Source organism: Ruditapes philippinarum, unplaced genomic scaffold, assembly GCF_026571515.1.
Source record: "Ruditapes philippinarum isolate M1 unplaced genomic scaffold, ASM2657151v2 ctg3405_1_1_1_1, whole genome shotgun sequence".
Classification (NCBI taxonomy): Eukaryota; Metazoa; Mollusca; class Bivalvia; order Venerida; family Veneridae; genus Ruditapes; species Ruditapes philippinarum.
Window position 1 is genome coordinate 131,848 of NW_026865921.1, and position 72,089 is coordinate 203,936.

General features: G+C 32.6%; 3 protein-coding genes across 5 annotated transcripts in view; 2 read left to right on the forward strand and 1 right to left on the reverse strand.

Annotated features, from left to right (window-relative positions):
- The first annotated feature begins 19,526 nt into the window (after window positions 1–19,526).
- Window positions 19,527–35,224, forward strand: LOC132730737 (uncharacterized). Of its 3 annotated transcripts, none has more exons than XM_060716718.1 (12): window positions 19,527–19,642; window positions 19,912–20,542; window positions 20,952–21,215; window positions 22,939–23,211; window positions 23,524–24,074; window positions 24,535–24,708; window positions 28,030–28,134; window positions 28,710–28,749; window positions 31,064–31,129; window positions 31,755–32,180; window positions 32,428–32,545; window positions 34,149–35,224. In XM_060716718.1, exons 1-12 carry the CDS (start codon window positions 19,625–19,627, stop codon window positions 35,026–35,028), a joined length of 3,546 nt encoding a protein of 1,181 aa, XP_060572701.1. In that variant the 5' UTR covers window positions 19,527–19,624; the 3' UTR covers window positions 35,029–35,224. The 3 variants fall into 3 exon arrangements, with proteins under 3 accessions (XP_060572701.1, XP_060572702.1, XP_060572703.1); XM_060716719.1 differs by having other exon boundaries at window positions 24,622–24,708; XM_060716720.1 differs by lacking the exon at window positions 24,535–24,708.
- A 2,718-nt stretch (window positions 35,225–37,942) lies between these two features.
- Window positions 37,943–60,472, reverse strand: LOC132730738 (eukaryotic translation initiation factor 4 gamma 2-like; the record flags this gene model as incomplete). The annotated part of the gene is made up of 21 exons (XM_060716721.1): window positions 37,943–41,549; window positions 42,167–42,288; window positions 44,299–44,395; window positions 44,975–45,086; window positions 45,520–45,724; window positions 46,345–46,603; window positions 48,003–48,082; window positions 49,702–49,754; window positions 50,127–50,209; window positions 50,996–51,091; window positions 51,401–51,748; window positions 52,415–52,689; window positions 53,109–53,271; window positions 53,782–53,850; window positions 54,317–54,427; window positions 54,771–54,940; window positions 55,613–55,628; window positions 57,497–57,607; window positions 59,010–59,112; window positions 59,396–59,515; window positions 60,336–60,472. Coding segments are annotated over 21 exons (2,793 nt in total), but the record flags the coding sequence as incomplete, so codon positions are not given.
- Window positions 60,473–70,272: 9,800 nt separating this feature from the next.
- The window catches only part of LOC132730746 (uncharacterized), a 2,501-nt gene continuing 684 nt past the window's right edge, over window positions 70,273–72,089 (forward strand). The window contains exons 1-2 of the mRNA XM_060716730.1: window positions 70,273–70,372; window positions 71,284–72,089. The exon at window positions 71,284–72,089 is cut by the window's right edge and continues 684 nt beyond it. Coding sequence (XP_060572713.1) covers window positions 70,283–70,372; window positions 71,284–71,559 — 366 coding nt within the window. The 5' untranslated portion in view covers window positions 70,273–70,282 and the 3' untranslated portion in view covers window positions 71,560–72,089. The remainder of the gene's footprint in view (window positions 70,373–71,283) is intronic.

A 72,089-nucleotide genomic window follows, 5' to 3' on the forward strand; every position in this document is an offset into this window, starting at 1 on the left:
TTTCAGATTCACAGATTCACATCCTAAGATAGTGCTAACAAATGCACCAAATAAGTGGAATAATATTTTTGGTTTTAAATCAAACTCCTTACAGTTATTAAATAAAAAAATATAGAGCTTTTAAGGCTTTCCCTATCAAATGTAGAATTACCATTTAAGTTAAAAACAATACAAAGTAGTTTAAATCATTTACAACATAGTAGAACAAATGTTTTGTGTTTTTTCCTCTGATAAAGTGTTCAGTTTTACAAATTTTAGTAAAAAAATATGTTCGTGAAGTTGGCAGCCTAGCAGCCTAGCAGCCCAGCAGCCTGAAGTTGGCAGCCTAGCAGCCTAGCAGCCTAGCAGCCTGGCAGCCTAGCAGCCTAGCAGCCTAAAGAAAACTAAGATAGTACAAACATGAAATCGTCGGATATAAATCGGAAGCACATACTAAGACCATTGCACGTCTTATTTCAGTATCGCGATCTTTATTTTTTTAAATATTGAACTTTGTTTTGTTTTTTTTTTATTTTGACGCTTGGAAATTTGTGAAGTTAACAGCCTAGCAGCCTGGCAACCTAAAGAAAACTAAGGAAAATACAAACATGTAAACCGTCGGAAATGAGTCGATAGCACATACTTAGACTATTCCACGTCTTTTTTCAGTACCGCGAACTTAATTTTTTTAAATATTGAACTTTGTTTGTTTTGTTTTTGTTTTTTTGACACATTTGTGAAGTTAGCAGCCTAGCAGCCTGGCAGCCTAGCAGCCTAGCAGCCTGGCAGCCTAGCAGCCTAGCAGCCTAAAGAAAAATAAGGACAATACAAACATGTAAACCGTCGGAAATGAGTCTGTAGCACATACTTAGACTATTCCACGTCTTTTTTCAGTATCGCGAACTTTATTTTTTTAAATATTGAACTTTGTTTTTTTGGTTTTTTTTTGACACTTCGAAATTTGTGAAGTTAGCAGCCTAGCAGCCTGGCAGCCTAGCAGCCTAGCAGCCTGGCAGCCTAGCAGCCTAAAGAAAACTAAGGACAATACAAACATGTAAACCGTCGGAAATGAGTCGATAGCACATACTTAGACTATTCCACGTCTTTTTCAGTACCGCGAACTTAATTTTTTTAAATATTGAACTTTGTTTGTTTTGTTTTTGTTTTTTTTGACACTTCGAAATTTGTGAAGTTAGCAGCCTAGCAGCCTGGCAGCCTAGCAGCCTGGCAGCCTAGCAGCCTAAAGAAAAATAAGGACAATACAAACATGTAAACCGTCGGAAATGAGTCTGTAGCACATACTTACACTATTCCACGTCTTTTTTCAGTATCGCGAACTTTATTTTTTTAAATATTGAACTTTTTTTTTTTTTTTTTTTGACACTTCGAAATTTGTGAAGTTAGCAGCCTAGCAGCCTGGCAGCCTAGCAGCCTAAAGAAAACTAAGGACAATACAAACATGTAAACCGTCGGAAATGAGTCGGTAGCACATACGTAGACTATTCCACGTCTTTTTTCAGTATCGCGAACTTTATGTTTTTTAATATTGAACTTTGTTTTTTTTTACTCTTCGAAATTTGTGAAGTTAGCAGCCTAGCAGCCTAGCAGCCTGGCAGCCTGGCAGCCTAGCAGCCTAAAGAAAACTAAGGATAATACAAACGAAATAGTACAAACATGAAATCGTCGGATATAAATCGGTAGCACATACTTAGACCAATCCACGTTTTATTTCAGTATCGCGATCTTTATTTTTTTAAATATTGAATTTTATTTTATTTTTCATTCTGACGCTTCAAAATTTGCGGGATTAAACATGTTTTCGAATAACGTAGGAAGTAGTCTTAATCTTAACATTTTCGCGGCTAATAATGTCTATGACCGGTACCGTTGGCCTAGTGGTTAAGGTGTCCGCCTTCGGATCGGGAGGTCGAAGGTTCGAGCCCCACGGGGAGCGTTAATTGAAGGATGAATGTTTCTCGTGGGACTCGTTCCGAAATGGCCGCTTCGTGAGCCGCGAGGTAGTTAAAATGAATGGTTACCGATTTCTATCCGCCTGGCGCCTGGCATAGTGGTCGGAATTGGGAGGTACATGGTATGCAACCAAAAGGTGTCTCATAAGTCAAAATGGCTGGCCCTTTCAGTAGGGGTGACACTCTAATAAACAAGACCTTTACCTTTACCTTTTTTTAATGTCGCTGTCTATGGACAATAAGCGACGTCATGTGACTTATTTATGATATGCTATTTTGTATGTATAATGAAGTTGACGATGTCTGTAAAGATAAATCGGTTGAAATGTAAAGAGATATACAATGCATATGTTTAAGCGAACACATTAATGAACATAAAGATTATCTGAACTGAAGAACAATACCCATTTGATCAATAGCCGCGATACTGAAAAAAGACGTGGAATAGTCTAAGTATGTGCTACCGACTAATTTCCGACGGTTTTCATGTTTGTATTATCCTTTGTTTTCTTTAGGCTGCTAGGCTGCTAGGCTGCTAGGCTGCCAGGCTGCTAGGCTGCTAACTTCACAAATTTGGAAGAGTAAAAAAAAAAAGTTCAATATTAAAAAAAAAATAAAGTTCGCGATATTGAAAAAAGACGTAGAATAGTCTAAGACTGTGCTACCGACTCATTTCCGACTTTTACATGTTTGTATTGTCCTAAGTTTTCTTTAGGCTGTTAGGCTGCCAGGCTGCTAGGCTGCTAGGCTGCCAGGCTGTTAGGCTGCTAACTTCAAAAATTTCGAAGAGTAAAAAAAAACAAAGTTCAATATTAAAAAAAAATAAAGTTCGCAATACTGAAAAAAGATGTAGAATAGTCTAAGAATGTGCTACCGACTCATTTCCGACTTTTACATGTTTGTATTGTCCTAAGTTTTCTTTAGGCTGCTAGGCTGCCAGGCTACTAGGGCTAGGTTGCTAGGCTGCCAGGCTGCTAGGCTGCTAACTTCACAAATTTCGAAGTGTAAAAAAAACAAAAAAAAAACAAAGTTCAATATTGAAAAGAATAAAGTTCGCGATACTGAAAAAAGACGTGGATTAGTCTAAGTATGTGCTACCGACTAATTTCCGACGGTTTACATGTTTGTATTTTCCTAAGTTTTCTTTAGGCTGCTAGGCTGCCAGGCTGCTAGGCTGCTAGGCTGCTAACTTCACAAATTTCGAAGCGTCAAAATAAAAAAAAACAAAGTTCAATATTTAAAAAAATAAAGATCGCGATACTGAAATAAGACGTGCAATGGTCTAAGTATGTGCTTCCGATTCATATCCCACGATTTCATGTTTGTACTATTCTTAGTTTTCTTTAGGCTGCTAGGCTGCTAGGCTGCTAGGCTGCTAGGCTGCTAGGCTGCCAGGCTGCTAGGCTGCCAACTTCAGGCTGCTGGGCTGCTAGGCTGCTAGGCTGCCAACTTCACGAACATTAAAAAAATGTATTTTGTTGGTAGCAATAGTTTTTTTTTATAAAAATGATTATATTTTTTATAAAATGACAACTAACATTCATTTCTCAACCCACGTGCGTACGTGTTAAATTTTAAAATGGCTCGTCTTCAGTTTTGAAATTATGATTTGCAAGACAATTACACTTTCTGTTTCGTCTTAATTAAATGAATTAACCCTTGACATTGTTTGTCTAAATAATGGCTTATTTAAAGGACAATTTATACCTTATATACATACTTGAAGAGACCAACTAGGATTTAACACAAATCAAATGTGCCTTATACGAAAATGTCAGGCGAAGCTTATATAATGCAAACTTACTTGCGTTCATTGAGCGCCGCCTTTCCTTGTTGATCTTGTTTATCATATTTATTCCTATGAAAACATTGTCAAATGTACTTTATATTGTTGTTTAACGAACAATGTGAAATGTAATTTATACTGTAATGTATACGGGCAATGTCAAATGTTTTTTACACAATGAATGCCAAATTACGATACGAAAAATGTAAAATATATAATTTATATGAACGATTACTACATGAACAATGTCAAACATACCTATGTCAAACATACCTTGTACAAATGAAACTTATATAATGCTAAATTATTATATAAACATTGTGAAATGTAATTTATACTGTAATGTATACGGATAATGTAAAAGGTATTTTACACAAACAATGCCAAATTACTATACGAACAATGTCAAATATAATTCAAATGAACGATTTCAAATTACTTTATGAACAAGCTCAAATGTATCTTGTATAATCAGTGCCGAATTTACTTTTCGAATGTTTTAACTATTATTTAAAGGAAAAGTTGCAAATGTATTTTATACTTATTAAAGATCAATGGCATATGTATTTTAGATGAAAAATGTCAAATTAACTCAGCACAAACAATGTCAACTGTAGATTTTAACAATACCGCATGCATCTCATTTACGAATGATGGATGACAGAATCTGTGGACAATGAAAACTATTATCTGATTGTAAAGAGAAATAAAATGACCTGTAGTTGATTTGTGTTGCTCGATATCAACAATAATTTAATGGTTGTGTAACACACGCTTTAGGATTTTACATGATATTATTATATTTCATTATCCTATACATCTATATATTTCACGTAGTATATTTTGTATCAATAAGCGGGGATAAACGGTGACAATTGCTGAATTTTAAGCCAAAATAGCATCTTAAATATGAGAAATTAAATTTTACTGGTTATGACAATATCAACTTTAATGACAATAAAATGGATATTATGTCACCCTTGATATTTACAAATAGTATTTGAATTATCAGTTACAGGGATAATTGATAAAAGTCCGAATGTCTGAAAGAAAAAACATCAATATGATTTTCTTAAATTTGTTGCATATCTTGTACTTAATATTGTAAATACTTACAAAATATTTTAAAGATCCTTTCGTTTATATTTCATTTTTAACAAACATTCAGTATTTGGTAACATCAAAGAATTGACAATTTCTTCATGATATTTTATTATTAAAAAAAACACAAAAATTAACAGAACATGACAAAATAATATAACGGGAACTTGTTCTATTAGATATTTATTTACACTAGTAAGGAACAAAAATAAGTATCAAAATCAATAAGATAATATATATAAAGAGAGACACTAAACTAAACGTCAAATTAAAAAAACGTCATTTATTCAAGAGGTGTGTGTGTGTAAAGATAAAATCATTATGATTACAAAATCAGACGTACACTTTTTATCATTTTAATCGATATAAAAGTATATATTTCAATTTAGAATATATCTTTATATGGAATATGATAAAGCAAAATGCAATATCTTCTTAATATGAACAACGCTGTTAACTTTATGAATGCTGGCATGTTTTAACACTTAGCTTGGTGAGAAAATTGTTGTCGTCTGCTTTATTCTATTTTAATTTTGAAATCACAAAAGTAAAAACAGATGACAGTCAAAAAGCTTGGTACCTGACAATACGCTCATGAATGGGCTCAATTAAACCGGGCATGAAACATTTTCAATTTTGTTATTTTTTGGCGTTCTTTAAAGATTTTAGCACAAAGCTGTTAACAAAGGTTACTGTGATTTTTCTTTGGGCGGGAGTAATTGATTTATCTCACCAGAGTAAAATCTTATATTGATTGATGGTGAGTGAAAGGCACTTCAATATGAGATAAATAGTAAATAAATTTGATCAAATATGTCAGATTTAATTCGAATGTGTATGTAGATTAACATATGAAAGTTGGTTGTGATGATATGCAATCAAACAAAATTTATTTGGCTTGTGTTATTGTAAATTTTTTATAATAAGTGATGGCATAATTTAATTAAAACCCTCTTTCTTTTCTTGAAATAATGTGATTTCATATTGAATTTACAATATCATGATCACTTTACAACATATCTGATTATCGAATCATGATGCCCAAGATAGATATTAAAATCATTGGAATTATCAGTTATCGTGCCAATCTGAAACGATCATATAAAATATATGGTAAATCTTTTTTTTCTAAACAGTGTAAGAATATTAAAACGATTGGCAAAATGAATTTAAATTGATGTTTTTTTAGATATCTCCCTGACAACGAGTTACTTGGCTTTCACAAATCATGACAGGGAAAATGATAAAATCTTTTATCAAAATAGGGTTATAAATATTTAAAACAAATACTGACACGCTGCGGTATTAAATGATATGTTGTTTATATAAGTACAAACACAACACGTGATACGTGTTTCATTTGTCATTACCTGTGGGACACATGTCACAGAACTAAGTACCAATTATTTTATTTTTTGTCCGTTTTAAGCTATGCCACTGTCTTCATGAACGTCCTTTTTTTCTAGGTGATCACCATATTGTTTTGTTAAGTTTAAAATGTAAATATAATCATGAATTATTTAAGTACTTCGTTTAAATTATAACAAAATAGCCATCAAATGGTAGTTATATCGTTTTCTGGAACTTTCTGACCGTACAAAAGTGTGTTTGTTTATAAGAATCTTCAATTCGATATATTTATATATAGTTTGTAGACATTTTACAAAGCATGGTACAGGTTCGATTGATAACACTTCAACCATTAACATGCTGTCGTTTATCTCTATTAATAATCATCTATATCCACACTGGTTAAGACGTTATTATGGAAGATTTCAAAGTATGAAATGTGCAATGCTTCACACGCCCTAGCAATGATCTTTAGCACCTTGTAAATCATATCATCATGATTTTATTTCTTTGGACGTTTTACTGTGTTATAATAGTATTTTTGTTACATTATCAGCATACTGGAAATATTTTGTGTACACTTTACTCAGACAAATTTGTGTTTATAACATTTTATAACTTTTGATGGAGGAAAAAATACATGACCTGACGAGCTAGGGATGCAACAGACGACAATGAAGTCGAGGGGCCACAGTAGATCAGCAGATTCTACATTTTGTGTATCAACAGATAAACATATATTTTTATTTCTTGAACATTATATAAAGATAAAATACCTATATAGGACAAACCGACTTGTATCAGATATTGAAGAATGCTTTGCAATGTATTTGGTTTAAAGAAAACAATCCAGTTTTCTGATTATTGTGTTATTATCAGAATTTGTAAAATACCTTCTTTATTATTTATTGAATTGTGTCATATAGATTATATATTTTTTATCAGTTTTAAGTTGAATATATGTTTTCCAACACACAGTCGATTATACTTGTCTTGTTATATTAAAAATTCCAGAATCGGCTGAGTAATAATTCTATAGCATTTGAATGTTTCCAATCAAATGTCAGTACATATAAAAATGTTCATGTTCTCGGGTTACATTTTGCAATCATTTTAAATTGTCCTTCACTAAATGTTTATCTTTATCTGTTTTTCGACGATTTTAAAGAGTAAATATTTCTTGAATCCTGAGAATGAGATTATTAATCACCAACAGAGATGTCTGCAGAACTTCGATTATGTCTAAGTCGATGTTAACTCCCTATTGATTCATTGTTAATGAAAATATACTTTCCTTTGGTGATTTTTTCATTGTTCATTAAAATTATTTATTTGTTGAAAACAATATATTTGGTTTTCTATTCATTTAATTCTCAATACCAAGTTGTATAGTTGCTTGAAGTTTTGTTTTTAAATTCTATTAATTGTTAAAAGGAAAATAGCGTTTTAAATTATGTGTCCTTGCGTAGTTAGGCAGACACATTAGTTTTCACCTAAAACTTACATAAACAAAAAAGATTTGTTGTCTGATTTGTCAGTTAGAATACGGTAAATGGTCAAATACTTAAATTGTTATATTTTATACAAAATCTATCTATGTTTTATTACGATATATTTCATGTTGAGAGATGTTATTTGTTGTTTCATTGTCAGTACGTCGTTCTGTGTCGTCAACAGATTTATAATGTCAATTAAAGCTGTCGGAAATATTTTAGTGTGACTTCAGTTAAGATAGTTCAACGTATATATTCCAACTAACAAGTATTTACTAGTATTTTCACAGCAAAACGTAAGTTCGTCATAAACTATCACATTCATCCAAGCTGCACTTGCATTTATGACTTACAAAATATCATGTTTTTGACTTTATGTAATTTATATAAAGTGTTAAGGTTGTCTTATAAAATCAAAGTCTAACAGATATAAAGATTAATCTGCATCTTTTGTTAAAGTATTTTCAAGAATTAATATTATGTGCAATACCGTCATGTGCACCATGTGGTAACGTAAAATTATTTTCTGCAAAATTATCGGTTCAATGCAAAAGAAATATTCATTTTGCATTACTTTTGATACTTATCATGTTACATGCGAAAAAGCGAAGTATTATGTGAAATTATTGTTACGATACATATATATAAACTATAAAATTTACGCAGTTTTTGCATGTTACGCATGTTTTGCATGTTTACGCATTGTTACGATACACGTACATTAAAATATACGCATGTTTTGCAACAAACACTTAAATTATGAATATCAATATTGATCTCATACATTTATGTTATCATTCCTATTAATACTATTAGACAAAGTCTGAAAGTTTTCAAATTTTAGGTGCAATATTCATAGTTCTAGGGGTATGAACAGCAACGTTAATACGGTAATTTTATCACTCCTATTAATGACCTTGTCTAATCAAATCGAACCTGCAATACATTTAATTATTTTCGTGTTGTTTTTGCAGTTGAGAGACCTTTTACGTGTGGAATCAAAATGCTGGACTTAATACCGAACAAAACGACATTAATCTAGGTCAAAAAACAAACATATTTATCAAAATAAAAGCTATCATGCAAATGTTCTAATAGAAAGAATGAGTGTTCAATTATCAATAAAAGCATAATTATCATTTGTCATTAATTCATTATGCATAACAAAAACATACAACATACACAAAATTAATTAGCTGATAGATGTTTTTTCCAGATATTTTTACATTACAGCAGCAAGTGTCAAGTGCTGTGTGACAGCCGTAAAAAGTTGCCCTGTTCTTCACTTCAGTGTTGTTATATTTTTCTGGTCCTTCGGGATCATTGAGTCCAGCACTTTTAAGTGTTGAGAATTGTGTAGCCGTGCTAGGGGGCGTGAGGGACGAATCACTTTTTCATTATCACTCATGTCCTGACTCAATCAAACAGAGTCTGCAATTTTCATTTAATTTTGCTGTTTTTAATACTTTCAAGGGATCACTTTTTTCCTGATATCTATCTATGATAATATGTAAACAAAATTCATTTTTATTTAGTACATGATTTTGTCTTTTTTTACCCCACAAATGCGTTCAATAAATTATGATAGAGAGAAAGAAACAATTTTTCAAAATAAATATTACACAGTACCAATGATTACTATAAGAGAATATAGTGATGTTAAGCATTCACTTCCTTTGACTACAGCATCAGGTTTAAAGAGATTTAATACACCAATCACAATCAACACTTAACAAAATGTGACACACAGTGTTCACAAATTAGTGAAAACACTGAAAACACAAACTTGAAAAATGTTTGTTTACCAGAAATTGACAAACATAAACATTGTTCCGTTAAAAGTACTTTAACGTCTGAACAATCAAATACAAATGAACAAAACACATTGTATAGAAAAATCCCGGAAATAACAAATTCTCCACCCGAATTAAGTCCTACTCCTACTATAACAGAGACGAATGCTCAACGTGACTTAGGTCAAAAACTAGGACAAGAGTGTTCGAGAAATGAAAGTCAAAATGTATATCGTGCAAATATAGATGAACAAAGTGCGACTTCATGTACACCATTAAGTTTGAAATTTAAATTCACTGATTCAAATCATATTGAGAGTAAGGTTTTACTACAGAATAATGTTGATATAAAACACCTGAAAGTTTAGGCCAAGAAAAGGAAAACATTGTTTCTGATATAGGCGAAAAAATAAAACATCATGTTATTATGTGAAAACTGCTATAGGGCAGGTGAAGGGAGCAAAGCTCATAGAATCTGGCAGTCCAGTTTATATCATTTCTACCAAGTGTTATTCTAGACTCGAAAATAAGCCTAAGGTTAGAACTTATTGAAGTACCTCTATCTACAGCAAATGGGTTCAGGCTAAAAATTGCAGGAAAATGTACGATTAATTTTCAAATTGAACATCTTGTTTTTTGTTCTGAGGTTATAGTGGCGGATTTGAGGAAACAATATGCATTTTAGGCATTGATTTCTTCGAAAATTATAATGTCAGTCTGAAAGTACACAAACGTTTGCTAAAACCTAGTATGGGAAAAGTGAGAGTGTATAACTTTGACGCAAGAATGAGCGCAAAGGTACAAATAACAGATATTCCTCATAAAAACAAACAATTATTACACAACTACAATCATGACAATTTGAATAAGTTAAGTACTGGTTTATAGATAAAATAGAAAATGGTAAAATGATACTTCAATATGCATTTGACAAGAATCAAAGTAAATCTTTTGAAACATTAGACACAAACTATATATGCGTCAATATTTCCAACATATTGTTCCTTTGAGAGAAACAAGCAGTTACTTGTCCAAAGCAAAATAAATATGCTAGAACTCATGTCATGGATTAAAAGAGTGAAATGTTACTTTAAAATGACTATGTCTAACCAAGACTTAGACTTAAGTATGAAATGGAATGTACAGAAAAATATCAAGTTTAAATAAACACGACTTTAAATACATTGATTTAAATCATTTATCCTAAAATTAAATGTAACGCAAAGTATACATTAATTAAATCTTGTGATGATTATACATAGTTTGATTTTAAATAGCAGTATTCATGTTGACATATGGAATTGAATATACGTTCCACATTGTACGTCTGAAAGATAGAGAGTTTAGAATTGTCATTTATTATGTTTATATGAATATTAATTCTTGTTTAATTTTTCAGACTTCATATGCATACTCAAGCCAGTTGTCACACACAAAACACTGCTTGTAATGGTGAAACATCATGGACCTCACATTGTTTATATTCCACTACTGCATGTGCTCAATTTAGAGCGTATTCTAACAACAGGACATTACAGTTTCATCGAGAACATTGAAAGTGGTGTGATGCTTGAGTGATGTTTCATTCTTATTGTAAATAAACTGAGGTTGTTTTCCATGTTTGATATTTACATTGATAGTTTATATTGTGTTTTGTCAGTCCACTAGTTTGATGTATATACTTTTCTTATTTTGATTCATATACTTTTCGAAATAATTTTTGTTAAGTTTCTTAAATAAAATGGGTAATTCTTTCCTTCCTTTGTTTTTGACATTATATTTATTAAGATTTAATTTCTAATTACATGGGGTTTCTTTGTTTTTAAGGAGGGAGGAATGTAATAGAATGGGTATTTACGGTAATATAATTTAACAGTTAATCTATTAGTTATAAGTTACCATCTTTCTTACTTATTGCATGGCATATACAATATTATTCTCAACCAATCAAATTGTTGCAGTGAATACTGAATTGTATAAATAAGCTGACTTTGGAAATGTTAGCTAGGTTAGGTACTGCACTTACTCTGGTCAGTACTACAAGGCTTAGCCTTGAAACATGAAACTGGACTTAGTCCTAAATACAAACGTTTACGTTTATTATAATCGACCACATATAAAATATATCATAAACATAATCTTAATTAAATAATAAATAGACTTATTCTTAATATAAAACTAAATACCATTTGATTAGTACGAGTTCTCATATAATTTGTTAGGGCTTAATTTTATATTAAAAGCATTGATTGAAATTGTATTTACTAGCTGTTGTTGTTTAGTCCATCATCTTTATAAAGTGACAATGTATATTATAGCATAAAATCGGCTATTTTTCCCTCTTTTGCCCATGTTATAACGGGACCAAAACCATGTGTTAACATAGTCACGCGCTCTTGTTATAGCCCGGTTTCACCTATGCGCAATACATACAGGGCCCAGTAAACAAACAATCAAAAAATGACGATTTGGCCAGTTTGCCAAAGAGTCATGCGCTCTTGTTATATTGAAATTTATTGATTCGAGGGCCTCAGTCGCATATTCAAGTAACTATGCCGGAAAAACGGCGTATAGACATTGGTGCTAATCTTGGTTGTCGCCCTTTCTAAGAAACGGACAGTTGTCAATGTAAACAAATACAGTAGAATCTACCTGTCATTCAGTTTAACACTCCGATTAACTTACAAAACTAGATAACACAAAATTAATATGAGAAAATGTTTTTTATTTATGTTAATGTTGATAAATGCTCATTATATTTCTTTGAGAGAATAATGCTTAGTGCCTGATTTTTTTATAAACTTGTTTGCTTGAAAAAAAAAACCGATTCTGATGTCACTGATCTTTTTTCTACCGTCAACCTGAAATCATTCTAAGAATTTCTGAGGGTCATGTTTTGTCTTGGGTAGAGGGTAGAGTAATGTAACGTTTTATTTTTTTCTTAAGATAATAAATCTCCAAAGGCCAAGCTTTGTTAAATCAATTGAAATTCAAAATTTCGTTCGGTTCCGAGAATTTTCCAAGTTGTTGGCCCCGGAAAAATGAAACGGATACGTAAAACATAGAATTGGATAAATACCGTCCAAGCACAAGAATTAAATGTAATTGTGTTTTGTATAAACTATACATCACAAATTTGTTTGAAAATTTTATGCTATAATAGCGTCAACGCACGTTTATTTCGTGTTATAAAGTCTGCAGAGTCCCTCGGAACTGTTGGAGCCCTCGCCCTACCGGGCTCGGGCACCAACCGTTCCTCGGGACTCTGCAGACGTTATAACACGGAAAAACGTGCGTTAACCCTATATAAATCTACTGAGCCCTTATAATTTGTGATCGCTTGGTCTCCGCGTAAAGCATTGATTCTCATTAGAACCTGACCACTATTACACTTCTAAGATTACCAAATTTCAGTCCCTTTTTACTAAAACAAGAAAGTTGACAAAAACTAATGGTCAAAATTGGGTCATTTAGTGATTGAACAAAATGAAATTGTCAGTAACCAGCACTGTCACTGTTACCAAATTATTTTTGTCATATTTTTGATACTGAAAATTGGTCATTGAGTCATTTTTGCACGAACAGCTTTCTATAATATACATAAAAAAATAAAAACATTAAATAACAATAATTTAAAATATGTTAGATTCACTTTTGCACATTTGTATTGCTAAGAGGGACAAACAAAAACGAATATTGTTATATTTGGGTGTATTTGGGTGTATTTGGGTATTTCGTGCGGTCGAAGATGACAACGATATTATCGAAACGGCAATGTTATTACGGTCGCTAGGTTACCATGTACATAATCCCATAATGCATGCGTGACAATAAACTTTGTGAAATATTCAGAAGGATTAAAATAATGACAGTGTCTGCAGTAATTACATACAACAAATAGCAACTCATAAAGACTTAAATGCTAAAATCAGGACATCTGTGTTAGGCAAACCGAATGAAACAGAATACGTTTGGATTAAAACAAGTTTGCTTCTTTAAAAGTGTATGACTTAATATCCGCGGATATGACTTTAAATACGGATATGACCTATATTTTACAAAGTAATTATTTCTTTTTTATAAATTTTTCTTGATATCCTATATGACTTATATTTTATAAATTGATTATTTTTTATTAACTTTTCTCGATATGATGTTTTATAATAATAAAATGATTTTACATGCAGATTTATCTTTAAATTTGGTCCATAAATAAAAAAGTTAAAAGTTATATTCGAATTACGTTCTATAAAAGTCATATCCGTGGCGGACAGGAGATACCGAATATGACTTATGTTTTATAAATTGATTAATTTTTATATGAATTTTTCTCGATACGATGATTTATAATAATAAAATGTTTTTTTTTTGCATGCAAAATATCGTTCAATTTGGTCAATAACTAAAAAAGTTGTAAGTTATATTCGAATTACGTTCTATAAAAGTCATATCCGTGGCGGACAGGAGATACCGAATATGACTTATATTTTATAAATTGATTATTTTTTTATGAATTTTTCTCGATACGATGTTTTATAATAATAAAATGATTTTACATGCAAAATAACGTTATTAAAAGTCATATCCGCGGATATGACTCATATCCGGTATTAAGACATATCGGTTTTATAATAATAACATGATTTTACATGCAAAATATCATAATTTAAAGTCACATCCGCGGATATGACTCATATCCGGTATTAAGACATGTCGTTTAAAAAGAAGCATGCGAGAGGTCTTTTTACAGATTAACAGACACTTCACCCCCCAGACTTCACCCTAGTCTACCCAGGGATTGACAATATAATTTCAGAATGCGTTTCACGGAACATGCAAACGTTCCTTAATGAAGTACAAACTTCTATACCGTCGGTAATTGGTGTCCAACAGCAATTATTTTCGGTGTTTTTTTTTCTTTTCATTTTTTTTTTCATTGTTAAGGTGTCGAAAATTAAACTTAATAAAACAAGAAAGGACTCATACAAATTTTTGTAAACTATTTCAATTGATGTTATTTAACTGCAACCAAACGTTTTTTTTTCTCTCGACGTTCGAGATGACAAAGATCGATATTAATACTTTCTTTACTGTAGCAATCAATACGATTAATCTCTTAAAAGTAAACATACAAAGGCAATCGCTGTTTCTTGGTTAAAATCGTTGCTTAAAGTCATAAAATAACATATGCATTTTCTACTTCCATATAATTTTGAAAAGTGCTGTACGGCTAGCCAATACATTGTGTCCTTGCTAGTCGTACGTGACTCACATACGGATAGAACTTTTGGCTAGCCGTACGGGCCCGATTAAATATTACATTTTATTGAATAAAAGATTTATTATGCTAAAATTGATATTTGAAAGTACTGATAATTTCTCTTTCTGAATGTAAAATAAACATATTTAATACATACATGTAAGATATATTATCTGTACACACGATAACATTGTCTTTAAAATTTGAGGGGTGAAGTGTCTGGAGGGTTAAGTGTCTTGCTACCTTTTTTCCAGTTTACGGGTCCCTCGTTTTTCAGCTGTTTAAGATTAACTTATAATTGTTCAAGTAGCAGGAGAGTAAAAACTACTGATTAGTCGAACAGTAGCAACATATTGGCTTTGTCCGTCCGTCTGTCAGATTAGGAATAATCGGCGAGGTGTTCCAAAGTTAAAGAAGTAGCACAATTTCCATACACGGTTCACTAGGTCTTATAATAGTGCTTGGTGATATTGTTACGAAATTACTCTGTTTTCGCTAAAAATGTCTTTCATTGAACGCTATGCGTGTACGTAGATTAAGTCCAAGTGCAAGCATAATAATAAAAACAATTAGAATAAAATTATGCATCAAAATTATATACTAGCAAGAGTCTAAAAGCAAATTAAACACTTAAACTACAACAACTAAATTCAAAGAACCCCCAACAAAACAGTTCAGCTTATATACCCTTTTGTTTGCGTTATGTGCAAAAGTGGACTGGCGTGTGACTAGCTTAAGGTCTTCAGCGTACCCGTTTATATACTATGACATGACGTGGATGCTGAATCATACCTTGATAAAATTATATATAATCTGTTGATAAGTCAAGAATGGACAAATAAATATCTTATCAATTGTTTTACAACGAAATAATTAAAGAAGTGTTGGTCAGATATACCATCCCTAAAACAATACTTCTTTTTAATTTTCACAGTATTGTCGCTATTATATCATAGTTTGGGGACCTTTCTGTTGAAAATGTGTCAGAGTTAAATCGTATTTTTATACATGCACAGTGCGTTAACTGGAGTGCAGGACTTTTAGTTACCTGCACTCCAGAGCATGCCCATTGATTGGTTCATTTTGTCTTGGGTTTACATAGTGTGACGACAGAGAAAGGGATAGCGATTGAAATATCATATTCAGAAGTGAATTCTTTTATGAAGTATGATAGCTGCACAGTTTGAATATTTTCCTCAATCTTGGGTGTATTGCAAAATAAGCATTTAGATTATGTACCACTTAATTGATAAAATCTTATTTATTATCAAGGGTTTTGTCAGGTGATGACTGTTAAGTAGATTATCTGTAAGTGATACCAGCCTGCAGATGTTGACAAGTTCCCATATTTGGTAATTTTATAAAGTGGGAAAGATAAATTGGCTGTTTTGGTTGGCTGCATCTATGATTTTGCATCCCAAAAATGTACTAAGGGGTGGCGTGGCGCCTTCTTCTGCCTTTTTTGTACACATGAACTAAAGCCAAACCAATGCTTTGTACAATACATTATGTTATAACATTTAGTGTAAGTTTTTGAAAATCCTGAAAGCTAACAGACTGTTGTGAATTTTTCTACAGCTTTTAGCAGCTCTGGCATATCTTGAACAAAATAGTCTAGGGTGTTTAACCTGTTGTTTGAATTTAGGTTAAAATATTCCTTGGAATGGGCTTAGTGGGTCATATTGTATTTATAGATTTCTAAGCAAGATCAAGATAGGTTGAAAAATTCAAACCCTAAAATGATTAATGGTGATAGATGTGTTAATATGCAATACTAAATTTAAAGCATCATTTTCCCTACCATTTATTATTGGCTAAAAACTGCTTAACTGTTTGAATATTGGTTGTTCCGGGATATTTCATATCTTTTAAAAAAAAAAATGTTTATTCATTAATGTTACCAACGTTCTTTTCTACATGAGCTGACATATCGGGTTTGAATTTAAGCTCTTACGCTCGTCACAGGGGTGGGGCCGATAATGGTCAAATTATCATAAAATAATCTCCCATTGATCATCAAAAGCACCCATTTACTTCATAAAATATATACAAGGTATGTAACTCGCCATAGTGTATTTTCCCTGAAACGGTCAACATTTTGCTCTCCATATTTGTTTTTAAAAAATAAGACATATTTTCATTTTCATAGTTTTATGTGCAAACATAGCACAATAGATATATCTTTCTGCAACTGTTAAAAATATCGAGCCATCTATCTTTGTTTACGAAAATAAACTATCAAATGATAACTGCGAGGTTGACATGTTTTGTTCCAATCCACCATGAATAAATGCATACATTTAGCCGGTAGTTTTTTTTCTGTGGCTATATTTAGGCAGACTATTTTTAAAACGCAATTACAGTTGGTTAACGCGTCCAAGTGGTTTCATTGTGTGGAAATGGTTTTGTCAAACAACCGAACTTACTTTATAAAATGAAATAGGTTGTGGTTCTAGCAAAATTATTTTCTATAGTGTATATAGAAATTTATTGTACACTGAGCATGTCGATTATCGTTGGTATAAAAGAAATGGCCCCGGCGAACTTGATTTATGAATAGGTCCGAAAGTGGTATTGCGAAGTTGTAAGGGGGTATACTGGAATAAGCTTGTCCGTTCGGCTGTCCGTCTGTCCGGCCGGCCGTCGGTTTTTCCTTGTCCGCCAAATAATTAAGATTCCTTTGATCCACAGTCTTCATATTTGGCGTGGAGGTTAGTCATGACTAGTAAATGACCCCTATTGATTCTGAGCTCACTGGGTCAAATGTCAAGGTCACAGGGGCTTTGACTAAAAAGAGCTTGTCCGCCCAATAACTTAAGAAACTTTTGACCCACAGTCTTCATATTTAGCATGGAGGTTAGTTATGATTGGAAGATGACCCCTATTGATTTTGAGGTCAAACGTCCCAGGGACTTTGACTTCAAAAAGTGTGTCCGCCTAAACTTTAGAAACTTTTGACCCACAGTTTTCATATTTGGGGTGGAGGTTTATCATGACCATAAGGTAATGATCCCAATTGATTTAAAGGTCACTTGGTCAAAGGTCAAGGTCACAGGTCAGGGACTTTGACTTCAAAAAGCTTGTCCGCCCAATAACTTAAGATTCCTTTGACCCACAGTCTTTATATTTGAAATGGAGGTTAGTCATGATTAGTAGATGGCCCCTATTGATTTTGAGATCACTTGGTCAAAGGTCAAGGTCACAGGTCAGGGACTTTGACTTCAAAAAGTTTGTTCGCCCAATAACTTAAGAAACCTTTGACCCACAGTCTTCATATTCGGCATAAAGGTTAGTCATGATTAGTAGACGACCCTTATTGATTTTAAGGTCAAGGTCACAGGGACCTTGACTATAAAAAGCTTGTCCGCCCAATAACTTAAGATTCCTTTGACCCACAGTCTTCATCTTTGGCATGGAGGTTAGTCATGATTAGTAGGTGACCCTTATTGATTTTGAGGTCACTTGGTCAAAGGTCAAGGTCACAGGGGTTTTGACTTCAAACAGTTTGTCCACCCAATAACTTAAGAAACCTTTGACCCACAGTCTTCATATTTGGTATGGTGATTGATCATGACCATAAGGTGATCCCTATTGATTTGAGGTCACTGGGTCAAAAGTCAAGGTCACAGGGACCTTGACCAAAAAAGCGTTTCCCCAAATTGCTTTAGTCAGCAGTCTTTACATTTGATATTGACATAGTTTATGACTAGTAGATGACCCTCATTGATTTTTAGTTGACTGTGTCAAAGGTCAAGGTCACATAGATTTTTACTATAATAAGTTTGTCTGCTCAAATACTTTACAGAATGCCTGTCCGCAGTGTATTGATTTTGACATTTTCACATTTGAAGCATGTAGAATACATAACTTAGCAATGCACTGGCATAGTAACTTCAGATTTGGCAGGGAGGTTGTCCTTGAGCTCTAAATGGCCACTGTTGATTCTGATAAAGTGGTATGCGGGGGTATTCACGCCATAACAGTGGCAGTTCTAGTTTTACATGATATTTAAACACAACATATTTAGATAACTACTAAGTATACTGTGTACTGTGTGTTTACTATAATAGGTAGAATATTTAAAAGGTAGATCAGTACCTCTTAATTTTCAAGCTGTTGGTGTTATCACCTTATCAATCACAAGATATGCTAAAAATGATAAAGGTCTGTAGAAATTGACATACATGAACAAGTTAACAAAGTTCTGTACATTGTCATTGGTGGTTCTATTCTAGACAGGTTGTGTTCCTCTGCATTGCCTATTCCAGATCTCTAAACCATTGTTTTTCATTTTATAAATTTATTTGTGAAATTGTTTATTTGTTTCATTATACACGCCTGGTAAATGATAGAGCTATCTCTTTTAGAGGTAAACGGTAAATCGCACTTCCCCTATTTCAGAGCTGGTGCATGTAGCTTAAATCAGGGTCGTCATGTTTTATATATTTTGTAAAACCTTCACCAAATATCAAAATTCAAAGAATTCTATACCATGTAGATTTGATTAAAGTTTCCAGGAAACGTAAAATTGATAAATTTGTGTTTGAAATGAAGTTACAGCGGCGTTTCCCAGTTAGCGAACTTGGCGTTGAAATGAACTGTTTCACCATGAAACAGATTTTTGTCCTATTTTCATCTAAACAGCGATTCAGATTAAAAACAAAAACGTTCCAAGTAGATAAAAGGTCTAGAAATCAAATAGAATTATTATTAAATTTTTTTTTACATTTTTCTCAATATTGATTTTCTTGAAATATTTTGGCTCATCTGGGGGCGTGCAGCTTTAAAGGACATGTATATCATTGTATTTTCTTTCTACAGTCTCATGTTCAAGAGCTCTGTGTGGCTGACAACTAAAAGCGAGACGAACAATATGAATAAAAAATGAAACAATGGAGATTTCATCATCGGTAAACGTGATTTCTGTTAATAAGTTTTGATTTTCAATGGTTCTCAGATTATATAGAATATCGTAGGATTACACACTTAGCTATTGTAACCTATATCTTTATATATGATTTTCTTACATTTATCGTATAAACTTCATTGTGATAACTTTGAGTTACAGCATGTCTAAATAACCGTAAAAATGTATATTTATGAATATAAAGAATATATATATTATAAGAAAATTTCATATCTCATTTTTTAAAATAGTATATTAAAATTCACGTTACAGAAGAACTGTGATATAACTAGGGGGCATGAACATTACCTCTGTCATATATTGTTATTGGGACAAGCGTCGCCCATCGCATTGAAGGCCATAATAGAACGAGAAAAGAAAAACTGTGGTAAAGATATTGGTATTTTGTTAAATGAGTATAGCGGTGCGTTTAAAATCGGGTACGAAACAGAGTATCTTCAACTATTGCAAGGAGATCATGTCAATGATGACATTGATACGTGGGACACTCTTCAATTATGTGCTGTGACATTAGTTTTGTTTAAATCAGATCTAGAGGGTCCAGAAATAAAAGCCATTCAACATATATATGATCAGAGAAAAGATATTGAAAAATACGCCAAATGTGCCTCCTTATCATTTAAGACCTACAAGGAGAAACAAGATTTAGTGCACGAGCAGTTACTCGAGTTGATAAAGCGTATAGACCAAAGTGCTAATTATAATTGTAAACGTATGATGTATTCATTTGAGCCTGAATCGATAAATTTAAGCGAAAGTCAGGTATGCAAACTAACCGGGACAAAAGATGTCAAAACTCATCTTCAAGTTGCAATTGAAGTAAATTTCGAAACACAGAGTACACTTACTGGTGAAGATAACACTCAAGTGCTCCACACAAATGGTAAGTATGTGAATTTATTCATATGGTTGTAATGTATCCAATTACATTACTCTATCTGCAAGTTGTCAATATGCATATATCTAACGCTTTTACAGAATTACTATTTAATTTATTCCTACATCTAATATCAAAATACTTGAATGTGTTTATTTCTGAATTTGTATTAGGTGTGATCCAAACTGATTAAATACATAGACAATCAAACAGTATACTTAATCTTTGAAGAAATCTTCTAATTGGCATTTCAAAATTGATCTTGAGTATCTACGAATTAGTTTTTCTTGATGTCTTATACTTATTTGTTCATTGAATTATCAAGTATCAAATCGTATTGATAATTGCATGTGTAGCGACAATATCTTGATTTTAATGAATTATAATCTAACGAACAAAATACAATATACTTCAGACCAAATCTTCATTGAAGAACTTCAGAACAAGATTGTCTATATCAATGATTCAGTCGTTTTAAGATGTAAACTTAACACTCCAGTGGGTGATAATGTTGAGTGGAGAAAAGATTGTAAGCTGATCAAAATTACAGACAATATGGTATTCATGAGCAACCATTGCACCCACTGGTTATCGATAACACAAGCATCAGTGGAAGACACGGGAAAATATTCGTGTGTATGTGGCCATATTTCAACATCTGCTGATCTAACTGTTATAGGTACTAAGTTATATTCAAGTCATCAATAACAATACTCGTGTAATTATTCTATCAGTATGCTTGAAGGTCTCTGGCCAAGATAATGCATGAAATATGAGAAAATGTGATTTGACAAAGGCTAAAGGTTAGATATTAGGCATGAAACATTGTTTAGTAGACCTGTACCAAAAACTGATAGTTGACCTGTTTTTGATATTGCTTGACCTACTTTTTTGTTTTTCGACATACAAACTTGAAATTTGTGGTGTAATTTCTGATGTTGAATTGGATTTTGATAGCAGCTATCATTTGACCTACTTTCTTTTTTTAAACGTACAGACATGAAATTTAGACCAAGGGTGTAAATTTGTAAGCTGAATTGAATTTTGATATCAGCTGACCTACTTTTGATATTTTTGATATCATTTGACCTACTTTTTTGTTTTTTGACATACAAACTTGAAATTTGGATTTCTCATGATGCTTGTCTAAGTAATTGCTTGGATGGGTTCGAACATGGGTCATCTCAGATGAAAAACTAGGTTACAGGAGCTAAAAATGGAAAAAATCTTGTTAACACTCTTGTGGTTTTGTTTTGATTCAAATATCTTGGAAATTAGTAAGAAATGTTGTTTTGATGATTACTAGATCCAGTTCGATATGGGTCACCTGGGGTCAAAAACTAGGTCACACAGCCAAAATATGGAAAAACCTTGTTGACACACTAGAGGCTAATGTTTTGATTCAAATATCCTGGAAATTGGTCATCTGGGGTCAAAAACTAGGTTACACAGCCCAGATATGGAAAGCATTTGCTTACACTCTAGACACTACTACTTTGAACCAAATATACTAGAAATTTGTCAATAAGGAAGTTATAATAATTTTTTGGTGAATTTCAAATATAGGTCACCATAGGTCAAAAACTAGGTCACACAGCCTAAATATTGGAAACCCTTTTTAACACTCTAGGGGCTACTGTTCCACTCCAAATATCCTTGAAATTGGTCAGAAAGGTTGTTATTATGATTTCCAGGTCAAGTTTGAATATGGGTAACTTGTTTTCAGAAACTAGGTCACACAGCCCTTATTTAGAAAAACACAGCCTAAATATTGGAAACCCTTTTTAACACTCTAGGGGCTACTGTTCCACTCCAAATATCCTTGAAATTGGTCAGAAAATTTGTTATTATGATTTCCAGGTCAAGTTTGAATATGGGTAACTTGTTTTCAGAAACTAGGTCACACAGCCCTTATATAGAAAAACCTTGTTTACACCTTAGAGGCTACTGTTGTGATCCAAATATCCTGAAAATTTGTCATTGTAGAAAGGCTGATATGGTGATTTCTAGGTCAAGTTCGAATATTGGTCATCTGTGTCAAAAACTAGGTCACACAGCCCAAAGAAAATGGGATTGAGGCTCCATAATTAGGTGAGCGATATAAGAGCCATCATTACCGTCTTGTTGCACTAAATTTTGGTCTACATCATCAGATAAAAATGAATATGAAGGCAGTTAGAAAATCATTAAAATCAATGAAATCTATAATTATGTGCGAAAATAAAAGCCAAACTTTATCATAATAAAATGTATTCATGTTTGCTCTTGTGTTTTAATCATCTAGCTACCAATTAACATGTGTATGCATTTATTATACATTCACTTAATCTATTAGAATTCATTTAACTGATATGGGGATTCAAAATGTAATATAAATATATCAAATATATTTTATCCAACAGATGAAGCATTGAGTGTTGTCATTGATTTGCCAATCAAGTCAGAAGTTATTGAGAATGGAAACATTGATATAGAGTGTAAAGTGAACCTGCTAACATTAAGTAAACCGGTTTGGCGATACAAAGGGAAAATTTTAGAATCTTCTGATAGATACGTTATACTAGCAAAGGGAACTACACACAAATTGACGGTCATGAATGTAACATTTCAAGAAGAGGGTGAATATACAGTTGACTTTGGAAAGGTCTCATCTAAAACAACTTTGATAGTACAAGGTTATTATATCTTAAGTCTATAATTTATATGCTATAAAATTGCTTAGAAAATAAGTTTTACTTCCTTCTTTTATTTTTTTCTTTTAATTTATTTCTGTTTTTTTTACTTGACCTTATACCCTTATCCACCAAGCTGATTGTCATAACAAATTTATTGATACTAGTGTATAATTGATATATTTTATTTATGATAAAGGTTTCCTATTTATTACCAGTTCAGTCATTAAAATAATGAATGTCACTTTCTCTTCACACATTGTCTTGTCAAATGCCATTTTTTTTTGTTGGTTGAAATGTATTTTAGTTTTTTAGGTGATAAAGAAGTTCTACACAGGAATCAACTTATAGAGAAGCTATATAGAAATTGGGTAAGAGGGGCTCTGGCATTAAAATACCTGAAAGTAGGTTTAGAAGCATTTTCTGACAAGGCCGTAAAGAGTCAACATGATGATATAGTGTCAGCATTTAAAGGCGCATGCAATTCTTGCACAGAGAAAAGTCTTATTCCACATAAACAAGATCAATGTCCACGCCAAAAGAAGCATCTATGTCTTTGTTCCATTAATACAAAAAATAAAAAACATAAATCGACGAAAATGTGTCCAAATGGAGGATATTGTGGCAAATTCTATGATCGAATAGTTTGTGATCATCGATTTCATGATCCATTATTAGCGAACACCGATATCCAGAAATGGAGCAGTGATCCTTGGAGTGTTGCTACATGCTTTATAAATACGTCTGGCTACAAAGACAAACAATCGGCTAAAGACGTTGACTGCTCAGGCCTACTAAGTTTGTGTATAAACAACATTTACATAGACATGTTGCTTGGAGAAGTTATCATAGATCCATTTGCACAGGTAAGTTAAATGGGTTGGTAAGTAATCACGTAGCGTTATGTTTCACTAAATAAAAAAATTGTTACATGCACGATATAGCCTGTATCATGCAAGTAATAAATTTCATTTAGTGACATGAGAGCGTATGAATGGAAAAGTAGGCTAGCCTTATATTTTTCAATCTTAGAAAAAAGGACTTTATAAAATATTAAAATTGTAAAGCTTTAAATAAAGGCATAATAATATTAAACAGTCATTAAAAAGATGTTATGATTCGCAGTAATCACACCAAACACAATATTTATAGAATTTATTGGAAAACGATACACATTTTTGTAATTATATAAAAATATCACGTGGCTCTCTGGCAGTCTAGAGCAGCTTTTTCGTATTGCCAAATCAAATTAAATGAAACGCAATTAAGGTGTAGTATTTTAGCGAATGATTAAAACAGCATTGTACAAACTGAATTTTTTTATAGGCACGGGAAGCGCGAAATGATATTCTTCACAGTCCAAACTATGAATTGTTTGAAAATCAACTTAACAAGTATATAAAAACATTTAAGGAAGTATTAGAAATCAAGGACAAATATGGCAATACACCGCTGAAAAGGGAGTCAGGCGTAGAAGAGGCATTACATTTATTAGATATGGTATTGTCCTAAAAAAATTATATAGTATTTTAAAAAGACATGATTTGTCAAATGGGAATTAATTACTTTTATTCGATTAAGTATTTTTAAGATATTTAACTTTTGTCAAAATTTATGGGAAATGAATTGCATTTCTATTTAAATGTATCAACTAAGAACATATTATTTCATTTTCTTATGTCTGTACGTTAAGGTTATTTTACGTTAGTTGAAACACATTTATCGTCTCTTTTAGAACGATCAAATATTCTTCTTCTAAGTTTAGTTAACTATCCTAGTATTCCTGTACGAAATTTTGGCACGGAATTGACACGGAATCAGTGATTTCTGGGCGGACCAGGAACGGAAACGCAAATTCCGTGTCATTCCGTCTCACAAGAAAAATATTTTGTTCACTTTTCTGGGCGGAAAACTAGAAAAATTCCGGCTGGAATTTTATTTGGCGCAGAATTTATACTTAAACATTTCATCTTGGACAGAATTTTCAACTTTGAAATTTTCTTGGGAAGGAATGGTCTTCACTATGGGCGGAATTCTATACTTAAAGATTTTTCTTGAACAGAATTTCACATATAAGATGTCTAAATCATAATTGTTAACTCTTGTTTTTGCACTTGCAGACATTGGAATTTTACCAACTTTACTTATTATTTTTGTTGAAGCATGATACTTGACCAATAATTACAGGTGTATTTTTAGAATAAATAGGGTTATTTTTTAGACATTACAATATGCCTAAACAATGTTTTTAAATATTGTGGCAAATGATATATTGTCAGACTAATTTAGCAAATCTTTTTTGTACTGAAAAACAACTGTAATAAATCTTAGTGTAGAACTTGAAAACATTCACCTCCAAAATGCTTAAGTTTATAAAAAGCAACATTGAAATAAGAATGCTGTTTAAATTTGAATATCAGGACAGCCACAGGACAAGATAGTGTGCTTGCCATTTTAAACTATAATTAAGAAATCATGATTTTGTTATAAAAAAAATAAACAAAAACAAAACAAAAACATTGCATGAAATAATCTCATATAGTACGCCCTTTTAATCTATATAGAATTGATCAGCCAATATGCCCAATAAAAGCTTTCATTTAGGTAAATAGATACTACAATATATATCCACTGAGATTTTACACTACACAGATCAGAGCTTTGATAAAACTCAACTGACCAGCAGTTTCCCACCATCTTAAATTCTTTGCATGACTAATTTACCCAACAGATCAGACTGTTCCATTGAATTATTTTGGGGAGAGATAACATTATAAATTTCATATGCAGAATTTGTGAAGAACATTGCAATTTTTTTTTGTTCAGAAATTTGTAATGATTTTTAAATTCTATATATATATCTATTTGTTACTTGAATTTTTGTTACATTCAATGAATGGAGGTTGAGATGATGAGTAAATTAACCCTGTTTTACATAATGATTGACCTGTCCATGCAGTAACAGTTGTGAATTTTGAATTCAAAGATATCTGGGTCAGCTAAAAGAGTGCAAATAACAGAGGATGTACTTGATATTTTAACAATTTTGGAGATATACTTTTGTTTAAGATCTCAAAGTGTTTTAGTATTGGTATGATAAATAAGTGTGAAAACATGGGACAAGGAGACGAACAACATAATCAGGTAATTATAAACCTTTAGTTACATTAATGCTGAAACTTTAGTTTTATATCAAACTATCAATGGTAGCAAACTAAAATTTGTAACAAGAGGTCATTGTTGTTTTTATATTTTCAACTTCATACATTTGTTTTTTTCTGATAATTGTTTTAAATCTTTATTACATGTTTAATGACTATAAAATATAAATTATTCAATGATTCTATATAATGATTGTGTGTATTGTATAAATTAATAGCATTTAGTAGATCTTTTTCATTTCCTGGAAATTAAACAAATTAAGTCAATTTGATTAAATAGGAATAAATGGTACAAATTCAGAAGTTTTGTACAGCTGAACAGGGTCATCATAATCATTTATTATTTTACATGTGTGTGAACGTGTTTCCAATGGAACAATCTAAAATTACATTTTACACTCATAATTTCAGACTGGGAGTTAAGTGCTGACTGTGAGATGCAAGGTGTTTCAATAAAGATGTGCAGTATTAATCCTGAAAAGGTATATTTTTAAATCTCAATACTTTACTATTCAACATCTTTCCTTGAAAAAATATATAACCAGTAATAAATAGTGTCACAAATAAAGCAGTTAATTTAAATTCTTATACAGAGCAATTCTTAAACACTTGTGCACTGAAATAAGATACTGCGTAAGCTTTAGTATTTTTGAATATGCATAAGCACTGTTAATATTTAATACTGTTGAAACATAAAATTTGATATTATCAAAAAATATGAAATATAACTGCATATAATTATGCAATCAAACATAATTCATTACTACATTTTTGTTTAATTGATTATTAATTTTATTATTAAAGGTGAGCACAACCACAAGAAGTTCTTGGAAACACAGGCAGTGGACTTAAAACAGACATCAATTAAAGAAATAGTAATTTAAATAATCAGAAACATTTGAAACAAATTTATGATTGAAACACTCTCAGCAAAAAAATTGCAAAAAAAACAAAGTGTTGGATTCTAAGAAAACCAGTACCTTCCAAAACCTGCAGGTAGAAAAAAACTGTTTGTGTTATAGTGAATGTATGGTATTCTATTATGTATATGGACTAAAGGATATGTATTAAATTTTGTGAAAGAAAATTTAATGTGATACATTATTGATAATTTCATCCCAAAAAAATGTGATCATGTTAAACTCATAAAAATTCCGCCCCCATGAATTCTGTCCGAGAATTCCGCCCAGAATTTTGTTTGACAATTCCGTTCCAAAATTCTGTTCCGAAATTCCGCCCCGAGATTCCGCTACAAAATTTCGCCCCAAGATTCCGCTTCAAAATTCCGCCCCAAAATTCCGCTTCAAAATTCCGCCCCAACTCAATTGCATATTTCGTCCCAATTTCGCCCAGAATCCGTCCCGTTTCCGCCCGGAATCCGGCCGGAATCAGTGCCAAAAGCAAATGGTTTAACACTTGTATATTTGGGGGAGAATTTAAATTTCTGGGCGGAATCTGCTATTGAATTCCGCCTCATTTCCGTGCAGAAAATTTCGTACAGGTTGTCATGCAAAATGTCATACGTAATACAATTTTAATGGGAACTAAGATATTCCAAACATAAATCATCTAGATTGTTTAAATTGGTAAATTGCACTCAACCGTGTAAAACTCAAATGTATGAATTGCCTACTGCAGTCCTATCATAATTTTCTTACAGGTGCAGCAAAATCAGATTGAGATAAACCTTGAACACGAGGTAAGACAGCTGAGAGAACATGGGATGCTTACATTAGAAAAGAATTACCAAACGGCAAAAGAACAGGCAAGTCTTATAGTTAAATGCATTTAAGTATTGTTATATCAAGCTTTTACGATTTATATAGTAAGACAAAAATGTTTTGTAGTCGTTAAAAAACGTTCAAAAGATCTTTGAAAAATACTACGACAGCGAAAAAGATATTAAACATTTAAATGTGATTTCTGACAAATGCTTTTTTCATTAATGTCACGCTAAGATGTTTAACCTCGTTTAAAATTTGTCTTAAAATAAATTTACGCGAACAATACATTCGTGAGTACTAGAAAAAGAATACAATTTAAGAATGACCCGATAGTTTTATAACGTTAGCTTTTATGGTCATAAACTTTCTGAACTAATGACTTTTATCTTAGGAAACAAAAGGTAGCGTTAATACAGGGATATCCGTACTTTTCGTTCGGTGTTACGTTAATATTCTCTTTGGTCTAAAAAATAAAGGAAAAAACAAAGGATTAAATGAATATCAATAAATGAAATATAATTAAAATTTAGTTTCCTTCCTCGTCACGTTTATGCATGATAAGCTCATGATTCCAATAAAATATATAATGTAACACTTTTAAGTTTTCTTTCTTCAGCATGAATTGAAACTTCAACTGATAGAACAACAGATTAAAGGTTTGTCATTGACTTTTCATTTGAACAAATAAGCGCTTATCCTTAAACGAAGTAATTTTGAAGTTTGTAAAATTTGGTTTATTTAATGCTTAAATACTTAGTAGGTGATTAGCGCTTGATTTGAATTTAAAAGTAATGCTATCGAGAAACGTGTAACAGTGAAGTTCAAATATTCTGTATTCATTTGAAAAAGATGACTTTTATTCTTTTAAATTGCAAAAATTTATATGCATGTATTAGTTTCTTTTAACGGTGGCACAGTTGGATTTGAGAAATAACTAAATTATGCATACTCTAAAAAAGTTTTTTCAAACATTGTGATATAGATATGCTCGAATAAAATATATAACAAGAGCACCGCCAGGCGGAGCATTATATGCCCGAAAGTATTTTTTTAACAGTTGACCTTTTGACCCCAAAATCAATAGGGGTCTTCTACCCAATATGGACAATCATCCTATGAAGTTTGAACATTGTGGGCCAAATGGAACTTAACATATGCTCCGGAAACTGTTTTCAGTATCAAGGTAATAGTGACCTTCACCTTTGACCTTTTGACCCCAAAATCAACAGGGGTCTTCTACCCAATATGGACAATCATCCTATGAAGTTTGAACATTGTGGGTCAAATGAAACTTAAGTTATGCGCGGAAACATATTTTTCAGTATCAATGTAATAGTGACCTTCACCTTTGACCCCAAAATCAATAGGGGTCTTCTACCCAATATGGACAATCATCCTATGAAGTTTGAACATTGTGGGTCAAATGGAACTTAAGTTATGCTCTGGAAACTTGTTTTTAGTTATAAGGTAAAAGTGACCTTGACCTTTGACCTTTTGACCCCAAAATCGATAGGGGTCTTCTACCCAATATGGACAATCATCCTATGTAGTTTGAACATTGTGGGCCAATTGGAACTTAAGTTATGCTCCGGAAACTGTTTTCAGTATCAAGGTCATAGTGACCTTGACCTTTGACCTTGTGACCCCAAAATCAATAGGGGTCTTCTTCCCAATATGGACAATCATCCTATGAAGTTTGAACATTGTGGGTCGAATGGAACTTAAGTTATGCTCTGGAAACTGTTTTCAGTTATAAGGTAATAGTGACCTTGACCTTTGACTTTTGACCCCAAAATCAATAGGGGTCTTCTACCCAATATGGACAATCATCCTATGAAGTTTGAACATTGTGGGCCAATTGGAACTTAAGTTATGCTCCGGAAACTGTTTTCAGTATCAAGGTCATAGTGACCTTGACCTTTGACCTTGTGACCCAAAATCAATAGGGGTCTTCTTCCCAATATGGACAATCATCCTATGAAGTTTGAACATTGTGGGTCGAATGGAACTAAAGTTATGCTCCGGAAACCGTTTCAGTTTTAAGGTAATAGTGACCTTGACCTTTGACCTTTTGACCCCAAAATCAATAGGGGTCTTCTACCCAATATGGACAATCATCCTATGAAGTTTTAACATTGTGGGCCAAATGGAACTTAAGTTATGCTCCGGAAACCAAATTGCTAACGGACGGACGGACGGACGGACGTACGGACGGACGGACAGACAGACGGACGGACGCCAGGGGGTATAACATAATATGCCCTTTCGGGCATATAAAAAGTAAAAAGAGAATACGGAATTGAAATATAAAATGTTGCTTTACTAACGTATTTTAGAAAAGAAGTGTTTGAGAAACTACCTTGACACTATAAAAAGTTCATATAAATCAGCCCAAACAAGAAACATTTCTTAAAGTGTATAAAGCTAAGTGAATGCTTCCAATATGCTTGTATGAAATAGAAATGGAAGTGTATGCCTTAAAGGCGGATGGCGTAGACATGAAATTATTGCTTGCTAAACGGTTAAAAACAATTTAACCATACTTAAAATTTATGTTAAAAATTTTCGAGAACATAGTATTATGGAAACAACACAATTTTACTGTTGAATAATTTATAAAAACATTTCATAAGAAATAGCTTTATACCCTTTAAGACAAACATTTCATTCTATAGAAATAATAATAATAAAAAAACATCATTTTCCTATATATTATATCATGCTTGTAAAAGAATAATCAATGAGTACTTATAGTAAAAATATCTATAATATTGAATATTAGAGATGTTTCAGGCTTATAACTGTGCACAGATATATTGATGGTGCAACAAGCGAGTGTTGGTCCGTCGAAATTTTCTTGCAAACTTTTTGGTCGATAGATGTATTCATTACTTAAAATAGGACTCGCATATACTTAGTGAACCATTACATAATATTTCCGTAATTGCACAAGTTGTGTTTTATTTACAGATAAAGAAAATGAGCTTCGGCTGATGAAAAATCTTAGGTCTGCAGGAACACAAAAGGATCTAGAAGGTATTTAATGAAAAGAAATACTGATTAAACCGAGTTTTAAATATGTTATCAATAAGGATTTCTTAACACTGAAAATAAGACAAACTGAAAGCAGCTTTAGAACATAATTGTTATGTAATACATTTACTGTTTGGAGGCGGAAAAAGAAAATGTAACTCAAGTGAATTTTACAAGCTATATTTGCTATAAATAAATTGAAGTAAAAAAACAGTTCTTTAACTTTTTAATTTTATTCTTGATAAAAACTGCGCAGGTAGGTATACACTATTGGAAACAAAACATGATTTGACAGATAAAATCACGCGAAAAGCTATTATTCTGACGGTAATCAACATTAAAATCATGATGAAACCGATGTTTATTGATTCGAAAAACATGACCAAACCTGGATTTACTTAATCAGACGTATATTCTAATGCACAAATAGCGCGCTAAATGCATATTGGTTTTTCGCATTATCATCTACAACATTCTTAGACTTTTTTATGAATTCTTCAGCCCCCTTGCGGGCTCTGGCTTTAAATGAGGCCTACGTCTTTGTGTGTCTGCAGATGTTAGTGTAAGTTACAAAGTCCATTTACCCACTGTTATGTCATCAATTGTTTTTGTTGGGTTTTATTTTCAGAACACTTCTTGCTTGATCTACAGATAAAAGTGATTGCTAAGAATGTTGAAAAAAGTACTGACGGGAATCAGAAAGTTTATGAAGTAATGAGAGATTATATCAAAAATAAATATGATAAGACTGGATCTCCTTTGGATGTAAGATCAACTGATACACCAGTCTATCACCTCCTTGATTACATCAAGACCATAGAAAAATGCAATATCGTTAATATTTCTCTCACTGAACAATCTTCAACCGACATACAAATCAACTGTCTCAGTTCTGTGGCCATGGAAGATTTTCTTAAGAGTATCAACTGTAACGAGTTTGAACAAGAACTGTTTAAGCTTAGACGATGGTTATATGTGCAATATGACATTGAATCCCATGTCATAATAGCTAATTGCTCGTCAAAAGGCATAGAAAAAGCAAACAAACGCCTGCGTAAGTTAAATATCAATATTGATTATATTCTTTACATGCAATTATGGAGTTTTCTGTCCCAGCTGGTGCATTTGCAATTAGTGTACATTGAATGAGCTGATGAAAGTAAAATTAATTGAAGTTATCATTTTTTTTCTTTTCTAATGATTAATAAAAGAACATTATACGTTTATGTTTTATATCATTTTTATTCTGTAAACTCAAAGACATGTACCTATTTTTGAAAGCGTCATTTTGATATCTTCAGACTTTACTGGTGTAACCAGAAATATGACTTGTGCAAATCATCAAAATACACAATGTACTCTCTATTGTCCTGACCATGACATGTTTTTCTGCACAGCCTGCAAGGAATCAAAACATAGGTATGTATAAATTTCTTACAATCGGTAATTGATCAAAAAGTGGTAAATATGGAACAAATGATATCACATTAAACAAATGAATTTTGAAAGAGTGCAATAATGACTGACAAATTATCAGTTAAAAATATTACTATATGATTTAAACAAATAAAACTTACAATCAAACTAGGCCTTCCTTTAAGAATTTGTGTATGTCTTATAAAGACTTTTAATTGAGAATTAATTATCCGATTGTTGGTAAAATTTGATTAATGAAAACAAGAAAAATCAGCAATAGTTAAATCTCTTCAAATAATGTCATACACTATATACACATGAAAATACAACTTTCATGGATCAGATGCTGTTATTTCTCTTTTGACAGTATTGAAATCATTTATAATCATTTGGTTTGTAAGTGGATTGAAATATAATATGCACATCACCTTTGGTAAACATTCGAGTATTGGCAACATAGAACCCAATGACGGCTACTTTAGCGGGGTAATATTTACGTAGGTACCGATGCCGCACAAGCGGGAGAATTCATTGTAAAACGAAAACAATGAGCGATATCTGTCATTTGAATGGCATGTGTATAAACGTTGGTTCCCGGTTTCACATTATGATATCGCCAAGATTATAATATTACAATATAATTACAATGTTGCTTTACATTGAAAATGATGACTTCATACATCGTCTTTTCATGTGGTAAACATTTTTCACAGTATAATGTTACGATGTGAAGGAGTTTGTAAAGTGTTTAGTATGACTATATGAGTTAAAAGAATATATTCTTTTTTGTATTTAACACAAAAATAAACAACATTGCGTCATAAATTTTCACGAATAATTCGGCAAAAAAAATCGAGAAATATGCCATAAAGAAAAAAAGCAACAATTATTTTATATAGCACGCGTAATTAACAGTCTACGGCGTATGATCATTGAATATGAGTCTCAATCTATTCTTAGACTGGGAAAATCCAATTCAGCCAGTGAATATGATACTACACCCAGTAAATATGATTTTATAAAAAGTTCTGTTGACTACTGTTTGGACCAATGAGATTGCAGCTATATTTAGATCATATAATAAATGTCAATAACATTCCAATCCTTCAACAATTAATTATTATTGTCGTTATACGTAATGGATTGGAAGATAGATTAACTGGCGAATTAACACAAAAAATATTTCAAATTGCCTTTATGATTATGAAATATAAATTACTAAATAAGGAAACAACAATGATATTTGAATAGCAACTTAAGTCTATCATTAGAAAACAACATGCATTATTAAATATACTGACGGATATTCATTTCCATAGTTATTTATTGTCTTTTTACACATCTTAAAATACATGTCCTTAAAACATGCATAGAGTTTTAAAAGTTTAAGCGAATGCTATATTTTAATTTGAATATAATGCCTTTATCGAGTCATGTTACTGAAAGTGCATTATTAAAATCATATCGTTAAAACTGCTATTAAAGACAAAAGAATGTTCTTTTCAGTGCTAGATGATTGTATGTCTAGTATTTGTTGATATTGTATATACATCACTATTCATAATCATAAATGAACATCAAATAATCTTCTTATTTTTAATTACAGCACCTGTCATGGCATAAAACAACTTATGTCTGAAAAGTCTTGTGTTGAACAGAAACGTCAACTAAACCTCAAAAGTACACAAGGATCATATAATGTTAGCATAAATAATACATTGATAAATAGAGACAGCAATGATAAATCAAAGTGTCATATCTTTAGTATGTGTATGCTTCCTAATGGCGAAGTTCTCCTTGCTGATAGCGGGAATAAAAGACTGAAGAAATTGAACAGTTCGTACAAGGTAATCAGTTACTGTGATGTAACTGCAATTCCCCTTTCTGTATGTTATATAGGCAACGATACAGCTGTTGCTAGTTTAGGAGATGCCATACAGTACGTGAATGTGTCTGGTAATATAACCCGTAGACAATTAGTGGAGCTAAATCATAATTGTTACGGTCTAGCTTGTCTAGGTGACATACTCTATGTTCATAGTGATAACAAAATTTACAAATTTGACAAAGATAAATGTGAACAAAAATACGTTCTCTATCAATTAAGTAAAAATCTGCACACTGTCCCATACATGTTTGCAATTGCTATAAGCGACAATGGGGAACGAGTCTACTTCGGGACTAATACAGGTCTAACTACAATAGATGCAGAAGGAAATCATATATTCAGTTCATACATTGGTGATAAATATGATGCTTGTATTGCAGGAGAAGGTATTGTTCTTGTATTTAATACACTCGTATATAGCAGTCTTCTTCAGCTAGATTATAATGGAAAAAAACATCGGACTGTAGAACTGAATTCCAAACCATTTGATACCACTTCGATGTATTCTATGTGTTTTGACAGAGAAAGATGTAGACTTATTGTTGGTAGTAGGTATGACATGATATATGTTTACAATTGTGAGATTTTGCCAAGTTAGTTGATAAAATTGTTTTGGTAAACCATGAACCAAATGAAAAATCCCTGCTAAACTAATTTTAATAACCAAATCAATCCAATTAATAATTTTGTAAGTTGGCTGATTTCTTCCTCTTATTGATCTTGAATGTACATGTATTTGTAATTACATGCATATATTACATACATATTTCATAATAAAGGTTGAATAGTTACAAGTTTGAAACTTTTTTTAAATCCAAATCGAGATAATTAAATAACAAGACAATCTTTTTTAAGGACTTGCAAATGAATTGATGAGATTGATTTATCCCGCATATTGTCAAAAAATATAAATGATTATTTATAGCTCATATGAAAAAGAAACTTCATTCCAATTTATCATAAAAAACACATTATAGGTATTCATCGTATAGACTGCGGGATGAACTTAAATTTAACGTCGTATTTGATTATTTCAATACAACAAGTTTGATAAAAATATATTATTTCTAAATTAAGTTCTTTTACGACAACCTTTTTTATTTTTAGTATTAGCTTGACCATGTGGTTTCAAAATCGATCCCAACCGGGGTTTCCACTTGAGGTATCTAACTCTATTCATTGTCCAGAATCCTTGAAGTAGACTTACCAACAAGCCGACTTACCTATATACCCTCTAAACTTCATAATTATGTCAAAATATCAAATGCATTTCTTTTTTCACTATTTTCAAGATATTAAAGTTTACACTTTAAAAGTTCTCCTATCAAGCATTTTATATAATATGAACTTTGTCTTCTGCGTGTGACATTGACATTTGCTACCTTAACACCAAGGGGAAACATTCTATGTTAAATCAAAATTTCTCCATGCATGAAGAAAAATTGAATAATAAGAATTGAATAAGCATTTTCTTTTTGATCTTTAAATGTGCCCTTGACCTAGGTTATTCGCGTAATGTTTCATAGTGTTAAATATTTGTGTCAGGTTAGAAGTTTTAGACAAGTTTTGTGACTGATGGACAGACAGACGACGGAGAAGTGATCCCTATATGTCGCCACTACTCCGTAGAAGCGACACAAAAATCAAGCAGATTACAAAATATGAGCTTCAAGGTCATATGTGAAGGTCACAATCATTTGATCTGCTTACTGGATTTTTCCAAAAGATTATTGTGTCAAGGCATGAAGACAATCCATTCATAAATATCAAAGTTATAGCCAATCATAATAAAAGTCAAACAAAATTCAAACATTTTATCTTGGTCAATGTCATTTATGAGTCAAGGTCAAGTTCAGTCTGGTTAAGATGAAGGTCTTGTACAAAGACTTGTTGTGTCGGAACTATGAAGACAAGCCATTTAGAATTAAAAAAAATGGCCAATGTTAAAGTTTCTGGGCGGCAAAGGCAACAACGAAGACAACCTGACGGTAACAAAATCTTGAAAGTTTTTTATGTTCTTGGGAAAAGGTCAAGATAAAATCAGCAGGAATACAGTAATAAACAATAAATTTCGATAAAATCAATCTTGGGGAAAAAGGTACTTAGAATTTAAGAAAAGAACATGATGACCATAAATGCCCTGAAATCGCTCACCTGTATATAGGCCCCCGGGCGGGACCAATTTTAACCCAAGGGCTTTTATTTGAATAAATTTGGTAGACACCCATTAGAAGATGTTTCCTGATAAATAAAGTTTTTACAATACATATATAGGGAAAAACAATGACCCTTCTTGGGCGGTGCCAATTTTGACCCCAGGGCTTTTATTTGTTCAAACTTGGTAGACTCTGACTAGAAGATAGTTCATACTGATAACTAAACTTTAGCTCTTTGGGTTTTTTAAAAGAAGATTTTTTATATTTTTGCTATACACATATAAGCAAAATCAATGAACCCCTGGGGCGGGGCCAATTTTAACCCAAGGGCTTTTTTTTAAACAAACTTGGTAGACACACACTAGAAGATCTTTCATGCTAAATATCTACGCTGTACCTTTTTGGGTCTTTTAAAGAGAGAAGACTTTTTAAGTTTTCATCAATATACCAATAAGGAAAATCAATCACCAATTTTTAAAGTTGACTACCAAAGGAACATTCCTGTGAAGTTTGGATGAAATTGGCTTTGTAGTTTATGAGGAAGTGTCGTTTACAGTAAAAGTTTACGGACCGCGGACGAAAAGCGATCACATAAGCTCACTATGTCACTTTGTGACAGATGAGCTAAAAATTCACAATTCAAGAAATAATTTGAATATTATTATAAATGCCAATAAAGACCAATTTTGTAGTATTTATCATCATATTTCTACTGAGTTACTAACAAAGTTATGCTATATTTGCATATTTTGACCTATGTTAGGCATTTTTTGTAGATTTTAAGTGCCCTTTATAACGTGTTATTTTACTTTCGTTGTTCGCTTGACAATTTTTTACTGTTTAATACATTTAAAAAGATTTCCTGTAGAAATTAGCAAGAGTCTTGAGGCATGCCGCATTAAACTGGAAAGGTCCATTATCAGTGTTTCTGTCAAGTACAGTACATTTCTCAATACCGGTGTCATTTTTCTCTCAGTCGGTATCATTTTTCCCTCAGTCAGTATCATTCTTCCCTTGGTGGCACCACTTGCTTCTACCAGTGGTATACAGCATGATAACACTGCACCTATATATGCAATTTTGTCTGGCTCTGGTGTTTGCAAAGGCTAATCACTTTCGGTTTCAGCAGGTGAATTTATTAATAGGTTTACATCAACCTTAACAATGCCAAATGATAATGATCTCGAAGGCATGTATGAAGTTACGAGAAAATATCTAAAGTTGTTAATGAGATATGATGTTGTACAAGATAATGTATGTAAAACTTTAACCAAAGTGATACACAGATGCCTGGTTAAGTACGCTAGCACTACTGCTCTTCAAATAATCAAGCAAAAAAAAATGATTCAAAATCTATAAATTATATACATATTTATTTTCACAAACACTCCTTTTTATCTATAATTTATAAAACAATATACACACAAGTCACAATCACAAAACAAGCTTACCAGAAGCACTAAACACCTATACATTTCTAACATTCACAAAATTCCTTACTCTATGTCCTAATTTCATAAACACAAACATTTAACTGTTCTGAGACAAACTTTAATAGTAAACTCTGAATTTTCGCCACTAAATTTTTAGTCCTGGAACATTTTAACAACTGATTTGAAACCGCGGCCTAGACTATAATATACAAAATGTGTGCAGTATCTGAGAAAAACTGAAACGTTTGATAACATTTTTATGCAATAAAAAATCGGAAAAGAAAAATAAACTTCAACTTCTTAAAAAAACAACATATATTCAACGTTATTCATATCTTTACAATATCTGAGATCTTAATGTGTATAAAAAGCTTCTCCAATCCCTCCCCTACGATAAAAAATGCAAAGTATATCATTGTAACAATGTTTAGCTAAATATTAAAGGTTTGTTGAGGAAGAACAGAGGAAATTTTGAAAAATGTGCAGAGAAAATTTGTAAGGTTTAAAGTCGCATCAACACTGTTAAAGTAATATGGTCACTTTCCAGCTTTTACTGGTGGAGGAAGACATCAGATTTCCTGTCCCTGTATTATTTCAGGCACAAGCAGGTACCTGACGAGTGCCATCAACCCTTCCAAAGTTGATCAGCAACCTTATATAGAAATCAAAAGTCCCTGACGGGATTCCAACCCAAATGAGTGATGGACAACTATTTTAAAGTAGGCAATCTTAACCAATCAGCTACAGAGCATGACTAAATCAGCCAACAACTAGTTGTTTTTTAAATGAACCCGGAAGCATAAAAACTGCAAGGTTTTGATATTTTCAAGCGTGTATTTGCATCAGTAAAAATCCCTATCCCTATATCAACTGGAGAAACACTTTTAAAATATGGAATTGTTGCAAAAGTTGAAAATGAAATTTGAGTCCCAATCACCCATTAAATAACAGTCGATCTGAAAACAATCATATCACAAAATAAACGGCAAACAAAACGAGCAATAAAAGCAAGCAGTAAAAAAACAAACAAGGAAACATTCATTTCCATAGAAGAAGTCAGTTATTTCACAAAAGATGAAGGGAGGCATTGTAACAAATGGAGTAACAGAATATCTATATTTATATCTTCATAAAAAATACTGAAAACAAATGCAAACCTATGTGATATACATGTATATATTTTAAGCATTTTTTTTTGTCCTCAATTAACAATATACTCAAAACTAGTGATTATTAATTAATAAATCAATCAATTTCAATGAGGTTATTAATCAATTAAGAATATGCAATCAGAACACGTATATTTCATTGATCAGTAATGTGCACAGAATAATATAAAGATAAAATAAGTTCAATAAAGACAGACATATGAACATCCTGGTAACTATAACCTATTGAATCTAATTTACGGGTAGTAAAAAAAAACAAGTAAAATACATGCAAGTAAACTCAATCTCAAACATTTTGATAATACCCAAAATTTTAATGGCAGTTTCGTATATGAACTTAGAGCACTTTTCTAATTTTATATAATAAAAAAATTACATAGAAAATGAAAAGCTCTGGTGTAACAGGTACATGCTTTCTAATGTATAGTTTGTTTTTGTCATGACTTTTCAATTTTATAATGATCGTAGCTATAGGTAACAAGTATAGAAGACAGTATGGATGTAAGGTCTGTCAATATTTCTTCACCTTAGTGCAGTAACGGGTTAACTCCTATTAAACTATGTAAGGAGTTCACCCGTTACTGCACTAAGGGAAATGGCATACACAAGGAATAGGCAACGATCCTGTCTATGGATGCAATAATATGGAAAATGTCAAACTTCTGTTCAATATTCATAGGAAAATGATAAAAAAAATTAATACACAGGTATAAACTTATTATAAAGATACATAAAAGGCCAAACATTTCTTTAGCTAGCTACGATTAACTTATTTCATCAATATATTCTTTATATAAAAGTGTAAAAAAAATGGGAAATAAAGTGTAATAAATACTTAGTAATAAGAATGGTGAAAGGGGAGGGATCTTCCAATTGAAAATATGAAAGGAGGCGCTATGAAATAAAGTGATCAAATATAATTATCTTAATGATTACATGATGGTTTGAAATGGTTACCAGAAATGTTGTAAAATTCACAATGAAAAACGGGAGGAAAAAAGCAAATTTTTCCACATTTCAATGTTTACTCATGATATTAAATTTCAATGCACCTACATATTATATCTCAAATGATGAACAGGTAAAATAATTAACATATCATTACAATGATGACCAACAAGAAGCTCTTTGATGTTTTTACACATATAGATATGTTTATGAAAAAAATCTCAAACTCTGTGATTAAAATGCAGATTATTAAACCCTATCACCCATGCGAAACAATTTTAATCTTGGGCCATGGACAAATAACGACTCAAATGGAGAAGAATTACAATTAGTCTTGATTATATAAGAGAAAAAAATAAACAAAAAGAGTAAAATATTAGCATGATTTCACACACATTCAACACACTATATCTTTATCAAAGATGATGATTTTTTTTACAATATCAAAAAGAAAATATAGCCACAATAATGCAAAAGAAATAAAAGTTCTTGAAACATCCGTGGAATATCCCAGTACAATAAGTAACAACATTTCCTAACACCATTCGAATGAAACTTTTTCTATTCGGGATATCCATTCTTCTATCTTCTCGCTGAATTAACACAAAAACACTTTTCCCAACATCGCGGTCAGATTTTTCTTTCTCAAAAAAAAGGAACTTTTCCTCTATAATGTCTTTGCACCGAACTCTTCTCGGTTCATTTCTTCATACTGCCGTTTCTTTTTTTCCTAACTTAAAACACGATTTCTTTGTTTACACAAGAAATAAACTTTTATTGTCACACTTGATTTAGAATACTTTAGTATAATTTCATGATTTCGGTTTTTTTTTTCATCTAATTTTTTTTCACTATTTCATTAAAAGCACAGTTTTTTCAGTTTGTTTTAATCACTTTACATAAATATATATAGTCAACATATAAGTCAATGTCTAAAACTAAAAATACAACTTATTTCTGTTCATTTTTTTGTCCATCGGGTAGCGGGTTTTTTAACAATTTTTTTTAAAGTTAATGTAAAAATAATACAATGTTTAAAGTATATATATATAATATAAAGTTTCACAACATGCAATATTTAATATAAAAAAACTGTCAACTTAAGCTTTATTTCACAGATCTAAACGGCTAAAATAAAAACCTGTCACATTTTCAAAATATTTTTTTGATTTTTTGTTTCATTTTTCTCAACTAAAGACATAAGCATGCATTATTTCAGAATATGTACTCCATACAGAATCAACACTAGCAACTTTTTTTTTCTTCTCTAAATTATGTACAAATTCTCTGCACCTATGTACGAACATCTATGTAAGCATCCCGTCTCCGTGGGGATATACACGTATATTTCTAGTCTTCTTCCTCGTCGGACTCGACCTCTGCTTGCTCCAGCCATGTCAGCCAATTATTCACCTAATTATAAAGTAAAAATCAGAGTTAAAAGCTTTCAGTAATAACCTTCAAACAATATATCTAAACATTACACCAAGTATCTATACATTACACCAAGCGATTGTATGCTATCCTATATATCTACAGCTTTAGCTCGTAACCTGCTGCGACTGAAAGTGACTTGCCTTTCCAAATAATATACATCAAGACCAGCCTGTACCACCGTGTATTCTGACAAGGCTCTATACTGTTGGTAGCCAAATTTTGGTATTTTCAAATTTAAATCCTTAAAGTTACAAATTCATAACTTGGCAAATTCATAACATAAATTAAGCAGGTTAGTTAATACCAATTTGTCGGACAACTTTAAGGTTCCTCAAACCAAAAACAGTCAAAATTTAATTAGAAAATTACCAGCTTTAAATCTCACGTTTAGTAAAATTTAATTTGAATATTTCTAACTATTTAGGCTATTTTGAATAACAAATCATGCTTGGATTAACACATCTCACATCCTTAAAATCAAGTTCTTTATTTATCTTTGATTTACTTTATCACCATTGTTTCATCACATTGCTTCTAATATTTACAATATTACAAAAATTCAGATAATTCAATTGTACAATAAAATAAATTACCTGGAAGAGTGCTTTCCCTTTACCTGGGTACTCATCATTCACTTCTTCCTTCCACTTGAGAAAAACTTCCTCGTCAACAACTTCCATATCATATAGGTCCATAAACAATCGCAACATCATTCCTGTATCAACAATCATTTCATATTGATTTGTTTTAACCCTAACCATTCATATAGAGTTGCTACAAATATAGACAAACCAGTCTGAAATCAATGCCGTCGGCCTGGGCTGTATACTACTGGCAAACTTACTTAAAATTTCCGTCTTAACATTCCTTAAAATTGATATGGACAGTTCCAAAAAAAAGGAAGTGGGACAAGTCCATTTAAGAAATTCAGCAAGTTAAAGGTCAAGCCAGTGGCTGTAGCCGTTCAAACGAGCTGGTCATTTGAATTTTCAGACACTTGGTTATTTACAAACCTCTTGGCAGTGACCATCATACATTCTTTCTTATCACCATAGCATTGGTACAAACATTTCAAATGTCACCAGGGATCATGATTTACCCCCTGTATAAAGCAAAGCAAACCTTTATGCCACTTTCATGTCAAGGTTTTTATACAATTGGCTACCTAATTCCAACATTCTTAACATAATAACCACTAACTTCAAGAATGGACAGTTTCAGATAACAAGAGCTGTCGGTAGGACAGCAACGCTCGACTATTCTTAGTGCTTGATAGTAAAAAAAATGGCTGATACAGTTACCTCCTCCTGTCTACAGGTTGGGGTCATGAGGGTGAACAAGTGTGCAAAGTTTCAAAGCCATATGTCAATGGACTTTGAAAATATTTAAACTATTACAAAAACTTTAACGTAAATTCTAAGTCGAAAAAGGGGCATAATTCAGTCAAAATGCTTAATAGAGTTACCTCTTCCTGTCTACAGGTTGGGGTCATGATGGTGAACAAGTGTGCAAAGTTTCAAAGCCATATGTCAATGGACTTTGAAAATATTTGAACTATTACAAAAACTTTAACGTAAATTCTAAGTCGAAAAAGGGGCATAATTCTGTCAAAATGCTTGATAGAGTTACCTCCTCCTGTTTACAGGTTGGGGTCATGATGTTGAACAAGTGTGCAAAGTTTCAAAGCCATATGTCAATGGACTTTGAAAATATTTAAACTATTACAAAAACTTTAACGTAAATTCTAAGTCGAAAAAGGGGCATAATTCAGTCAAAATGCTTAATACAGTTACCTCCTCCTGTCTACAGGTTGGGGTCATGATGGTGAACAAGTGTGCAAAGTTTCAAAGCCATATGTCAATGGACTTTGAAAATATTTGAACTATTACAAAAACTTTAACGTAAATTCTAAGTCGAAAAAGGGGCATAATTCTGTCAAAATGCTTGATAGAGTTACCTCCTCCTGTCTACAGGTTCGGGTCATGATGGTGAACAAGTGTGCAAAGTTTCAAAGCCATATGTCAATGGACTTTGAACATATTTGAACTATTACAAAAACTTTAACATAAGTGGTTACGCCGACGCCGACGCTCGGGTGACTGCAATAGCTCTACTTATTCTTATCGAATAGTCGAGCTAAAAACCAATACGTTAGCATTACATCTTTGAGCCAATTGTTTGACATGTTGGGTTTTAAGTGATACTGACACTTTTATTGTCATATGGTGACACCAGTACTTTGTGGTTGTTGTTGTGTTATATGTCGCATCAACATAGTATAGGTCATACGGCAATTTTCCAGCTTTACTGGTGGAGTAAGACCTCAAGTGCCTGCCCTTGCATTATTTCAGGTACGAACGGGTACCTGAGTAGAATCATTGATGTTCCGTAAGCTAGCTAGCTTGATAGCTTCCTCACATGAAAGAATACAAAGTCCCTGTCAGGATTCGAACCCACAGCTGTGAGAAGCAAGTGGTTTGAAGTCAATGACCTTAACCACTCAGCCACAGATGCCGCCCCCGGTGTACTAGTAGAGGAATAGCTCAGCTTATGAATAACTCAGCTTCTCCTTCATGCACCGACTTTCTGTAAGCAAGCTGAATAGCTTCATTATTGAAAGCTTACGGAAGATAAGTGTTTCAACTTAAATGCCCTCTTATGCCTGAAATTTAGCACATTGGGTATAAGGGGCAGATAAAAACGTAGCACAGGGAGAGTTACAAACCTTTAGGGTAGTTATTATTGTAACAGAAGACTTGAGCAGCATATAAACTGTGCATCTGAAGGCCTGTATTCTCCTGAACAAACTTCTGGACAACATCCTGATACAAAACAAAGTTATAAATACATTAACTGCTGCATATAACACATGATAACACTATCATTATATATACTGAAGTCTACTAATGTGCTACTGAAGTACTAATAATATTTAGTAATAGGACACCATACTGGTTAGTTCCAGACGAAGCGGACTCCAGAGATTCAAATAAACTTCAAACTTTCTTTACAGTCAGGTTTGTTCGTTTGTTTTATATGTTGTTGTTTTTTTTCAGCCAAATCTAACACATAATATTGGTCTTTTCTCATCAGCTGATCCATCTAACAGACTTTCCTGGACAACTAACCAATAATGTAAATTTCTCTGCAGTTGTTCGGCTACTTATCATATATGATTTCTGAATCAGCAACAAGAGACAAATGTGCATTAGACTCAATGTCATGTGGATATTACACCTCACCTTGGATCTGGGGATCAAGCCAGCAATCAATAGATTACTAATGCAATTCTCTCCCTATTGAGCTACGCTTGTAGACTAGCTAGTCTTCTTTGGGATTGGAATAATAACTTGTAAATGAATAAAATAATTTATATATTTTTAAAGAACGATATATTTTACCTTCATTTCATCTAGGAGCTGTTTCTCTTTCTCCTGCAGTGTCTTACTAGGGTTACTTTTAGGATCGCATCCTTCACCTAGCGTACTCTCCGAGGTCACGTAACGTAACACACTGTAATACAGCGAACAGAAAATGTACATGTAAAAATTCAATACAAATTTTTGATAGTTTGTTTGTTTGATTGGGTTTTATGTCACACCAACACAGTATAGGTCATATGGCGATGTTCCAGCTTAACTGGTGGAGGAAGACGACAGGTGCCTTTCCGTGCATTATTTCAGGCAAGAACGGGCACTTAAGTAGAACCACCAACGTTCTGTAAGACTGATTTTTGTTCCATCACCTCAGTGGTCGACTTAATTAACTGCTTCATTATCTATTTGCACTGTATTATTTTTCCCCCATATGTTCTTATCAGTAATTCAAAGGTTATGTGGCAACATTTTACAGTCGCAGTTTAACATTAGATGCCTCTCTGTGCATTATTGTATATCGAACTATCGTCACACTAAATTGTTTCTGACATTGTTTGATTAAAACTAACCTTGTAGTGAGAACATTAATGAACGCTGGAGTATGATGAAGGTCAGTACTGACTGTCTCCTTGATCCACTTGAACAAGGCAGTTGCCGATGGCTCAGCCTGTATCTGTTTCCATAATTCGGACTGTACACGCAGCAAGGGAAACATAAAACTTAATCCTCGTTCCTCCAGTATCTCCATCATTCTCTCCTTGCTTCTATCTACTTCTACAATATTACCATAAAAAATATTGTTACATTTTTTTTTTAAATTAAATTAATGATTATGGAAAGAGGATCTTAAGTTTGTTTTCACCATTTTTATCACATACCGGTGTTGATTTTGCGACTCCATAAAAACGGTATTGCACGTCCATGCATGTATTTTGTGTATTATTCAACTTGTTCAATAAATTCAGTATTAAACTTACACTCATTCAATATCCTCTACTTCAAAATATTCTCTGAATAAACCATGGACTGACAAATCCAAAACACAATTTCTAGTGGGTAACTTTTTAACTTAACAATGGACTTTAAGGATAAGTCAAATTCACAAATTCACTTGGAAATGACAAATTTATGATATTTTAATCCTTGACTTGCTGGAACCTTAAGTGGTTATCCTCTGCCACCAGTATAGAGCCACGCCAGCCTGCACTACAATAAATCTGACCAGAATCTTTACTGATACAAGCTCAGTGTTAGTAATCCGATACTGAAATCCCTGTAAATGGATTGTTCTGAATTCAAAGCGGAGTAAACCATTGCAAAAATTCAGCAGGTGAAGGGTTGATGCAGGACAGGTCTATTGCATAAATCAGTGGGGAAATAAACATTCAACTTACCAGGGAGCATATTCTGTAGATCCATTTTACTCTCATTAAACACATTGACAACCCAGTCTTTATCTTTCTGTTTCAACATCTGCTGCAGACAGAGAAGAAACAAGGGGTAATACGTTCCTTGTTCCATCGGCTCTGCCAGCTCTTGTAATGTAACAATGCTCTCTGTGACTCCGAAAGCCCCAAACCTCGCGACGTACGTCTTGATCAGTGGTACATCTGACTCCATACCTGCCATCTGTTCTAATACTGACCTATAACCCTACACAGATAAAGATAATGCATTATAGCAACTGGTAGTGCATTAACTTCAGAAATAGTCCGCAAAGGACAAATTTGAAAGGTTGTGTAGATATCAGTGCAGATGTATAAGTGCATCAATTTAGCCCTTTTCATGCATGAATTTTTTTTTACTTGTGTACAAATTTGATTCCTAAAGAACTCTGCTATTTTGTCTTTACTGAAAAATGTCCTTACTGATGTGGAGTTGGTTATGATAAAAATATCTGGTTTGTACAAGGTTTCAATTACTGTTCAATAACTAATATCAATTGTTACATATGAACATATAATGTTAGCTTAAATATATAACCAACCATAAATACACACTTTACTTATAATACAACAATTCTAAAATACAAGCAAACTCAAGCATGCACAATTATTATTTGTCTGGTTTATACGCTGATTTGAACACATTTTTATCATAACTTGGTGGTTTGCACAAAAAAGTTTTCCCGGAAAACTAACCTGTTAACCCTTTACCTCATATATACGCGAAACAACGCACTTTCGACCCCCCCCCTTTTTTAGGCCTCAAATAGTGAAAAAAATGTCCTATTTGGGCCCCCAACATAAGTTTTCGTTTGAGAAATGTTGCTAAAAAAATTGAGCACTTTTTCGGCGCCGCCCCCCATCCAAAAGATACATCAGGGGGTTGCCAGAAGGGGGATGTGCCCCCTTCTGTTAGGGGGGTTTGAAGGGGGGCGGAGTCCCCCTCATCGCCAAGAAAATTTTGGACTTGTGAGAGGCTAAAAATGACCCAGGTCGATCATAATGTAATGTTTAACCAACGCTGAAAAGCCTTTGACTCTATCTCAATCCCTTGAGCAGTTACAGCACTTTGAAATAAATTTTGATGGAAAAAATCGAGGCAAAATAGTGATTTTTGGCAATTTTGAGATGTCCCCTCGTTGCCATGGTAACAGGAAATTTAAGACTGAGCATGTCGTTACAAAGGCAATGGTCCAGTCAACATTGGTGCCAAGTTTGATTAGTATTGAAGCATTTTTCATAGTTTCATAGCAGTTTGAACTTGTAACAGGAGGCTTTTCAGTGAAAACGGCCATTTTTCACAATATGCTCATGGGGGAAAGGGTTAAGTAATTATCAATTTGATTTCTGAATCAGTGACGAGAGACGAATGGATTTCACTCAATGTCCTATATTAATTGTCACAGAGAAATTGTGCCTCGTCCAAGGATCGGGTCACTGACCGCTGAATTATGATGCCTTTTGTTTTGGCCCAAGTGTACGAATCCCATTATATGAGTATCAAAGGATGACTTTGTTTTTGAGCTTTATGCTTTTTTATTCTGATATTTTTCCAATAGATTTAAATCAAGTTTAAGGCAGATAATCAGAATCAAGTTGAAACTTACGTCCATAAAATGACTGGATGTTATCAGGTTCTCGGACTTTAATGCCACTACCAACTTCATTACATTCTCCCGATCTGTATCTATAAATAGAATGATAAAACCGTAAAAATTAAAATAACAAACCTATGCTTAATTATATATGCAATTTAATTATACCTCTACCGGTTTCACAATATAACATCATCAGGAGGATAATGAAAATATAGATATAGGCCTCAAACTCAGTGCCGAATTGCAAAGATATCTTTAAATACTTGCTACCACTTCTGTTAAAGCTGCACGCCTCCAGATCAGCGAAAATATTTCAATAAAATCAAACCTGTGAAAAATGTACTTAGATTTTAGGAAAAGTGTAAAGATTCAAAGTTCTAGTAATAATTTACATGTTATGTGCGATTAATGACCGATTTTTCAGTTTTTATAACTATATTTCTACTGCGGTACTAACGCAGTAAGGGCTATTTTTGCATATTTTGTCCTCTTTTAAGTAATTTACGTGAATTGCAAGTGGCATTGATATTGTATAAATTGCTTCCTTTTGGTTATTTCACTGAATAATACTTTTAAACACATTTTCAAAATTTTCATGAAAATTAGCATGAATCTGGAGGCGTGCTGCTTTAACTCATTTAATGTTGTTGTTGTTTTTATTTCCTGTAGTGTGGGACATTTGACCGCACATTTATTTATGTGAATAGAATTATATATATCAAACACTGTATCTATAAATAGAATAAAATAATGTTACACTGTATCTATAAATAGAATCATTTATCACACTATATGTATAAATAGAATTATGTCTTACACTCTGTATCTATAAAAGATATGATTATATTTAAGACAGTAAGTATGTAACACTGTATTTATAAATAGAAATCATATAAGACTGTATATATAAATAGAACTGTATCTATATTTAAACAATATATATAACACATTAAATGTAAATAGAGATCATAAATCCCTCCCTGAATCTATTAATAGAATGGTTTTTCTGGGTTTTACTTCGGACTAACACAGTATAGGCCAAATGGCGACTTTCCAGTTTTACTGGTGGAGTAAGACCTAAGATGCCCTTCCGTGCATTGTTTAAAGGAACAAACAATACAAATAGAATATTATGTAAAACACTGTATCTATCAACAGAATTAAATACAAGATTATGTTTCAGTACACTATGTACACATCATTTTCAATAATAACTGTATGTTTGTATACCCATATTCCCTTTTCATCTTCATACTATCTAACCTATTATTCCAAATTCTGCATTCAATCTAGGTGGGTTATTTTTTAATGTAAAATGCTGGTTGACAATGCATTCAATTTTCAATCACATTTAACAAGGCAAAGTACAAAACAAATCATGGTATAAAAACTTACTTAATATAGTGTGCAACTCTGTTTTTAAATTTAAACACACAGAGGGGAGTGGTGGCTAATGGTTAAGGTGTCAGCCTCTCAACCCAAGGATCATGGGTTTGAGCCCTACTTGGGTCACAACCATGTTGCTTCACATAACACCAATACTGGTTGGTTCCAGGAAGCGGACTCAGAAGTGATTAATATAAGTTGCAAGTACTTGTTTTGCAATCGAGCTGAAATATGTTAAAAAACTAAACATACATCAAGTAGAACCACAAGACTCTGTACAGACAGTTTAACAAAGTGTAAAAAAAGAAACATATAAACATACCTGACTTATCTACTGTGCTAATCATCATATCTGTAAGCATTTCTGGCATGAACCTGTAAAATAAATATAAATCCTCGTTACATCATGGACACTAACAACCAATCAGAAATAAGCTAAAATTCCTTCCAACCAATCAGAAATAAGCTAAAACTCCGTCCAACCAATCAGAAATAAGCTAAAATTCCTTCCAACCAATCAGAAATAAGCTAAAACTCCGTCCAACCAATCAGAAATAAGCTAAAATTCCTTCAAATGAATTATGTTTACCTTTCATAATAGATGACCAAAACACTTCTCATTAAACATCTTCAATAACAATTTATGCCTAATTCTTAAATTTATGACTTTTTCAAAATTATAGCAAAGTTTAAGGAATACTATCCACCAATATAAATGTGATGAAAGAGTATCTCCCTGAAACTTACTTCTTTGGTGGGTTCAACTCTTTAATTGTTGTAAGAGACTCCTGTAAAGACCCGCCTTCCAAATAATCATCCAATGTACTTTTCTGAAACATAAAATAATACACTTCTTTTTCATAATAGCACTTAGTAAACATGTTATGTAAAATTTTTGAATTGTAGGCATTTTAATAGGAACAGCAAAACCAGATTTTGACCTACTTGTCTGCTTTGCCTGCAGCATTCATTTAACTTGAATGTATGACATTTATAAATTAAATTATGGCAAATTTCACTTCTCCGTTATGTGATTTTTTTGCCCGTGATTAACCATTCCTCAAGGAATTTTTGTACTGGAAAGAGGATTTTTGACTATCAGACTGTGTATTGTTCTGGTGAGATGTTTTGATAGGCAACAAACAGCCAACAACTCTGTTAAGTCAAGTCACTAGCCCTGCATTGTCATCAAGGGGCAAGTTATGAGGTTCACTCTGTTCAAACTGATCTTTCAGGGTGAAAAAATACCTTATGGCATGCAGCAAAATGGTTTTTTTTGGTGGTTTTATAGACCAAAAGGAGATCAAAGAAAAACAATGTCAAATCGAGCAGTCATATTTCACTGATGTGTAAAATATCCAACACTAGAGTGGTTGCAAAAGAAAGTCACTGTCACTTCTAACATACATTTTCAGTATGACACCACTATAATCCAGATATGCCATGTAAAAGATGCCACAATGTCAACTACAGGAAATAAACCTCTGGACCTGAGACTTAAACTACTACCCAGTCAAAAGTTACTTTTACACAAAATTTGAATTGACATACAGTAATCAGCATTTTGTAAAAAGATGTTAGATGAAGGAAATAAAGATATCTTTCTTCAAACTCACCACTGTTTTCTTTATTTCATCTTTGTTAGGCTGTGGAGACTTTTTCTTTGGGGGATTCAATTTTTCTTTAGGTACCTCTTTTATTGTCACAGCAGCCTATAATTAACAATGAGTTATAAAACAGACTCAAACATAGTAATGATTTATTTTTCAAGACTCAAAATTGTAAGAACACGAGTACATTTTTGTTTTATTGTAATGTAAAAAGTCACAATAATCTTGTATGGAAATCATAATTTTTCAAAACTCTCAATATAATGAATATACATCAACCTGTCTTACTTTTTTATAACTTTCCACTAGGAAATTGCATGCACATTACTGAAACCATTCTTCCATAGGCAAATAAATGTGAAAAGTTGTAAAAGTCATGCACAGATGTATATATACATATACAGGACTTACTTGTTTAGCCAACAACGGGTTCAGGTTATTCACCCTCTGATCCATCATAGACGAGTTCCCCGTCATCAACGGTGAACCTGAACTAGGTGCCGCCTGTGCCGACTTGGGCAACATGGTGGGCACACTGGGTCGCAGGGCAGTTGTAAAGTTGCGGTTGGGTCTGAGACTGATTTCCTCGTGTTTAGGTAGCGGAGGGGGAGGTACAGCTGTGTTGGGTAGAGGTATAGGCATCTGCCCGTCCTGTACCATCATCATGGCTTGTTGTTGTGAGGGAGGGGGCGGAGCTTGCTGTTGTTGCTGTAACTGTTGCTGTTGTAACTTGGCGAGTCGAGGAGGTAGATTGCCTACACATGATAACACAAATGTCAAAATTACTATAAAAGAATAACTACTATCAATAAATGCACTCAACTTTATGTAAAATAAACCCATTATAAAATCTGTTTTGACGCGTCAAATTTCAACTAATCCGTTGAATCATTTACATGAAACATCAGAGCATCTTCAATGCTCAATTGAAGTACTATGTACCTCTTTTTCACATCCCAAAGATACAAGATATGTAAATAATACAAATGATCAGACAAAATCAGTAAAAATGTTTCCAGCTGATTTCGTCATATAATATTTGTTGTATACAGCAATGACCTCAGTCAATTTTTTTTACATACTGAAAGTAGCCCCTGACCTTTACGTAAAACATTTTCAGAGTACACATAAACCATTATAATAAATTCAAGTCCTATATCTCAGTATAAAAATATAACAAAATCTTAGACATTTCAGTGAAAGATTTTTCTCTAGTGCTATACTCTTAACATATTGACCTTGACCAAACTTAGAAATGAATTCAGCCTTGGGAATTGCCAGAGACTTAACTTGAACAAATCTGGACTGCATGAGGACATACTGACCTTGTCCAAACTCAGAAATGAAGACAGTCAGAGTTTTAACTTGTACGACTCCAGACTGCACGAGGTACAAAATATTTATTTTCAAAATTAATGGATACTTACTAGGTTTCTTCTGCTGGAACTGTTGCTGCCCCACTGGTGACCCCTGCTGTTGTTGACCTTGTTGCTGGGGCGACAGACGACCCCCTTGTTGCTGCTGATTCTGAAAGTTGTGTCTCTGTGACCTTGGCGACCCACCACCTCCACCGTCAGTGGGTGGCGGCCGTTTCTGATAATTGTTATAACCTGGGTTGTGCTGGTTATTTCTGGTTTTATTGTTATAGTTCGGGATATACCCATCCATCTGTATAACGCCTGGACCAGTACCTAATCCCCCTACAATTATTAGAAATTCAAAAAAATAAAATCATAGTTATCAAGTAATACACACTATTATCAAGTTTACACTTTAAAAGCAAAAAGACTTTACCTTCCACTAACTGAAGGCATGAATAAGTACTCAAAATAGATCATTTTTCAAGATCAAGATTTATTTTTTGAAATTAGAAACTTTTAAAAAATATGATACTGTAATTATCTAAATTTTGTTTGGGGTCACATGGCGACTTCCCAGCTAAACTGGTGGATAAAGACCTGGGGTGCCCCTTTGAATAGCGTAAACAAGCAGGCACTGGAGTAGAACCAACGACTTTCTACAGTAAGCTAGCTTGACTGCCTCCTTACACAATTGAATCTGATGTCCCTGACATAAACAAACACACAGCAAATGTGGGGCAAATGTTTTGATATCATACCCATTATCCCTGTTGGCGGCATGCCAAAAAAGTCACCAAAAGATCCCGTAGGTCCTGTTGGCGCAACACCTGGCTTCCAGGGTGCCCCCAGACTACCATTCATCTGTGTAGGAGGTCTCGGACCTCCCGTTCTGTTCTGCTGCGGAATATATACACCCGTCTCCTGAATTGTTGAAATTTTCTTATTACAGTCAAATCAATTTTTTATTATAACAACATCAGCCTAATCTTGTAAAATGCTTAACTAAATAACAAGCCTTTGAATGTCTTTTGTTCGTCCAAAATGAAAGTCTAAGTTAAAACTACATTTCCCAAGAAAATAGAAATACAATAACATCAGCCATTAAAGAAATATTCATATTTAGAATGAAAATATTTTGACAAAAGTCATTGTGAATGTATACTGAATTGTGTTTCTATAATTAAAGAATAATTGACCATGTTCCCATAGACAACTATCACGAAATCTAAATGCTCTAACCTGACCCATGTGGGTCAGGTTAGGAAACCAACATTTTTTTCTTTATATGGAGAAAATTTGTGTTCCCTAGACTGCTTAGTGCATTCATTTAATGATAATTTATAGAATATAGGATGATATATATACGAAGATATGAAAATTTTGCATGTGTCTCCCTTTAAAGCAATTTGCGTTTGTTAACATAAAACTTACATCAGCAGCTTCTTGTCTAATCTGTGTGATTGTTTTTGGACCTTCCCACCCTGTATGTCTATTCTTCCACTGAAAAACAAAAACAATTATACAATAATACGGCTCAGAATTTGCCATTCCTGGCGTTCATAAACAACAATATAGATTTTTGAGATCCAAAGACAAATTTACAAATTTCTACGTCTACAGGGTTATACATGTATAAATTATTTAGAGAAAGATCTATGGACAACATTAATTATTTCAGAACTTTGAAGATTTAATTTGTAAGTTTTGAGATCCATCGGGCAGGAAACTGACTTTTACAAAGTCCATACGAGGTTCATAGGTAGCTGTATATGGATTATATTACAATTTATTACAATTTCTATCTTATTACAATTTAACAGGCATTTAAAACACAGATTTTTAGAATTCCATTCACCAAATTAACAATTTTGAATTCCTTGATAACTTTTCGTTACTGAGTTTACAGGAAAAGTTCTTAATCCTTTACTCGTTAGAACCAGGTTAAATACTGTATGCTGACACTTACTTTATTATCCCTAAGCTCTATAACATCCTGAAGCATAAATCTAATTCTTGACGGTAACTCGGGTATACCAGAAAACTGTTTAATTCTACTAAAATATTGATCCATCCATGCCTGTAAAGGAAAATAAGTTTAACATTGTTAAACAGTTAATATAGTGTTTCATAAATATTATAATTTATTTTCACAGTAAATTCCAAATTTGCAATAAAACTAGTCACAAATATGGGTAAACTAGCCATACAATCTGAAGTCCCATTTCGAAATATTATTTATCTTTATGACTTTTCATGTAATTTTTAAGTTTTATTATAAACTTTATTTGCTCATCAAAGGCTTTATACTTTCAAAACTTAGCAAACTAGCACTTGAAATTTAAAAAAACTAATATAGATAGTATTTCGTTGTATTGGGTCTATTCAAGGTCGGTTTGACCCAACGGTTGGGATTATACATACTTGGCTTTGGGCGTGTCAAGGCGTCGACCAACGGTTGTCATTATCTGACAGAGACACTCAAGATCTTCCGCCGACTCCTGGATGGGCAGATTCTTTTTCTTCTCAAGTAGCTGTTTAATACAGCGGTGTAAGATGCCCTCGTGTAACATCTCGAGTTTACCAAGTTCACCTGCAACAAAACAAATTTTAGTGAACAAAAAAAATACACAGAAAAAAATTATTATAACATCAGAAGTGTGGTTTGAAACCCTATATAGATCTTTTATGATTAAAGGGACTCCACTGAGGTTTTTTGACATAACGGTACTGGAAATAATTTTTTCGAGATTTATATTCCATTTGATAAAGGTCTAGAATTTCTAGATTTCTGGTCATTTGCTCACTGTTATTTCGAAAATAATCTTTTTATTTGTGAAAAATAACCAACACTTTGATGTGTTGCAAGAAAGTTTTTTGTTACTTTTCACTCAAATCAAAATATGATTCTCAATTATTCCTGAGTATATTTCTCAATTGTCTTTAGCATATCATTCTGTTTTAAGTGCCCCCTCCCCCCCAGCTTATCTATGTAAGAAAATTGATATTTATGTTCTTACACTCTTAAAAAAAAAGTGGGGTTCCTTTAAAAAAAAATTCCTATCAATTAGAAAACATTCCCACAGTTTTAATAATTTAAAAATGTTTTGTAATGTTTTGGAAAATATTAATATGTAAAATTATTTCTGAGGAAAAAATGCTGTTTTTGTTTTTATTTTACGCCCTTTTTCCCAAAAGTATTTTAGTCATAAAAGGCGGGAATTTTTCCCAACCATCGTTTCCGGGGGAGTTACAAGTTTCTAACCCCCCCATCCTCCCTGCTAAAAATAAACCCAAAAAAAATAGGGATTAAACAGAAAATTTTCCAAACTTTTTCAAAGAACATATTATAATTATTTTGAGCAAATTTGAATCTCGAAGCCCCAAGGAATAAAATTGGGACTCCACCCAATTTAACTTGGGTTTCCCCCGGGATCTTTTTCTTGGCAAGTGATACTTGTTCCCCAACCCCCCTCTTGGAAAAAATGCCTCTTTGTTTAAAAGCCGGGAATAAAAAATGAGCCAAAGGGCAAAGAAAAACCCAAAATAATGGGTTTTTCGAACAGCTAAGTCCAGACCAAACCTGGCATCCGCGCCCGTTGATCAGGGCCATGCTGTTTTGGTTTTCAGTTTTTTCTTTTCTTGTTAAAAGGGTTTGTAAGCGAACAGAATGGATCCTGATCAGACTGCACATGCACATGCAGGCTGGTCTGGATCCATGCTGGTCGCAAACCCAATATGTTGGTTTTGTCATGATTTTGTCATATATCCTTTTGATTTTAACACAACATGAACAAATATATCAAGCTAAATTGCACCCCATTTGTTTTAGTACTTATTTTCAGCGTGTTGCATTTTTAATGGTTATGTCTCATATCTAAAGGTTATGTCCCCAAAGCTAAAAAGAACCCCCCAGTGATTTTTTTTTGGGTAATAACACACACTTTTGTTCCCTTTTTTTTCAAAAAAAGGAAAAGGGTGCGGGCCAAAGTTAAAATGTTATATTTAATTTAAAATTACCATTACTGGGCCTTTGGGTCTGTTTTTTCAAAATCACTTGGGCACTTGTTTTAAAAGCAGACTCGAAAGCTAAAAAAAAGATCAGGGTTTAAAAACCCAAATTCCCTAAGTTTTACATGTAATTTTTGGGTTAGCATTAAAAAAATTCACACTCAAAACTTATCTTGTTAAAGAAAATGATACCGTTTCAACAACAAGTTTATTCACTGAAAGAAATATTGGTCATTTAAAACAAATGAACTTTATTCTGCAATAGTTTAGAAGAATTTTTTTCAAATGACCATGGGGGCATATCATTTCAAAAAGATTATTCCCTTTAAAAGACTTAGGAAAAAATTTCCCCTTTCAATTTTGATGTTGGGTTTTTAAAAATGATACCCTTGGGGACCATGCATCCTAAAATTTTCCCCTTTAAAATTTTAAAAATGGGGGGACTTTGTTTTTACAGCTTTTTTTTCTAGGGATTGGCAACAAGTTTTTAAACAAAGGGTTTAAAGGGAATAACATAAAAGGTCAATTTCCATATTTATTGGGGGCATTAAAATATGCACATGTAAAAGCAAATTAACATTTTTTGTTTTAATTATTGTAATATCGGAATGAAGGAAGCTCTTTTTATGATAAATTAGTTTTTTCCCAAAATCTCTTTGTTTGGGGTTTAAAATTTACACCCAAAACCGGGACAAGGGCATAAAGGGAAAATTTCCCGCTTTAAATGGTGGTGGAAAACCCCAGGTTCCCTTTTGGCATTAATTTTAAAGGGAGGCCGGGGGCCCGAGTAGAACCCCGGGCATTCTGTAAGCAAACTGGATAGCTTCCCCCACATGGGAAAAAATCCCCAATCGCTGTTGGATTTAAACCCCAGAGGTGAGGAGCATTTGGTTTGAAAATTTAACAACCTTAAATCACCCACAGAAACACTGCCCTAAAAAACAAAGTGTGAAATAAATGACTATCAAAGGGAAAATTCAATTTATAAAAGCAAAAATTTTTATTTTTTACCTTCAAAACCTCCTTTTTTTCCCGGGGGAAAGGAACTATAAAAAGTTTTTACAGTATGTAAAAGTGTGACCAGACTGCTTCATTTATGCATCTAGATATCAAAGTACAATATATGATAATTATTTACCGATATATTTGAGTCCTTGGGTTCAAAATTCGGTGCGTCTTCACATAGTTGATGACATAATTTGGCATACACAGAACTATATTTGGGCTCATCTAGAGCCTTTTCAAAGATCTGAAAATAATATTAATACAAAACATACAATACAGTACTATGAACATACACATGCAAGTTTTATTAGATATATCCATTTCATCGAGTTTTTAGCAAAATCCAAACTGTCATGGTCACGTTAGTTGAGAAAGACCTAAGAAATGTAAAAACCAAAAACAATTTAGTCATCAATTTTACAATTTATCATAACATTACATTTTTATTTCATTTTCAAAGCTTAAGATATTATATAAAAACTTCCTTATTTTATCAAGTACCAACAATTCCATTTGCAAGACAAGCTTTGTTAATTAGTTTCATTTTACGCCCTTTTCCCAACAGTATTTCAGTCATATAGGCCGGTAGTTTCCTAACAATCGTTCCTGGAGAGTTACACCAGTACTAGGCTACCTTCCTCCATGCTAAACTTCTAAAGCATATCCCAGGGATCAAACCCACGCCAGAGAGGTAACTGGATTAGAAGTCATTGACTCTTACCCCTCGACCACAGAGCAGGGATGCCAACAGACAATTTTGAAAAACGAGGAAAATTAAACGCGAGGGGTCATGGGGGCTGCGTAGGCCCCCATGCAGGTCCAGGGCAGAGCCCTGGTGGGGGACTCGGGGGCAAAGCCCCCAGAAGCTCCAGGGTTTTCATCCTTTTCAGATGGTCTAAAATTAATTTCCTTTTAGCTGCTTGTATCAGCATATTTTTCCATCAACTGATATTGATATTTACTGAACATTTATTTTTGACGAAATCACTCATCAATGCGGACCAGTTGTCTCGTTGATCAGATATTCACATTGACCGTGTTCTCTAAACCATTTCAAATTAAACTTATTTTTAACATTTTTGTCAAGTCTTTGATCTTCGAAGCGTTGTTGGAGTTAATTGGCTAATCGGCCGACATTTTGTTTCGATTTCTTCAACTACAGAAAGACGCTACGATTGGTCGGTTTATTTAACGCTATCGTGAATTGGCTTACTATAATAGCGACAATAACTGAACATGCCCGAAAAGCGGCACGGTCAAAATATTTATGGTACGGTCTAAACATTTACAATCCGAATCGGCGAACAATAGACGGTAGCAAACTCGGCGAAAGAGACCCCCACACACCAAATTTTCTCCTCGGATTAACATTGTTCTCAAAAGTGGTTCGAGGATCTCGAAATCCGCGGATTTCCGCGGATCCGCGGAAAATTGGCATCCCTGACAGAGGCGGTTCAACACTTTCGTAAATAAAGCAGGACAAGACAGTGATTTTTCTCCACACCAATGGAAACCTTTTGGTTATGATTCTTCCCAAAATCAAGAAACTACCGCCTCTTCCCAATTAAGTGAGAAAAACCACTGCAAGACCAATGCATGAATTTATCAGAAAGAAAGGGAAAAAAACAATTAATCAATGTACTTACCAAGAGGATTATCCCTTTAAGAATGACTTGTGATTCAATGCCTACATTTAGTAGTTCAAGGCTTAACTTATCGAATTTTTCTGGTGACAATTTATTAAGGATTCTGAAAGCAATTGATACAAAAAGACATAAATCAGTGACAACTGAATTCCAAACAATTACACTTAAGTAAATGAAATAAATACAATAGTTGTAAAGTTCTTAACTTCAAAATCCCGGATATATGATGTGAAATAAGTCAGACGATAGCAGAAATTCCATAACATTTAATTTAAAAGAAAAATACTTTCTTGTATAGATTTTTCACTATACATTTTTTTCCAACACTGAACAGGTTAAAATACATGTATAAATAAAATTTCAGCACTGTGGGATATGGCACTTACCCTCTGACCTTTCTAAAGACAGAATCGTGTTTTTCATCATGGGTGAGAACATCTCGCTTCACACTACTAGGAGGAATCCATCGCTGTGCTGTAGATGGGCTTGAGACAGATCTCTCATCCCTGAAACAGTCAATGAATTTAAGATTTTGAATTTACTGACTTGAATTCCAGTTCTGAATTTATTCCATTATATATTTAACTAAATTTTCTTAAAATTTACACTGGCCCTAACTTATTTACCCTGGCCATGGGCCACCAGGGCAAAGCTAAATTCGATGACTACTGAAAACATAAACATGTGCCATTCTATTCCATCACCATGTCTAGACCAGACTAGCTTATTTCTCCCATTATTTTGGAAAATAGTAACTTTTGTGTGTGTTTAGGGGGGGGGGGGGGGGGGGGGAGAGGGAAAATGAGCAGAAAATGAGTTTTTTAATGAATTTTTGTAAAAAAAAAAGTAAAATTTTAAAAATGGAATAAAAAAAAGAACTGACAATTATATTTTTCGCACACACACTTCTGTGAAGCAAAAACATTGCAGCTATTAACAATTGTAAAGCAAGGCTTGAGCCATGTCAGATTAGAAAGGCAAAAATTAAGTATGAGTCAAATTTAAGTCATACATATGAGAACACGTCAGAATGATAGTGGTAAAAGGCACAAGACAATTTTTTTTCTTGCTGATGTCTAAACAGTTGTAATCTATCTATCTATCTATCTATCTATCGATCTCCTTTGTTCAACTTCTTATGGGGAAGAAGACATAACAATAAATATAACACTATTTCCCCCATCAAAATCAGTCTTGACAACATTAATATCTAAATTAGCAGTCAGGAGATTGATTTTCGGGATAAAAATTTAACCTAATATACCTGGCCCCCACTTCACTGCATTCTTACACAATAAGTCACTGTCAAAAAAAAATAGTGCTTACCGTCCCCCTGCGTGTGGAGAAGTACCACCCAGGTTCTGCTTTCCGTCCAGTATGTTGCCGGTTTGGTATTTCTTCTGTGGATACTTGTGGTACAATAAAAAACAAACAACAAAAATCGTGGTTCCTATTTGATTACATCAAAATGATTTCATGCCACAATCTGAAATATAAAATATACTGTAAATTTTTCTTCTTATTATATTCTGCGTAATTCAATATTTATTATCCTTCAAGATAGACAGTAAATTTCTTATTACTTCAACTCTTTCTCTCTACAGGACGACAAGAAAGAGCATGAATGAAAGAAGTCCACCAGTGGCATCCTAGTTGCTAGAATTCAATTCCCTTTAAATTCTTTCTTTTGCGCCAGAAATATAACAAAATATTGTATTTATAAGAACCTAAAGGGTTGAAAACGGGTCTCCTAGGGATTAATGAAATAAAAAAATTGTAAGTCATAAAATTTCTAAGTTGCATTTAAACATACAGTGTTGCATCTAGGCCGCGCGATTGTGTGATTTGCACATTTTAATGAAGTCAGTGTGCGCCAAGTCGCACATCTGACAATCTTTTCAACTTAATTCAGTTTATCAACTTTTATTATTAAACTTCATCGTATCTTGAACCCTTCAGCCATGTTTGTTTTCACTAGTGGTTATGACTAAAATACGTACTAAATCGCGTGTAGCAGCTGACTGAGTCACCTCACGTGTGTTTTGTAGTATTCGTCAATATTTTATTTTTTAGGAAGTGGCTAGCCGTACGGGCCCGTACGGCTAGCCAAAAGTTCTAGCCGTACGGCCCGCCCCGAGTCACGGTACGAACTAGCCCAGGACACACTGTATTGGGCTAAGCCGTACGGCACTTTTTCAAAAATATATGGGAAAGGCCGAAAGTGCAAATAAGTTTTAATTATGAACTTTTAAGCGAGGAATTTTTTAGTCCAAGAATGTTTTTACTTTTTAGAGATTAATCGACGTGTTGGCTTACATGTAAAGAATAGTACGTACTTTGGTTATCGTCAAGAACGTCGAGAAAAAATAGCGTTGGTTGCAGTTTAAATAAACGTCAATTGAAATAGTTTACTAAGAAATTTTGATAATAATCCTTTTGTTTCATAAGTTAAATTTTTAAATTGAAAAAAAAAAAAAAAAAAAACAAAAAATTAATTGTTGTTCGGGCTCTTGATAATTGCCGTCATCGGCGTCAAATTACCGAGACGGTATGAAGTTTTGTCCATCGGTCCCTAATTAAGGAAAGTTTGCGTAATTAAATTATTTTCCTTTTCAAACGCTTTTTAAAATATTCTTTTTAATTATTTTAATTTTTATTTATTCCCCTCCGATCATTTATTTTATTCGATAAAATGTGCTTAATTAACAGATTACAAATTCCATCTTTCATTACAAAATCAAAATAAAGCAAATAAATTAAGGACGTTTATACATGCAACTTTGAGCACTTACATTTTTATTAAGATAGATTTATACAAAACGCTTACTCGGTATGTCATTTTTTGTGTTGCAAAATTTGGCGGAGCCCAATCTTATTAAAGTTTTGAACACACTAGGACAAATGCGGAGATTTGATTAAAATCGTCGTTTAAAGACACCAAATAACATATGCATTTTGGACTTCCATATAATTTTGAAAAGTGCCGTACGGCTAGCCAATACAGTGTGTCCAGACAAGTCCTACGTGACTCACGTACGGCTAGAACTTTTGGCTAGCCTTACGGGCCCGTACGGCTAGCCACTTCCTATTTTTTATACTTCCGTTTTTGAGCGGACGATAGCTGTCAAAAATGCCTGAACGTAAAATAAATGAATTCTATTCAGTATGTCATAATGTAAGGTAAATGTATGTCCCCCACATTTTTTTTCAATTGAGTGGGGGACAATCCCCCATAATTTTGAAATTCTAGGTGCAACACTGAAAATATATTTGCATGAAAATTAAGGCCCTATTTCCATATAAAAAAAAAACATTTCAAGTATCATACTTTTTATCCGAGAATGATCAACTTTAATCTACTATCAGTTTAAACTTAATCATTTAGACAAAATTTACATGCTGAAATTCATTTGACGACATGTTTGTCACAACTGAACTTGGCGAGATATTTTAACTATTTCCAGTGGAATTCTAATCATTTCATCTCAAAATATGGATCAAAGTCTATCAAAATAAGTTAAATAAACTCTCACATTCCGCTAGCAAGTGAAAACAATTGAAAACTGAATAAAAAATTTGAAGATGTTAATTACCTACAACTGGCTTTGTTCGTGATTTTTTCTCTTGTGAATTATACAACTTCCGGTTGACTCATGGGTAATGAATTTTCAAATTTTTATTCAAACTTAGTATAAATTATCGAAATATACGTATCAAAAGTATAATATTTGAATACAAATAGCAATCATATAAAATCGCAGAAATAATTTTCTATATTGGAATGCATAAAAAATGTGCTCTTAACAGGGTAAAACACCACTAAATAATGTCAATGTGTGTCAGATTGAATGAACAAACACAAAATACCTTTTCCTTAGATAAGATAAAAGATAAAGATAATCTTTATTTAAAAGTCGGTTTCAATAAAAACATATAAACATTAGCTTATATAAGGGCTATTTTCCGACAAAACTTTATCCTAATAACAATTCAAACAAACAATCTGTAATAAAAAGAAATATATAAAAGTATTAAGAAGATCAAATGTAACATTTATGAAAGACTCTGTAAAACAGTTAAGATTTATCAGCACAATATAAATGTATGGGTAAAGAAAGCATTAAATGATTAAAAAGCAAATATACATTAACAAATTCAAACCCATCACATAAAATTAAAACATCATACAAGAGTTCTTTTTATGTTACACACAACCTAAAATCAAGAAAAAGGAAATTAGAAATTTTTTTAAAAATTTTAAATTTTAAAATAAATTAAAGTAAATGATTCCCAATTTTTTTTATTTAATTTAAATATGGGGTTTAACCCTTAATTTTCCCAAAGAAAATGAGCTTGAGAAACATATAAAGTTAGCAGATCAAAATATGTATTTCAGTAAAGGGAAAAAAGGGTGAAAACAAAAAACATTTTACAAGTATCATAATAATAAAAACTTAAAATTTTAAAATTTGTTTGTGTAACAGATGCTGTTTCCATTTTGGCCTGGGATAAATTCTTTGGTCCTGGGTTAAATTATTTTAAATTTAAATTTAAAGAAAAAAAAATAAATAAAAGTAGAAATAAAAAGGAAAAAAAGACTTAAAAAAGGGCAAATTTGCCCCCTTTTTATGGGTTTATATGAAAAAGTTTGATCGGGAAAGGCTGTCCCCATATACAAAAAACTAACATGAAACTGACAAATGATTTATACAAAAAACACACAAGAAGAAAATAAAAACCCTTTAAAATGATAAAACAAGGTCTTATACAGCAATTACTCCTAATGACAGACAGAAATTTTAACAGGAAAAAAACAAAAAAAGAAAACAAAAGAAGCATGCAGATTCCCAATTTGAATTCACATTTCAAAAACTCAAAAAAAAACATAACACTTAGGCCCACACATTAGAACATTTGGGCATTTGAAAGCCCCCTCCAGGTTTTTGGATAACCTCCCGAAAATTCACCGTTAATCAGTTTCTGTTCCCTTAGTTCATTTCGGGAGGGTTTTATTCCAGACCTGGGTGGCCTCATAGCGAAAGCTTTTCTTACATAAAGTCTCTCTGTAATTTTCTAGGAACTTTCAAGTGGGGTGGTTTGTTATTTTCTAAAAAAGTAATAAGAGGGAATTTACTTTAAAATTAAGTTCTTGAACATATTTTGGTGATATATTTTTGCAAAACATTTAAAAACTTCAATAGCTAATTGTCTTAATCTACTGATATGTAAATTTGGCATATTAGCTTTACTTAAAAGAAAATTCATATGATGAGCTGTAATCCTCAAAAAAACTATCTTTCAATGATCTATGTTGTAACTTTTTTCAAGTTTTTCAGTATTTTGTTTACTACAAAAATGTCCCAAACTAAAGGACAATAGTTAAAATTTTTGAACCCGAACAAAGGAATGTAGATTAACAATCTAGTATTTTGACTTTAAGAATTTACTCAGTCTAGCAAGAATGGTTTTGATTTGTTTTGGCAGACTTTTTGCAAATGTTTAGAATAACATGTAAGTCAAAATTTAAGTTAAAGAGTCTATTTTCAACACCAAGAAGTTTTCCAAACGCTTTTTTTTCACAGACAATTTCTGTATACTATTAAGACCAAAAAGAGGTTAATTTAACTAGTTGTTTTTTTCCAATAACAAATTGCCTGAAATTTTGTTCCGGGATTGGGGCTTGCCAATTAAAGACTTATTATCAACCCATTTTATCACTAGGATAACTTTCATTTTCCAAGTTATAGATTGTAAAGAGTCAATATTTGGTATCAACAGTAAGATAATTGTTGTCATAAAGCATAAATTTGGTCACAGTGGCTAAAAAAATTTAAAGAAAAAAGGGTCTTTAAAAAATTTAAAAAATAAGGGGGGGCCCCTAAAAAAGGGAACCCCTGGGGAATTTCCCTTACTTATTGACTCCATTTTCCCCCTTCCCATGCTTTCCCAAAAGTTTAACCCTTTGTTTTTTTTTAAGGTAAGTTTTTCTTTTTAAGTTTCGGGGGCCTGTTTTTCAGAAAAACCCAAAATGGGCCCTTAATTTTTTCAAAAAAGGGTTTTCAAAGTCATGGGGGGAAGAGCCAAAAAGGCCTTTGACAGATCCATGAGTATTGCTGCTACATACTCATGTCTATCCAAGGCATTTTTCCAGTCTTCTATTAGCCGTAAAAGAGTAGTTTTGACATCCAAATTTAGATCTAAAAGCTGCCAGAAAATTATGAGAAAATGTTGTCAAAGTATGAAACTAGTTGCTTATTTATTGATTGTTCAAAAATCTTTCGAGAAAGTGGGGCAGAATACTTACAGGCCTATAATTTTTCTTTTGAAAAGGATCTTCTTTTTTTATAAACTGGAGTAACCTGAGCCATTTTCAGGGACTCCGGAAAAGTATTATTAATAAAGCATTTATTTATTATACATTTTATAGGCTCCGCAAGAGATTCAGCACCTGCTTTTATAATTTTTGGAGGTAGGTTATCAATACCTGTGGCCTTCTTACCATCCACACTGTGCAGAAGCTTATGCACTTCCTGAGATGTAACAGGTTTAAATACAAAATTATTATTGCTTTGGATTTTATCAGAGATAGCCTGTACACACTAGGGTGTTGTTCATTAATCATTATATCACTGTTGATACCAATATTTTTGTGCTATTTTAACATAAAAATCATTAAGTATGTTGCATACCTTATTTTGATCTGTTATTAATGTATCATTTTCATTTAATATAATTTTGGCATCATTTTTGGCTGTATTTTTACTAGAAAGAAAAGGTTTTATAGTAGGCCAGAAATGTTTTGACTTTGGTCCCCCACCACACCTTTCAAAAAAATATATTTGCATTGAGTTTCTTTTTAAGTTTTGTAACTAAATTTCTCTGTTTCCTATATTTTTCCCAGTTTTTATCAGTTCTATATTTGAAAAATGAATTTCTAAGTTTTCTTTTTACATAAATGGCTCTGCGGAGTTCTCCATTCATAAAAGGGGGAGATTCTTTTTTTTAACCTTTTTTTTGTTTGATTGGTGCATGTTCATTTACTACTTCTTTGAATAAGGTTTCATTAGCCCAATAAATGTCATCGACATCGTCAAATATGTGGGCTACATGAAATGGTACTTGTGACAGGTCTTTGTTAAAATCCTGCTCATTAAAATTTTTGTAGGATCTAAAATTTACATATTTAGATTGGGTTCAAGTTACATTGTTCTCTAATGGTTGTAGCAATAAAATTGTGACAGTCACTCAGTCCTGAAAATCAAAATTTATGGTATTGCAGATGAGATTTGGTCTATTTGTTAGAATAACATCTAAATATGATGGCTCATAGTTTTTTTCATTTGGCATGTTGGTCCTTTAATAACATTATTTAAGTTATATGTGTCACATATTTGAGTGAGGGGTTTACATTTGTCAGGTTTGTTTAAGTCATAGTTCAAGTCACCTATTGTTAAAATATGGTCATAGTTTAAGAATAATTTGTCTAAAGAAACAGTAATATTTTCAATAAAAACATTATCTTTTGTATTTGGGGGTTTGTAAATAGCTAAAATACCCCATTTTCGTTTTGCCATACAAAGCTCAAAACACATTGATTCTAAAGACTCACATTCAAATTCTTTCCTCCTTCTAAAAGGTAGGTCATCTCTTACATATATCAAAATCCCACCACCATGTTTGTTTCTATCTTTTCTCTCCATCTTATAACCTGGAAAATTATAAATATTATTATTGTATGAGTTATCAAGTTTGGTTTCTGATAGTATTAACATATCAACAAGCTTTTCTGATAAAATATCGTGAATTTCTGTAAATTTGTTCTTCACACTATTAATATTCAGATGTGAAATAAGAGGTCTTTTTAAATTCGCTTTTCTGAGGTTTTTGAGTTCGCATGTCTTGAGCTTTTAGAGTTTGAGTCTAACCAGGGTCTTTCAAATAGGCTCTGGTCTAAGTAACAAAATAATGTGCCTTCTTTCAGACACTCATTAAAATTAACATTTGAAATATAATTTTTAAAAATACTCATTTATAGCTTCAGTATTTTTACCTGTGACGTCCATAGTCAAATAACACTAGGTTCTGGTCTTGATTCAGATTTTCGATAAAGGCAGAGATATTGGCCATTCAAAAATGAATTTGATATTACCACTCTGGTTACAATTATTTGAAGCAATAAATTCCAATAACTTTAATTGCATGTTAAAGAATATGGTCTGTAAATATATACAGTATACAATAAATCTATCTATCTATCTATGAGTACTGCCAATGTATAAAACAAAATCAATAAAAAAATTAGATCTAAGCTGGAACAAATATTTTAATCCTAGATCTAACTTTAAAAGAAGCGCATGTCCGTAAAAATTAAGTGACTCAAAATAATGAATACATCTTTACAACATATTGAAATGAGTTAGCCAAACTGATATGGGAATCTTTTTACTGACACATCTTTATTTTGATTTTTTTTCAATGCTGAGGTAAAAATTACAACATCTACATGTACCATGTTTTTGTCATTCTATTATTGATTGTTCAAAGAGTTGTAAGGCGATCATACCCATTATGAACTACCATTAGTTTAGACTATAAAATAACTTTAAAGGGACCTAAAACATAGAGTATCATTAGGCATTATTTAGGCATTTAATTAAAAAAATCCTGACACTCCACAGCTATTTTTTCCAAAACGGTTAAAGAAAGGAACTGTTAAAGTATTTCATTTCTTGTATATTATATATTTGGTTAAAGTATCAAACGATTTGATAAAGTCAAGAAAAAAACCCATACAATTTGTACATTATAACCGGATTATTTGAAATACTTTCAAACTTTTTTTTATAAAAATTACTTGTCATCAATATAAATGGGGTTGCCGTGCCTAGTGATTAAGGTCGTTGACCACAAAGTTCTTGCCCCTTACCCCTTACCAAATGTGGGTTCGAATCCAGCAAGGGACATTAGATTCTGTCATTTGAGGAAACTATTCAGCTAGCTTACTGAATGTCCGTGGTTCCACTCTGGGGCCCGTTCATGCATGAAAAAAAATGCAGTGAATGACACCTCGGTTCGTCCTCCATCAGTAAAGCTGGAAAGATGCTCTATGCCCTCTACAGTGTTGCTGTGACGTAAACCCCCTCCCTGCACCTGAAAAAAAATCAATAAAATATAGAAGCATATCCTTAAAAAATCTCTGAAATGATCTCCGGCAGCAGCTTCTTTATGAATTATTTGAGATTGAACACGACTTCATACTTTTTATGTTATAGTTTTTATTACTTTTTTCAGGATGAATAATGATATACATTTCAGTTACCATATATATTTATGTCGGAATCAGCCCATCACCATCTGGATAGAGAAAATCCCTCGAGAGCACTAGAGCAATGGAAAAAAAAACAACAACAACTGTTAAATGTATGTGGTTGTAAATCGTAGACTCTGTGTTATCGAGTCCATTCATGGGAGTTAATGGGGTGGGTGGGGGTGCAACACATCTCACGCCCCTTAGCACCGCCTGTTAAAAGTGTAAGATAATTTAAGATACTTTGACATCAATATTATGTACACTACAATATCACTGAAAGTATTAATGTCACTGTAATTAAATATAAAATATCTTCTTACTGAATTAAATTACTTCATTGAATTTAATTGTAAATTGATAAATATTATAAATACGTTTTTGTATCTGGTAAAAAGTGATCCCTCGGAAGCATTAAAAACAGCAAAATTACATGAAAATTGCAGACTCGGTTTGGTTGAGTACATGAGGGATAATGAAAACGTGCAACATCCCTCATGCCCCCTATCACCGGCTTCAGCGGTACTCAATTCTCACAACAAATATTCTGAAATGACATAGCATAATATAAATGACACGGTCAATAATTTTCGATTTGCTGTTAAATATAGATAACAAAGTTTCAGTTTCAGCTATGCTGGCTATCAGCAATTGATTTTATTGACTCAATGTTGAAACAATCCTTAATGACAACTAGACAAAAATGTGATTTAGATAACGGTAAATTTAGGCGTTTGAAATAAACACGCAAGTTTAAAACCGTCTGGGAAATACCACATACAGACAAAAAACCCTCCCACCCGACATTTGGTAGCGTCATATATCTCGGGAAGTAATCATCGCAACGTAGAAATTTGTATTATCATGTTTGGGCCCGTATGTTCGAAAAATTTTATCCGTGCAATAAATTTTAAATATTTTGAAAGCTACTTAAATTTAAATGTCACATTTTGTAAGCATAGTCCCTCCAGCCTTTGCAATAAAAATATCAAAGATTTATAAAAATAAAGGGAAAAATATTTACTTAATACAACCATGTTAAACATTTTATTCTAAATTTGACCTTAACTTTCCTCTTCATGTTTTCGTTAAACTTCGTACATTTTCCTATTGTTAATTTATCTTTCAAACAATGCAATAGTAAGATGTATTGTGAAATGCCATATAGGTCAGAATGAAAGTGTTTTTTTAAATCTAATTACTTCAAACTTTCGTTCATAAAAAGTACCTAAATATTTGCACTATGAGTCACAAAAATGGTTTCGTCCGTAAGACAGAAACTCCCAGCAAAAAGTGATTATAGTCATGTACATACAATTTTTAAGAAAACCCTAACGTAAGATGTCATAAATTAAGAGTCATATTTTCCCATATCTTACACCTCAAGTGGACAAGCTCAAGTGGGCGAGTTTATTAAAGAATATGTAAGTGTTTCAAATATGAGCGAGCACCTTTTCTAGACGTTTTCAAGATAATACTATTAAGTGTATTATTTTGTATTGTCACAGCAGACTTGTTACGGCTGTTAAAAATCGCCATGTATTTTTTATTAGAAATGTTTTATAAGTCGTTCAGAATGACAATTTCATTGTGTTTTGTGATAATTATAGTTCTTTGAATAGTAGGACATGTTGCGTGTTTTTTTTTAAATGTTTTGTTTTTGTTTTGTTGTTTTTTTTAATGTCCGTTATATGCTTCATAAACTATGATTCCCTTTCAAAATTTTAAGGACAGTAGCTTCTATTTACAATACCTTTCACGACCTGGCTTAATCACACCAAGCCTGCAACCTTTTAAATTTTGTCGGTCGTTCCTTAGGATTTCTATATTTTCTTTTTCAAAATTGTCTTTGCCTTTTCCATTTTCAACAGTTATTGAAAGTTTTTCCTCCCCTTAATATCAATATAAGAATTGTCGGGATATGTCATCAATAGAATTTTATTAATTGCAGGAACTTGATTGGAATATGTGGGATGCAAATATTGTGCTTAGATACTGTGATGCAGAGAAAAGATTACCCAAGATTTCGGCCAATCTGAGCAAGTGTAAACTACAGGTGAATAATTATTGATTTAACATAGTGATAGTAGTATAATCTTGTATTTAGGTGTTGCAAGTTATCATTTAAATAATTGAATATAAAGATAAAAGTGTATGATTTATACCGCGACACCAGCGTCACATAGTGAGAAACAAATCTTCACTCAGACCACAGGAGCTTGGCATTCTATAAATAATTGGAAAATATAAGCAAATAATTAATAAGAGGGGTATATTTGCCATTATTTCTTTATTATTTGCTTATATTTTTTCAATTATTGCTAGAATGTCAAGCTCATGTGCTCAAACATTTTTTATACCAACTGAGAAATACCAGAGACATAGATAACAGAGATAATGAGCTCCTATATATTCCATTGAACCATCATTCATGCCTATCAAAAAGTGAAAAATTAAGCATGATGTTTCAATTAAAGCTTAATGGATGTAGATTTTATTTTTTATAGCATTCACCTTTTGGAAGTTAAAACTTTTATCTATACACGTTAAAATCTTGATAACTAACTATATGTTATCTATGTCTCTGGGAATACAGAAAATTTATATGGTGTTTGTGGTGTTTCTTTATTTAAAAAATCTACATTTTCATCTTCTAATGTCGGATTCTGCATAAGCCGGTGTCGAGGGGGGAGTGGAGGACAGTAGCTGACACAAATGGTTTGACTTTTTAATCTTGATACTATTGTTCGGTGCTTTACATTTCAAAGTTTGGTTACATAGATTTTAATGTCAAATTGAAGATGTCATATACTTCTTTAATAATTAATATTTTTCTTGCTTCTGCAATAGCGGTTGCTTCCAACAAACGTTGGTTTCTTATCTCGCTCTGATTTGAATAACCACTTTTTGTTCATTGTAATTATTGATATTACTTTTCAATAAAGATTGATTTGCTTGTATTTTTAGAGTTTGTCATTGGTAAAGAATATGCTGAAGTCCATGGACGACAACCTTATGACGTCACTGAAACCATCTTCACAAAAGGAACAACTTCTTCCATCACTTTTAATGGGAGCAGAGCACGCTACAGCCAATGCAATGCTTTTATGCATCAACAGTGACCCGGATTTCCGATTCGAAAAGTTTGAGCACAAAGAAATATCTTTAAGCAATGATATTATGTCAGCGGCGATGTTGATACATAGGTATTTAACAGATGTGACCAATAGCATAGGAAAATGACATACATGTTTATTAGGAAACATTGTACAAACTGAACAACACAATATTAAAAGCAAAAACAAGAAAAAAAAAGAAAAGAAACGACCTGACAATTTATTCTTGTGTGAGTTTTGGACTGTATACAATTCTAGGACAGGAAAAAAAGAACATATACAAAAGGATTTTATTATTTTGCTTGTATATCATTATATGCTGAATTAAAACTTCCTGGACATTTTATCATGCTAAAATAGATAAATTACAAGCACTTTCATTGGCCAGTTTTAAAGATACTGAAAAATGTATAGATAAATGAGAAATTTCATTCATTAAAACGTAGATAACAAGTAGACATAAAATGATTACAAAGGGAAACCGAATCTGATCCATGATAAAACTAATTTATGATAATGACACATTTTGTGGTAAATGTTAATATATCAATAGGATATTAACACACACGAGATGTAAAATTGTTTAGATTTGATTTAACCTCGGATATCTTAATTTCGTGCTTTGATAAATGGATTACTTTAATTATCCTTTCCACG

Bases quoted from the DNA above. Each gene is read 5' to 3' on its own strand.
- LOC132730737 (XM_060716718.1), top strand. The intron at 31,130-31,754 runs GTATTTAATGAA...TTTTATTTTCAG, and splicing joins AACACAAAAGGATCTAGAAG to AACACTTCTTGCTTGATCTA. The intron at 32,546-34,148 runs GTATGTATAAAT...TTTTAATTACAG, and splicing joins TGCAAGGAATCAAAACATAG to CACCTGTCATGGCATAAAAC.